General features: G+C 49.6%; 1 protein-coding gene across 6 annotated transcripts; it reads left to right on the forward strand.

Moving 5' to 3' along the window:
- Positions 1 to 21,279: 21,279 nt before the first annotated feature.
- On the forward strand, positions 21,280 to 52,837 carry hnrnpc (heterogeneous nuclear ribonucleoprotein C). Of its 6 annotated transcripts, none has more exons than XM_072250697.1 (10): positions 21,280 to 21,800; positions 26,163 to 26,231; positions 41,493 to 41,763; positions 43,526 to 43,601; positions 44,180 to 44,230; positions 44,999 to 45,049; positions 46,990 to 47,141; positions 47,597 to 47,710; positions 49,480 to 49,598; positions 52,581 to 52,837. In XM_072250697.1, the coding sequence occupies exons 2-10, from the start codon at positions 26,220 to 26,222 to the stop codon at positions 52,662 to 52,664; spliced, it is 930 nt and encodes a 309-aa protein (XP_072106798.1). In that variant the 5' UTR covers positions 21,280 to 21,800; positions 26,163 to 26,219; the 3' UTR covers positions 52,665 to 52,837. The 6 variants fall into 6 exon arrangements, with proteins under 6 accessions (XP_072106798.1, XP_072106797.1, XP_072106799.1 ...); XM_072250696.1 differs by having other exon boundaries at positions 46,990 to 47,140; positions 47,572 to 47,710; XM_072250698.1 differs by lacking the exon at positions 26,163 to 26,231 and having other exon boundaries at positions 46,990 to 47,140; positions 47,572 to 47,710.
- The last annotated feature ends 14,313 nt before the right edge of the window (positions 52,838 to 67,150 follow it).

Raw genomic sequence — 67,150 nt, forward strand, 5'->3', positions numbered from 1 at the left:
ATCTCTCTCACACCCACAGGCTCGTCGTCCCTCACCCCCTCACACTCTCACACCCACAGACTCATTGTCCCTGACCCCCTCACTCTCTCACACCCACAGACACATCGTCCCTCACCCCCTCACCCTCAAACACCCACAGACTCATCGTCCCTACCCCCTCACTCTCTGACACCCACAGATTCATCGTCCCTCACCCCTCCCTCTCTCAGACCCATAGACTGCTTGTCCCTGACCCCCCGTACTGTCTCACACCCACAGACTCTTCGTTCCTCACCCCCTCACACCCTCCACACCCACAGGCTCATCGTCCCTCACCCCTCCCTCTCTCACACCTACAGACTGATCATCCCTCACCCCCTTCCCTCTCTCACACCCACAGACTCATCGTCCCTACCCCCCCTCACTTTCTCACACCCACAGACTCATCGTCCCTACCCCGTCACTCTTCCTCACACCCACAGACTCATAATCCCTCACACCCTCACTTCTCTCTCACACCCACAGACCTCATCGTCCCCTACCCCCCTCACTCTCTGACACCCACAGACTCATCGTCCCTCACCCCCTCACTATCTCACACCCACAGATTCATCGTCCCTCACCCTCTCACTCTCTGACACCCACAGATCTCATCAGTCCCTCACACCCTCACTCTCTCACACCCACAAGATTCATCGTCCCTCACCCTCTCACTCTCTGACACCCACAGACTCATCCTCCTCCTCTACACCCTCACTATATCTCACACCCACAGGCTCATCGTCCCTCACACCCCCGCACATCTCTCATCACACCCACAGACTCATCGTCCCTCACCCCCTCACTATCTCAACACCCACAGATTCATCGTCCCTCAACCCCTCACTTCATCTCACACCCACCAGACTCATTGCCCCTCAACACCTCACGCTCTCACACCCAGAGACTCATCATCTCTCACCCCTCACACACTCTCACACGCCACAGGCTCATCGTCCCTCACCCCCCTCACTCTCTCCCACCCACAGACTCTATCGTCCCTCACCCTCTCGCTCTCTCACACCCACAGACTCATCGTCCCTACCCACTCACTCTCTCACACCCGCAGACTCGTTGTCCCTCACCCCCTCACTCTCTCACACCCACAGACTCATCGTCCCTCACCCCCTCACCCTCAAACACCCACAGACTCATCGTCCCTACCCCCTCACTCTCTGACACCCACAGATTCATCGTCCCTCACACCCCTCCCTCTCTCACAGACCCATAGACTGCTTTTCCCTGACCCCCCGTACTCTCTCACACCCACAGACTCTTCGTTCCTCCCCCCCTCACTCCCTCACACCCACAGACTCATCGTCCCCTACCCCACCTCACTCTCTCACACCCACAGAACTCATCGTCCCTCACCACCCCCTCACTGTCTCACACCCACAGACTCATCGTCCCTCACCCCCCTCACTCTCACACACCCACAGACTTGATCGTCCCTACCCCCTCACTCTCTCACACCCACAGACTGATTGTCCCTACCCCCCCTCACTCTCTCACACCCACAGACTCATTGCCCATCAACCCCTCACACTCTCACACCCACAGACTCATCGTCTCTCACCCCCTCACACTCTCACACCCACAGGCTCATCGACCCTCACACCCCCTCATTCCCTCACACCCACAGACTCATCGTCCCTCACCCCCTCACTCTTTCACACCTACAGGCTCATCGTCCCTCACTCCCTCACTCTCTCACACCCACAGACTCATTGTCCCTCACCCCCTCACTCTCTCACACCCACAGACTCATCGTCCCTCACCCCCTCACTCTCTCACACCCACAGACTCAGTCTGCCCTACCCCCCCTCACTCTCTCACACCCACAGACTCATCGTCCCTATCCCCTCCAACTCTCATACCCACAGATGCATCGTCCCTCACACCCTCACTCTCTCACACCCACAGATTCATCGTCCCTCACCCCTCCCTCTCTCAGACCCATAGACTGCTTGTCCCTGACCCCCCGTACTGTCTCACACCCACAGACTCTTCGTTCCTCACCCCCTCACACCCACAGGCTCATCGTCCCTAACCCCTCCCTCTATCACACCTACAGACTGATCATCCCTCACCCCCTTCCCTCTCTCACACCCACAGACTCATCGTCTCTCACCCCCTCCCTCTCTCACACCCACAGACTGATCGTCCTTAGCCCCCTCACTCTCTCACACCCACAGACTCATCGTCCCTACCCCGTCACTCTCTCACACCCACAGACTCATCGTCTCTCACACCCTCCCTCTCTCACACCCACAGACTCATCGTCCCTACCCCCCCTCACTCTCTCACACCCACAGACTCATCGTCCCTACCCCGTCACTCTCTCACACCCACAGACTCATCGTCCCTACCCACTCACTCTCTCACACCCACAGACTCGTTGTCCCTCACCCCCTCACTCTCTCACAACCACAGACTCATCGTCCCTCACCCTCTCGCTCTCTCACACCCACAGACTCATCGTCCTTCACCCCCTCACACTCTCACACCCACAGACTCATCGTCCCTCACCCCCCTCACACTCTCACACCCACAGACTCATTGCCCCTCAACACCTCACACTCTCACACCCAGAGACTCATCGTCTCTCACCCCCTCACACTCTCACACCCACAGACTCATCGTCCCTACCCCCTTCACTCTCTGACACCCACAGACTCATCGTCTCTCACACCCTCACTCTCTGACACCCACAGACACGTTGTACCTCACTCCCTCACTCTCTCACACCCACAGACACGTTGTACCTCACTCCCTCACTCTCTCACACCCACAGACTCATCGTCCCTCGGCCCTTCTCTCTCTCACACCCACAGACTCATCGTCCCTCATCCCCTCACTCTCTCACACCCACAGACTCATCGTCCCTGCCCCCTCACTCTCTCACACCCACAGGCTGATCGTCCCTCACACCCTCTCTCTCTCACACCCACAGACTCATCGTCCCTACCCACTCACTCTCTCACACCCACAGACTCATTGTCCCTGACCCCCTCACTCTCTCACACCCACAGACACATCGTCCCTCACCCCCTCACCCTCAAACACCCACAGACTCATCGTCCCTACCCCCTCACTCTCTGACACCCACAGATTCATCGTCCCTCACCCCTCCCTCTCTCAGACCCATAGACTGCTTGTCCCTGACCCCCCGTACTGTCTCACACCCACAGACTCTTCGTTCCTCACCCCCTCCCTCTCTCACACCCACAGACTCATCGTCCTTCACCCCCTCCCTCTCTCACACCCACAGACTCATCGTCTCTCACCCCCTCCCTCTCTCACACCCACAGACTGATCGTTCCTACCCCCCTCACTCTCTCACACCCACAGACTCATCGTCCCTACCCCGTCACTCTCTCACACACGCAGACTCATAGTCCCTCACACCCTCACTCTCTCACACCCACAGATTCATCGTCCCTCACCCTCTCACTCTCTGACACCCACAGACTCATCCTCCCTCACCCCCGCACTCTCTCACACCCACAGACTCATCGTCCCTCACCCCCGCACTCTCTCACACCCACAGACTCATCGTCCCTCACCCCCTCACTATCTCACACCCACAGATTCATCGTCCCTCAACCCCTCACACTCTCACACCCACAGACTCATTGCCCCTCAACACCTCACGCTCTCACACCCAGAGACTCATCGTCTCTCACCCCCTCACACTCTCACACCCACAGGCTCATCGTCCCTCACCCCCCTCACTCTCTCCCACCCACAGACTCATCGTCCCTCACCCTCTCGCTCTCTCACACCCACAGACTCATCGTCCCTACCCACTCACTCTCTCACACCCGCAGACTCGTTGTCCCTCACCCCCTCACTCTCTCACACCCACAGACTCATCGTCCCTCACCCCCTCACCCTCAAACACCCACAGACTCATCGTCCCTACACCCTCACTCTCTGACACCCACAGATTCATCGTCCCTCACCCCTCCCTCTCTCAGACCCATAGACTGCTTTTCCCTGACCCCCCGTACTCTCTCACACCCACAGACTCTTCGTTCCTCACCCCCTCACTCCCTCACACCCACAGACTCATCGTCCCTACCCCCTCACTCTCTCACACCCACAGACTCATCGTCCCTCACCCCCTCACTGTCTCACACCCACAGACTCATCGTCCCTCACCCCCCTCACTCTCTCACACCCACAGACTCATCGTCCCTCACCCCCTCACTCTCACACACCCACAGACTGATCGTCCCTACCCCCTCACTCTCTGACACCCACAGACTCATCGTCCCTCACCCCTCCCTCTCTCACACCCACAGACTGATCATCCCTCACCCCCCTCCCTCTCTCACACCCACAGACTCTTCGTTCCTCACCCCCTCACTCTCTCACACCCACAGACTCATCGTCCCTACCCCCTCACTCTCTCACACCCACCCACTCATCGTCCCTACCCCCCCTGACTCTGTCACACCCACAGACTCTTCGTTCCTCACCCCCTCACTCTCTCACACCCACAGACTCATCGTCCCTCACCCCCTCACTCTCACACACCCACAGACTGATCGTCCCTACCCCCTCACTCTCTGACACCCACAGACTCATCGTCCCTCACCCCTCCCTCTCTCACACCCACAGACTGATCATCCCTCACCCCCCTCCCTCTCTCACACCCACAGACTCTTCGTTCCTCACCCCCTCACTCTCTCACACCCACAGACTCATCGTCCCTACCCCCTCACTCTCTCACACCCACCCACTCATCGTCCCTACCCCCCTGACTCTGTCACACCCACAGACTCTTCGTTCCTCACCCCCTCACTCTCTCACACCCACAGACTCATCGTCCCTACCCCCTCACTCTCTCACACCCACCCACTCATCGTCCCTACCCCCCTGACTCTGTCACACCCACAGACTCATCGTCCCTCACCCCCTCACTGTCTCACACCCACAGACTAATCGTCCATACCCCCTCACTTTCTAACACATACAGACTCACATAACCTCCCTGTCTCACCTCTCATTTCTTCACAGGCGTGTGCGCCCACACAATCACACATACGCACACACACATACGGACACACACACACACACACACACACACACACACACACACGTACACAACTCTATCACCCCCACTTTCCCACAAACACACACACACTCTAATTCCAAAGTTTCTCTCTCTCCAACACACCCAGCTTCTCATCCTCTCCCTGCTCTTTCACCTTTTCTCACTCATTCTCTATCCCATAGCCCTCCCTTTCTCTCTCTCTCTCACACACACTCTTCCACACTCCTCCCTTTCTCTCTCTCTCTCTCACACACACACTTTCTTCCACACCCTTCCCTTTCTCTCTCTCTCTCTCACACACACACAGACACACACACTCACACACGCACACACACTCTCTTCCACACCCCTCCCTTCGTCTCTCTCTCACACACACTCTGATCTCTCCCCTGCTCTTTCACCTTCTCTCTCACACACTCTATTCCACACCTCTCACATTTTCCCTCTCTCTCACAGGCACTCTTTCGATCTCTCCCCTGCTCTTTCACTTTCTCACGCACACACACATGGGTAATGATACTAACCAGTGTCTGTTTTGGCAACCTTCTCTGATTTTGGGTTTCCCAGGGTTTCTCCAGGTCCATCCTGGACTAACAACCGCTCCTCCTCTCTCACAGTTCACAACAGTCAACTCACAGCCTGGAGGAGGCAGCACCAACACTCAAAGTACGTTCCTTCTGACCCAGCCAGGCCTGCATGGTGTGCCTGTGTCTGACCTTGTCCCAGGGCAGATGTGACGGGAGCCTCTCCCCGTCTCTGACTCTATCCCGGGAAACGTGTGATGGGACGGTGTGGAGGGAGCCTCACCCTGTGTCTGACTCTGTCCCTGGGAGTGTGTGACGGGACGGTGTGGAGGGAGCCTCACCCTGTGTCTGACCCTGTCCCTGGGAGTGTGTGACGGGACGGTGTGGAGGGAGCCTCACCCTGTGTCTGACCCTGTCCCTGGGAGTGTGTGACGGGACGGTGTGGAGGGAGCCTCACCCTGTGTCTGACCCTGTCCCTGGGAGTGTGTGACGGGACAGTGCGGAGGGAGCTTCACCCTGTGTCTGACCCTGTCTCTGAGAGTGTGTGATGGGACGGTGTGGAGGGAGTCTCACCCTGTGCCTGACCCTGTCCCTGGGAGCGTGTGACGGGACGGTGTAGAGGGAGCCTCACCCTGTGTCTGACCCTGGCCCTGGGAGTGTGTGACGGTATGGTACAGAGGGAGTCTCACCCTGTTTCTGACCCTGTCCCTGGGAGTGTGTGACGGGACGGTGTGGAGGGAGCCTCACCCTGTGTCTGATCCTGTCCGTGGGAGTGTGTGACGGGACGGTGCGGAGGGAGCCTCACCCTGTCCCTGCGAGTGTGTGATGGGACGGTGTGGAGGCAGCCTCACCCTGTGTCTGACCCTGTCCCCGGGGGTGTGTGACGGGACAGTGTGGAGGGAGCCTCAACCTGTGTCTGACCCTGTCCCTGGGTGTGTGTGACGGGACGGTGCGGAGGGAGCTTCACCCTGTGTCTGACCTTGTCCCTGGGAGTGTGTGACGGGACGGTGTGGAGGGAGCCTCACCCTGTCCCTGGTAGTGTGTGATAGGATGGTGCAGAGGGAGCCTCACCCTGTGTCTGACCCCTTCCTTGGGATTGTGTGTGACAGGACAGTGTGGAGGGACCCTCACCCTGTGTCTGACCCTGTCCCTGGGAGTGCGTGACGGGACGGTGTGGAGGGAGCCTCACCCTGTGTCTGACCCTGTCCCTGGGAGTGTGTGACGGGACGGTGTGGAGGGAGCCTCACCCTGTCCCTGGTAGTGTGTGATAGGATGGTGCAGAGGGAGCCTCACCCTGTGTCTGACCCCTTCCTTGGGATTGTGTGTGACAGGACAGTGTGGAGGGACCCTCACCCTGTGTCTGACCCTGTCCCTGGGAGTGCGTGACGGGACGGTGTGGAGGGAGCCTCACCCTGTGTCTGACCCTGTCTCTGGGAGTGTGTGATGGGACGGTGTGGAGGGAGTCTCACCCTGTGTCTGACCCTGTCCCTGGGAGTGTGTGACAGGACGGTGCGGAGGGAGCCTCACCCTGTGTCTGACCCTGTTCCTGGGAGTGTGTGCTGGGACAGTGTGGAGGGACTCTCACCCTGTGTCTGACCCTGTCTCTGGGAGTGTGTGATGGGACGGTGTGGAGGGACCCTCACCCTGTGTCTGACCCTGTCCCTGGGAGTGTGTGACGGGACGGTGTGGAGGGAGCCTCACCCTGTGTCTGATCCTGTCCGTGGGAGTGTGTGACGGGACGGTGCGGAGGGAGCCTCACCCTGTCCCTGCGAGTGTGTGATGGGACGGTGTGGAGGCAGCCTCACCCTGTGTCTGACCCTGTCCCCGGGGGTGTGTGACGGGACAGTGTGGAGGGAGCCTCACCCTGTGTCTGACCCTGTCCCTGGGAGTGTGTGATGGGACGGTGTGGAGGGACCCTCACCCTGTGTCTGACCTTGTCCCTGGGAGTGTGTGACGGGACGGTGTGGAGGAAGCCTCACCCTGTATCTGACCCTGTCCCTGGGAGTGTCTGACGGGATGGTGTGGAGGGAGCCTCACCCTGTGTCTGACCCTGTCCCTGGGAGTGCGTGACGGGACGGTGTGGAGGGAGTCTCACCCTGTGTCTGACCCTGACCCTGGGAGTGTGTGCTGGGACGGTGCAGAGGGAGTCTCACCCTGTTTCTGACCCTGTCCCTGGGAGTGTGTGATGGGACGGTGCGGAGGGAGCCTCACCCTGTGTCTGACCCTGTCCCTGGGAGTGCGTGACGGGACGGTGTGGAGGGAGTCTCACCCTGTGTCTGACCCTGACCCTGGGAGTGTGTGATGGGACGGTGCAGAGGGAGTCTCACCCTGTTTCTGACCCTGTCCCTGGGAGTGTGTGACGGGACGGTGTGGAGGGAGCCTCACCCTGTGTCTGACCCTGTCCCTGCGAGTGTGTGATGGGACGGTGCGGAGGGAGCCTCACCCTGTGTCTGACCCTGTTCCTGGGAGTGTGTGCTGGGACAGTGTGGAGGGACTCTCACCCTGTGTCTGACCCTGTCCCTGGGAGTGCGTGACGGGACGGTGTGGAGGGAGCCTCACCCTGTGTCTGACCCTGTCTCTGGGAGTGTGTGATGGGACGGTGTGGAGGGACCCTCACCCTGTGTCTGACCCTGTCCCTGGGAGTGTGTGACGGGACGGTGTGGAGGGAGCCTCACCCTGTGTCTGACCCTGTCTCTGGGAGTGTGTGATGGGACGGTGTGGAGGGAGCCTCACCCTGTGTCTGACCCTGTCCCTGGGAGTGTGTGATGGGACGGTGCGGAGGGAGCCTCACCCTGTGTCTGACCCTGTCCCTGGGAGTGCGTGACGGGACGGTGTGGAGGGAGTCTCACCCTGTGTCTGACCCTGACCCTGGGAGTGTGTGATGGGACGGTGCAGAGGGAGTCTCACCCTGTTTCTGACCCTGTCCCTGGGAGTGTGTGATGGGACGGTGCGGAGGGAGCCTCACCCTGTGTCTGACCCTGTCCCTGGGAGTGCGTGACGGGACGGTGTGGAGGGAGTCTCACCCTGTGTCTGACCCTGACCCTGGGAGTGTGTGATGGGACGGTGCAGAGGGAGTCTCACCCTGTTTCTGACCCTGTCCCTGGGAGTGTGTGACGGGACGGTGTGGAGGGAGCCTCACCCTGTGTCTGACCCTGTCCCTGCGAGTGTGTGATGGGACGGTGCGGAGGGAGCCTCACCCTGTGTCTGACCCTGTTCCTGGGAGTGTGTGCTGGGACAGTGTGGAGGGACTCTCACCCTGTGTCTGACCCTGTCCCTGGGAGTGCGTGACGGGACGGTGTGGAGGGAGCCTCACCCTGTGTTTGACCCTGTCTCTGGGAGTGTGTGATGGGACGGTGTGGAGGGACCCTCACCCTGTGTCTGACCCTGTCCCTGGGAGTGTGTGACGGGACGGTGTGGAGGGAGCCTCACCCTGTTTCTGACCCTGTCCCTGGGAGTGTGTGACGGGACGGTGTGGAGGGAGCCTCACCCTGTGTCTGACCCTGTCCCTGGGAGTGTGTGACGGGACGGTGCGGAGGGAGCCTCACCCTGTGTCTGACCCTGTCCCTGGGAGTGTCTGACGGGATGGTGTGGAGGGAGCCTCACCCTGTCCCTGGGAGTGTGTCATGGCACAGTGTGGAGGGAGCTGTGCTGTCCTGCAGCCAAACTGGGGATGAGCCACACCCCTGTGACCACTCCTCCCCCCCGCCATCCTTTACAGAACTCGCGGCAGACTGACAATGCACCATGGGATGAGGGAGGAGTGGCCCAGGCCTCCTTCCACTCCTTTGACGTTGTCGAGTTAAATCTGTGGTTCGGTTTGTTTCACCCAGTCTTCTCCAGGTGGTGCAGCAGGTCCATTCCTCCGCAGGGGCCCCAGCCACCAGGTAAACCCTTTAATGTGCCCTCCCGCTGAAGCAACCTGGTCCAATGGCCAAGTGGTGAGAGCTGCTGCCTCTCAGAGGGTTCAATCCCCACCTCTGCCTGTGCAGTCTGGGTTTCTCCTGCCTGCTCGTTCTCATGGGAATGGGGTCAGCGTGGGATTGATCTGAACTAAATTCAAGAGTTGAAATTCCATGGTGATGGCTTATTATTTCCCATAATAATGGCATACTTTTAAGGTGACTGGAGGAAAGTGAGGTAGGTTTTTACACAGGAAGTGGTGGGTGCATGAAACACAATGCTGGAGGTGGTGGTAGAGGCAGATACATTAAAGACATTTAAGAGACTCTGAGGCAGGCTCGTGGGGTGATGGAAAAATAGTGAGCTAATTGGGACAGGAGGGTAAGATTGACCTTAGAGCAGATAAAGCATTCAGCACAGCACCATGTGCCGAAGAGCCTGTACTGTGCTGTAATGATCTGTGCTGTAAGTGAGCAGAGGTCAGCTTTATTTGTCCTAAGTACATTGAAACAGAGAATGAAATGCAAGGAAATTGCAACTAGAAACCAGACTCTCTTGTCGGCCGGAGTCTGCTGCAACCCTGGCGGAATGGAGGGGGCGAGGGAGGGGGATTGATAGGGAGAGAAGGGCCCTCACATTGTGCATGACACACAGATAGAATGGCACCCGGGGTCTGCAGCTGTCAACTCTGTGCACTGTTTGCCCCAGCCTTTCTGTCCTGTCTGTCTGTCTCTCTCCCCTCTCCCTCTCTCTCCCCCCTCTCAGATTCGGACTCTGAGGAGGTGGATTGGTGATCCCACAGCCCCACTATAGCGCCCGGACGCCAGCTGTCTACACACATCTCAGCCGAGAGATGTGTGGAAGTAGAGGAGAGCCTCACCCCCCCCACCCCAGACCCACCGCTGGCTACAGAGCTGCACGGATAATTTGCTGTGCAATCGACTGTGTTTTGTAATAAAAGTGTCTCACAAGGCTTGTGGGACCTTCCCAGACAAGCTGTGCCCTCCCCACTGTTGGATGGTGTCTACTTCTTAAACCTGTGGGGGTGTGTGTGTGTGTCTGTCCCTCTGCGTGTGATGCACTGAGGGGTGTATGGGGTGTCAGGGAGGGGTAGCACCTCTGGTGGGGGAACATGTCGCGTCCTTTTCAGGGCGGTTAGTCCACATTTGGTCCCCACCTGGCACTCAGCTCTCACCTGTGGCTCCCCGTAGCTGTTTGCATGCGACAGCGGCCACACCCCGGGCAACGGCTTCAACAAGCCGGCTAAGCCAGGTGAGGGTAGCCGACGGGTCTCAAACCCTCAGTGAGATAGGGAGTTGTCTATCCCAGCATGACAGACTCTGGCGGATTGAGCGGACGAGACCAATGGAAGGTCCAACAGTCAAGAAGGCAGTCTCTGCAAGCGTCGTGGAACGTGTAGAGCAGGACAAGACACAGAAGATGTCCTGGTCATCCACTGCGCCTAGTCCCATCTCCAGCCGTCTAGACTCTGTCTTTCCACTGGATCCGGGTGGGAATTGGGAAGAGAGAGTGAGGCTGACGCTGCGCAACTCTCCCTCACTTAAATCCAGATCACGTGCGAGTCTGGACACCATCCGGTGTCAAGGTCCTCACCGACGCCGACGATGGATAAACACACAAACACACGAGTGCACTGAGAGGTCCCAGCATTGAAATTGTGGACGATTGTTTTGGTGAGCCTCCACACGGCCAAACGCAACATTTAGGGCTGAATCCCTTCATCATGACTAGAAAGGAAGGGAGGAGAAGCCAGGATAAGGTGGTGGGGCGGGGGAGGGGGGGATTGTTCAAGCTGGAAGGTGATAGGTGAAGCAACCGAGAGGGAAGATGGGTGGTTGGGGGAAAGGGGCATGAATTGAGAAGCTTGGAGGTGATAGGTGGAAGAAGTAAGGAGTTGAAGAAGAAGAGATCTAAAGGGGACGATAGTGGACCACAGGAGGAAGGGGGCACTAGAGGGAGGTGATGGGCAGGTGAGAAGAGAAGGGATAGCAGGGGAGCCAGAATGGGGAATGGAAAAGAGAGAAGGGGAGAGGAAAGAGATTGTTAGGAGTTAGAGACATCGATGTTCATGCCGTCAGGTTGGAGGCTACCCAACAGGAGTGCGGGATGTTGCACCTCCAACCTGAGTGAGGTTTCATCATGGCAGTAGAGGAGGCCATGGACCGACATGTAGGAATGAGCCTGGGGAGTGGAATTGAAATGGTGGCCATCAGGAACTCCTGCCTGTTTGCAGGCAGCGCAAAGGTGCTCGACAAACCGGCCTTCCTTACAACGGGCCTCACCGACATAGAGGAAGGTGAATGGGGAGCACCAGTAGATGATGCTGGCAGACGCAGGGGAGAAGTGCTGCCTCACCTGGAACCCTGAATGGAGGTGAGGGAGGAGGTATGGGGGCAGGAGTAGCACTTGTATGGGGATGTGTCTCAGTACGGAGTTCAGCGGGGAGGGACAGATGGACAAGGGGATCACAGAGAAAGCGGTTCCTGCGTAAAGTTCGGAGTCGGGCAGGGCAGAGCAGGTGGTAAAATTGTGTTTAGAGGTAGAATCCCATCGAGGGTAGTGGAAGTTGTGGAGAATGATCTGCTAGATGTGGAGGCTCATGTCGTGGCAGGTAACAGCAAAACGAATTCTATTCCTGATACGGCAGCGGTTAAATGAGCTGAGGGCGGGTGTCCAGGAAATGGAGGAGATGTGGCTGAGGGCAGCAGCAGCAGTGGGAGAAGGGAACCCCTGTTCTGTGAAGAAGGAGGGTATCTCTTCCTGAGAATACTTGCAGCGGACAGAGAGGAACTGAGAAAAGGTTTTGCAAGTGACAGGGTGGGAAGAGGTACAGTCAAGATAGCTGTGAGGGTCAGCAGGTTTGTAAAGGATATCAGCAGGCAATCTGTCTGCGGAGGTGGAGATGGAGAGGTTGAAAAAGGGGAGCGAGGTGTCAGAAATGGACCAAGTGAAGTTAAGGGCAGGGTGGAAGATGGAAGCAAAGTTGATAAAGTTGACGAGCTCAGCATGGGTGCGTGAAGTGGCAGCAATGCAGTCGTCAACGTAGCTCAGAAAGATTTGGGAATCATTACCAGTGAGGGCTCAGACTATCAAATGGTTCCAACTAGCCAATAAACAACCCAGGCAAGGCCAGAGCCAACGTGGGTGCCCATGGCTAGACCTTGGGTTTGGGAGGAGCCAAAATAAATCATTATGAGGACCAGCACTGCCAGACAGAGGAGGGTGGTGGTGGAGGGGAACTGGTTAGGTCTGTTGTCAAGAAAGAAGCAGACAGCTTTAAGGCCCTTCTGATGGGGGATAGCAGTGTATAGGGATTGGACATCCGTAATGAAAATGAGGTGAACAGGGCCAGGGAATTGAAAGTGGTTCAAGTGATCGAGAGCATGTGAAGTGTCATGGATGTAGGTGGAAAGGGTCTGAACCAAGGGGGATAGGATGGAATCAAGGGACAATACTAAACAAAAGTCTTAGGCACATATATATGAATAGGGTGCCCAAGACTTTTGCACAATACTGCCGCAACTTTAGGTATTGCACCATACTGCTGCTGCAAAAAATACATTTCATGATATATGTGAGCCATGATAAACCTGACTCTGATGCGGGTCTCTATTGTGGGCTGAGAGTGGGAAGAGGGCTGGGGAAGGGGAATAATGGTTGGGAAAAGCGGAATGGGGAGGGGAGGGAGTGGGAAGCACCAGAGAGACGTTCTGTAATGATCAATAGGCCAATGAGGGGAGAGCGAAGGTTTCGCAGTCTTTTCTTTGGCGGAAGGTGGGGAGAGAAGATACCAGAACGGGGAAGTCGTAGTCTGCAGGATGGAGTGGACTTGGAATGGGGTTGGGAGTCGACGCCCAAGGGGGAAATCCATGGAGAACGAGCAGACGGGAAAACTGTGAGCTCCAACGTTGCACATTAGACTGTTTCCTGAGAATGGGCCCTTTTCTTTTTTGTTTCTTTACTAACTTATAGTCAACCGGCTGGTGGTGTAGTGGCATCAGCGCCGGATTTCGGAGTGAAGGCTCCCGAGTTCGAATCCAGCCGGCTCCCTTGCACGCTTTCCATCTGTGCTGGGTTGAGCGTCGAGCTAGCAACTTGGCCTCTCAAAAATAAGAAAACCTGCTAAAGAAATGCCGTCATGACGGCGTCCCGATGACTCCACTCGGAGTTAAGGGCTTTCTTCTTCTAGCTTAAAGTCAAATTAAGAATTATAAAGCTCTCTTTCTTTTTAAATCTTTTTATTAATTTTCCAAAATTATAGACAGAATAACAATGTTGATACAGAGCGATCGGAATAATCTTATTGTTGATAAGCATATACAAAAAAGATTTCAAATAATACAAGTATAATAGTCTTCCAAACTCTTGATATAATTAATCATAGAGAAAAAAGAAATAAAAAGAAATAAAAATACAAAGAAAACCCCAAAAGAAAAACAAAAAAAACTAACGGAATAAAACAAGGCTAGGCCATTATCTTAAATCGAACACGTTCAGTAATGTCGTCAACTCCGCTCCTCTATTCACATATTTTATGTTAATAAGAAGGACTCGGAAAGGTCAAATTACATCGTATGAAAATGTCGAATAAATGGTTTCCAAGTCTCTTCAAATTTAACCGGAGGATCAAAAATGTCACTTCTGATTTTTTTCTAAATTTAAACATAATATAGTTTGGAAAGAATTATAAAGCTAAATCATTTAATTGCATATTGAGTACTGTTTGTTATTTCGTGGTACTTTTTTGTAACACGGGAACACATCACGCAGGATCCACCCAAACAAGATTTCTCAAGTTTGGCCAGGCCGCAGGCTGTCTTCCCCGAGATTAAGCTGCTAGCCGAACTGATGGGCTACACAAGCAATACCGGTTAATGAGCTATGGCAACTGATGGGAGATCTCTAGAGTCGGTGAGGTTGGTGAGGTGCAGGGGACAAGGACCTGATGTGCCTGAGTGGGGGTCCTTTTTAGGGCTAAGTAAGAGGAGTTGCCGCCTTGGCCTCCATACCTCTGGCCTCAGTAGAGGTCAGTCCGCCAGACCACGATAGCGTGCCCACGTCTGTGAGTTTGATGGTGCGGTTGGAATTGGTACAGAGAGGGGGTGCAGGACAGTGCATTCAGAGGGGTGTAAAATGTGTGAAATTTGTTGTTTTTCACCAGCAGTACAGTGCAAGACATGAAAGAAATTATAAATTACAAAACAGAGGTGGAAAAAAAGCAGGATAGTGCGGTACTGTCCGTGGGTTCACGGACTATTCGGAAACTGATCACAAAACGTTGAGTGAGGTAGTGTCAATGGGGGTTATGGACCGTTCAGGAATCTGATGGCAAAGGGGAAGAAGCAGATCCTAAATGCTGAGTGTGGGTCTTCAGGCTCCTGTATTTTCCCCTGCAAGAGGGCATGTCCCAGATGGTGAGGGTCCTTAGTGATGGACGCCACCTTCTTGAAGATATTCTCAGTGGTGGGGAGGCTTGTGTCCACGATGGAACTGGTCGCGCATACAACCTTCTGCAGCCTCTTGCCATCCTGTGCATTGGAGCTGCCGTACCAGGCATTGATGCAACCAGTGAGCAGTGAGAATGCTCTCCACCCTACACCTGTCGACACTCGCTAGAGTTGCTGGTGAGGTACCAAATATCCTGAAACTCCCAGCGAAACAGAGGAGGAGAACTTAATGGAGATAAGACGGAGCTGGGAAGAGATTACCTCTGAGGGAAGGGACGTGGTATCTCGGGAATTCTCGTCCCCAGAGGGCTGCAGGTGCCAAGCCATTGGATATATTCATGGGAATGTCGGGGATTGAGATCGGAGTAGGAGAGAGGAGATCAGACTCGCCTTGCAGAGCAGTGAAAGCAGGGTCAAGGATGCCCATAGTAATAGTCCTAACTACGCAGGGCGTTGACGTTCCTAACAGCTTCCGGGACTGAACAGGAGATTGAAGTGTCACCCTCACGGGGGCTCAGATACAGGTCAAGGTTTCCCACAAGAGCACATCGTCAGTCAGGTGAGTTTTTACAAGAATCTCTGAGAATGGTGATCACCACTTCCCCACATTTACTTATTAACTCGAGCCTCTGCGCCTGTAGACGTAACTCCATGGTAAAAACAGTGACATGGGAGATTCTGGAGATGTTCAAGATCTTGAGGAACACATACAAAACACGGGGAGAATCCAATGGGTTGGGCAGCAACTAAGGAGGGAATAAACATTTGACATTTTGGGCTGAGGACCTTAGCGGGACTGGAAAGGTAGAGGGCAGAAACCGGAATAAGGAGTTTGGAGGAGAGGAAGGGGTACAAGATAGGTGAGACCAGGTGGGGGTGGGGTGGGGGGGAGTTGATTTGCAAAGCTGGGAGGTGATTGGTAAACGAGGTAAATGGGCTGAGGATGGAAGGAGTCTGATAGTGAACTGAGGAATAAAGGGAAGGAGATAGGGAATGAGAGGGAGGGGATAGGCAGGTCCTGAGGGTAGGGGAGGAGAAGATGGAGTGAGAGGACAACCAGAAATGGGGAAAACAAAAAAGGGCGGGGGGCAGAGTGGACAGGTTACTGGCAGAGAGAGAAACCCATGTTCATGCCATCTTCTTGGAGACCTGGCTGACGGAAGGTGAGGTGTTTCTCCTCCAACCTGCCTGTGGCCTCAGCACGGCAGCGGAGGAGGCCATCGACAGACATACCAGTGTGGGATCAGGAAGTGGACGTGGGTGGCCACTGGGGGATTCTGGCTGTTGAGGCAGACAATAGACAATAGGTGCAGGAGTAGGCTATTCGGCCCTTCGAGCCAGCACTGCCATTCACTGTGATCATGGCTGATCATCCACAATCAGTTCCCCGCTCCTGCCTTCTCCCCATATCCAGGCTGAAGGTGCCTGACAAAGCAGACTCCCAGTCTGCATCAAGTAGAGGAAGCTGCACCAGATGCTATCAATTTACCCAACAGACCTGAGGTGAGGTGTCGCCCCCTCACCGGAAGATTCCAGCATCTTGTCTGTGTCCCATGGCGCTGCTTCAACGGCAGCAAAAGGGAGAGGCAGACAGCCAGAGATCATGGTGCCTGAATGGCCTAATTCTGCTCCTATGTCTTAGGGTCCACAAAGATAGGATGAGCTGAGAGATGGGGAAGAGCTTGTCACCTGCAGATCTCGCCCAAAGCCAGGGGTGGGGTGGGGTCGAGCAGAGGTGTGGAGAACGAAAAAGGCTACAGATATCAAAGGAACTCAGCAGCATTCTTGGCGGAAATGTAACAGATTACAGAATAAAGTGAAACAACTACAGTAAGGTGCTAGGTGGTAAGGAGATAGATTCTGAGGTCTAGAGTCCACCTTATTGTATTAGGGAGCCACTCGACAAGCTTTTCACAGGTAGGGTAGAATTTGCCCGAGAGCCTGGTGGCTTTTGTATCTCCTGCCCAGTGGAGAGAATGTGTGTGGGTTCTGTGATTATGCTGGCTGCTTTACTGAGGTGGTGGGAGGTTTAGGCTCTGGAGAGGAGACCAGTTTCCGTGATGAGCTGAGCTGTGTCCACAACTCTCTGCGGTTTCTTGTGGTCACGGGCAGAACAGTCGCTGTTCCAAGCCGCGTTCCGGTGCACCCAGATGGGATGCTTTCTATGACGCATTGATTGTCTACAGGGACACACCTCATTCCTTTAACCTCCGAACAAAGCAGAGGTGATGGAGAACTTTCTTAGCCATGACAACTACGTGTTTGGACCAGGACAGACTATCGGAACTTGAATCTCTCAACCGTCTCCACCTCAGCACCGTTGCTGTGGACTGGAGTGTGCGTACCGAACACCCCCCACCCCCACAACTCCTGAAGTAAATGACCAGCTATTTTCTTTCCCTGACATTGAGCAATGGATCACTGTCATGTCGCCATGTCACTAAACTATCTCCTTCCTGTGCTCCAACTCAACCGGACGGATACAGCGTTACGCACATCCGTAAGTCGACACCGGCGGACACAGTGGGAATGTCGCATGCCTGCCTTCATCGGCAAGGGCTTTGAGTATCGGAGTTGAAACATTGTGCACTGACAGTATTGTCTGTAGTACAGGCACTACACTACAGGAAAGGAAAGGTACGTCGCATCCGGAGTTTCTCTGGTTAGCGGACGATTTCCCTCCACGCCTCCCTGACGTAGTGGGGAACCGCGTACGAGGCAAGTGACAGCAGTGGTTTGCCATTGCCTTCTGCCGGGTGAGTTTCCAAAGAGATCACCAGCTCGTAACCCAGCACGGATGGAAAGCGTGCAGGGGAGCCGGCTGGATTCAAACTCGGGAACTTTCATCCTGAAGTTCAGCACTGATGCCACTACGCCACCGGAAGGAATCGGAATCAGGTTTAATATCTCTGGCATATGTCGTGAAAGTTGTTGTTATGCGGCTGCAGAACATTGCAATATGTAATAAAAGACTGTAAATTACAGTTAGTGTTGTGACGAAAGAGGGTTACAAAGAGTACACATAGATTAAGATGTTAACTGTCCTGTGCTGGCACCAGTGGGATCAACAGTTGATCTGCCACCTGTCTTCAGGAGAAAGAGAGATAAATAAGACAATGGAGCAGCATTTGGAAATGTTAATGAAGAGACGAGAGAGTTTAACGGAAGGAGACACCGGTCTGGGTATTGTCAAGATCGGCTCCGTTTGAACCCTGAACTGTTTGAAGTGTGATGGACAGGCGATACCCCAGCAGGGGGATAAAAAGGGTCAGGTTCGCTAAGACACCACACACGACACCACGAGGTAACGAGACCCTGGAAGCGGTGCGCCTCCCACAAGTCGGTGGGAGTTGTTGGAGGTCTGATCGCGGGACCAGCCAGAGACGCACAGGGTGGAAAGGTACGGATCGGCGGGAACCTGGTGTGTGTCCGCCCTTGCCTGGGTGCCGGGTTCACCGCTGAGGAACGATCGTATCTGAAATGGAGGGGTCAAAGTCGGTGACCTCAGAAGACATTACAAAGGGCTCGCCCGAAAGCTGACTGCGAGGAATATCAAAGGTCTGTGTGGAAGCCGTTTTGAATATTCATTCGCTCTCTCTCTCCTTCCTCTCCCCTCCATCCACCGGCACGGCAGTGATTACTGTGAACTGAACTGAACTTTGCGTCACTTGAAACTGGTCATTTACCCCTAGACTGCGATAGAGCTTGATTGATCCTATTATCCTAGTTCTGTGTACCTGTGTGTTTATCATTGCTGAACTGTTGTATTTATTATCCTTTTGATTAGAGTACTGTGTTGCTTATTTCTTTAATAAAACTTTCTTAGTTCCAGTAATCCAGACTCCAACTGAGTGATCCATTTCTGCTGGTTTGGCAGCCCAGTTACGGGGTACGTAACAGTGTGTATATATGTGTGTGTGTGTGTGTGTGTGTGTGTGTGTGTGTGTGTAAATATATATATATATATATATATATATATGTGAAATAAAAAGTTAAATTAACCAGTGCAAAAAGAGGAAAATAAAGAGTAGTGAGGTGAGGTACGGTTCATGGGCTCAATGTCCGTCAGAAATTGGACAGCAGTGGAGCAAGAGGCTGTTCCTGAATTGCTGAGTGTGTGTTTGCAGGCTCCTCCTCTACCTCCTCCCTGACGGTAGCAATGAGATGAGTGCACGTTCTGGGTTTTGGGGCTCCTTCGTGGAAGGGTGCAGACGCATTCTCAGCAATGTTGTCTGCACTGGAGGGCTTGGGTTTTAAGAAACTGGACAAGCTTGGGATTGTTTTCCTTCGAGCAAAACACGATGAGGGGGTGACCTCAGGGCTGCTTACCCTGGGGAAAGGTCTCTGTAGAGATTGATGCAGACAGCCCAGCGCATCTGTAGATGTAAACTTCCCACTGTCCTGGACATTTACAGAGACAGGTGCGTAAAAAGGGCCCTCAGGATCATTGGGGACCCAAGTCACTCCGACCACAAACCATTCCAGCTGCCACCATCTGGGAAACGGTACAGCAGCATTAAAGCCAAGACCAATGGGCTCCGGGACAGCTTCTTCCAGTGGGCCATCAGACTGATTAATTGTATTTCTATGCTATATTGACTGGCCTGTTGTACATACTATTTATTACAAAAAACTATAAATTGCACATTTAGACGGAAAAGTAACACAAAGAGTTTTACTCCTCATGTATGTGAAGGATGTAAGAAATAAAGCCAATTCAATACAAAAAAAGGACTGTAACCACCCACTTTATAAACATATAAAACTAGATGGAACAGGTTTAAGGTTACATGGGAAAAAATTTAACAGGACAAGTTATTCCCACACAGAGGGTGACAGGTGTACGGAACAAACTGCCAGAGGCTGTGGTTAAGGCAGCTACAATAACAAAGTTGAAAAGACTTTTGGATAGGTTCACAGTCAGGAAAGGTTTAGAGAAACATGGGTCAAGTGTGGGCTGACAGGATCAGCATAGATTGTCATAGACAAGTGGGACATACCCCTTCTGTTACCATCCTTAGGGAGGAGGCCCAGGGACTGAAGACCCACACTCAACGTTTTGAAAACAACTTCATCAATTTTTTGACTAGCCAATCACAAACGTAACTACCACACGGAATGTTGGAGGAACTCAGCAGGCCAGGCAGCATCAACGGGAAAAAGTACAGTCGATGTTTCCGGCCGGAACCCTTCGTCAGTCCTGTACGTTGACTGTACTGTTTTCCATAGGTGGTGCCTGGCCTGCTGAGTTCCTCCAGCAGTTTGTCTATGTGTTGTGCGGACTTCCAGCATCTGCAGATTTTCTCTTGTTTATAACTACCTCATTATCCATTTTTTTTGCACAATTTAATTTTTAAAATCATAGTAATTTTTAAATATTGCACCATACTGTTGCCACAAACCAACAAATTTCACGACAATAGATTCTGATATCCTCTCCAAATCCACCCAGTCAAAAATCTGTTTTTTTTTTGCCCGACAGACCACTATCTGATTGACTAGGTCTAAAGTGTTTTAATGCACCAACTATACAACAAAACCAACTAAAATGAATGTGGTTAAGGACGATGAAAGTAGCCAACTCATTTCAACATGGAGTAAGTCTATGGGGAAGGCAATGGGCTGCTTTTCACGAGACAGGTCTTGCCCTGTGCTCTTCAACTTGATTAGCAGTTCCCTCAACCAATCAGAAATGGAAATACCATTATTTTCCCGCCCCTCAAGTGCAGTCTTGAGGCTGGAGTTTTTCTACGTTTTACGTCATTACGCACTGAACGGTTGAGATTGACACAAACGCAACCAATTGCAATCAGCCTTTTCTTCTTCGTTCTGTTGTATTAGGACGAAGCCTTGGGCCGCCAACACCTCAAAGGCGATAAATATACTTGTTTCTTTTTATTAACTCAGCAGGAACATACCAAGAGCAAAAGATGAAAAAAACAAATCGATCGACCAGCTTTTTAAAAATAACGTGACAAGCGGAATCTTGACCGACGGGCCAGTTATCTAATCAACGATGCGGATTGCGGAATCGCCCTCACAACGTGACCAATCGGTCGGAGATCATCCGGGGAGGGCGGGGTGAGCGTGACGGATGCGGATTGGCTGAGTGACGGGGAGGAAAAAACCGTCAAGTTAAGATGCACGGAAGGAGGTGGGTTTAATCCTAAATTCTGCTGATGGTCGTGGCCCGCAGCTAATGGGGTGCGAGGCGCTGGCGGACCGTGGCCAATGGACGGTGAGCATTTGGAAAATTAAGTTAGGTCGTCCATTTTGGCCCCGCCTTCTCTTTGGCGCTGCCGCCTGTCTCGCTCTTTCTCCCTCTCGGTCGGCGGCCGCCATTTTGTTGGTTGTTGTGGGGAACTTTTCCCTCCTCTCTCTCTCTTTTTCTCTCCTCCCTCTCCCGCACCTTATTTAAAATATTTTTAGTTTTTGTTTGGCTTTTTAATTATTTACTTTCCGCCGCCGGGCGTTGTTTTTTCGCTGGGAGGGGGGAAAAAAAGAAGGCCTGGAGTTTGCGTGCGACCTCTCTCCCGCTCCGTGTGTGTGTGTGTGTGTTTGTGAGGCGCTCCAATCCCTTGATCCGTCTCCCTCCACCTTTCCCTTCAGAAAAAAAGGCACCTTTCAGATCATAAATAAGGACAGCTGCCCTCCATCCATCCTTCCCAATATCCCCCCCATCCGGCAAAGAGCGAGTCTCAAGCCGCCCCTCTCTTCCCCCACTTCCTCCTCCTCAACTCCCCCTTCCCTCCCTCCCTCCTTCCTTCCCTCCTCACCAAACCCCCCCGTCCCTCCTCTCTGTCTCTCGGGGGTTTTGTCCTCTCCTCGGTGAGTACCAACAGTCTTAAAACAACAGGAAGGCGGGGAAGTCAGGTGGTCTTTTTTTGGGGTGGTGGTGGGGTGGTGGTTGTGTGGGGTGGGGAGGTTTTGTGGAGGGAAAAGGGGGTGGGTGGCGTGTGTTCGGTGGGGATCCGGCTTAGTGTTAACGTCTCTGGGGAAGGTGGTAGGAATCTCTCTCAATGTCGATAAATCTATATAAATGTGGATACATCAATAAATGTTGCTACATATTAGGCCTAAATGTCTAGATAAATAAGGACAAATTTATAAACGTGGATAAATCTAAATAAATATGGATAACTAGCATTCTGTTGTTACAATCACCCGAAATGCCAATATAAATGAGGGTAAATCTACATAAACAGCAGCACATCTATAAAATGTGGGTAACTAACTTTAACATATAGTAATATAATAAATATGTGAATATGAGTACAAATATAAGTGAAGTTTTTGCTGGGGGCCTTTATAAATGTGTGTAAATCTATATAATTTTCAGTAAATACATTTATTGCAAAGGACCTATGAAATTACTGTCTAAATTACTGTCATTTTCTAGGGACTTGAATAAATGCCTGTATAACGTTTTTAAGGCACTGTAACCACCTATATAAATATGGGTACAATCCTGGATAAGATTAACATTTTGGTGCTGTAACATTGTCTTAATGCCTAGGAATAGTTACAAAATTTTTAGTTGTTAGACATTCATCTAAATGCCCTAGGATAGAGTACAGTCTGTAAAAATGTATAAATCTATGAGAATATGGATAACTAACATTTGGGCCCAGCTGCTTTAACTAAACAGTGATAAATTGGAATCTGAATTATGTTGCATAATGTTCCTATAATATTCCTTAATGCCTTGGAATAAGAAGTGGATAATCCTGGGGAAAGGGTAATTTATTGTTGCTTGTAGCATTGGCTAACACCTATAAGTAAGGAGGAATCTGTAAATGTTGGTAACTAATATTTGGGTGTAGGAGCCTTGTCTTAAAAGCCTAGACGTAGAGGTTAATCAATATAAATGAAAATTGCTCTATATAAATTGGAGTATATTAGGTGTGAATAACATTTCAATGCTGTATCCTTGTTTGGAGGATGTGATTGAGGCTGAAGACTCTACATGTGGATAAATCTACATAATTGCCCCTGCCTATACTCCCAGGAATAGAAGGGAACTTTGCTATATTAGCTCTAATTTATTTGTTGCAGCACCAAGAGAGGAACTAATGCAAATCTGTATGCATGTGTATGAATATTACACAATGAATATGTAAACGTAAAAAAATAACTTCAGGATTGTCACCTAATCTTCACCTCATTTATGGATCTATAAAAATATATCAGCTGATGGGGACCTTTTAAAAATTGGAGTAGGGATACCTTTCTTCTAAGTAAAATCTAGAATGCTTGCCTAAATCTCAAAACAATTCATAAATCTGTCTGCCAGATTCTCAGTTAGTTAAATAAACCTGCATAAAATATAACTTGGTTGCTGCAACCTACTTAAACCTGCACAATATTGATTTATATGTGTGTGCTGTTCAGGGTGCAGCCAATACAACTAGTAAGTGTATTGCAAAATCTTCACATAACTGTCCACAGAAAGAGATCAATATATAGTTTCAACTGATAAGGCTTCAGCAAAATATATATTTAAAAAAAACAAAATTAAATACAAATGGCTCTGATAAGTCTATCCTCTCTGTTGTATAATTTTTAACTAAACATTTGCCCACATTCAGAAACCCATAAAGATATGTTTATGCAGAAATTAATACTGATGTTCAAAGTAAAATCTAATATCAGAGTATGTGCATGTCACCACATACAACCCTGAGATTTTTTTTCCTGCAGGCATACTCAACAAATCTATAGAACAGTAACTAAACAGTATCAATGAACAACAGACTCTGCAAATGCAAATATAAATAATTAGCAATAAATAATGAGAGCCTTGTTGGCTCAGTATTCACTGCTCAAAATGCAGTTTTACTTAATATTTTGAATATGGTACAATTATAAATTCTGCTTTAGTGTGAACTCCATGTTGAATTGAGTGGTTAAACTTCTTGTTTTTCTAGTTAAAGTCATCATATAATCCAAATGCTAATAATGTGATGTCTGCTTCAGTTTTAATCCTTACTAAATCTAAAATCTTTATAGTTCATTTTGAAAATATAAAATCGTGGTTATATAGAATGAGAACAGTTTTATATTCTGCTTTATAATTCTGAAACTTGTTTCACAATTGATTAAAACTAATATGTTTGTTAATTCCATTGTGTAGATTATTACCAATTGTAAAAAACAGTAAATTTATTAAAGTACATATGTCACTATATACTACACTGGAATTCTTTCCAATTCCTTGTTAAATTCTGATTATAATTAAATATTTTTTGCATCAGCTTATAACAAAAATAATGGTAAGAAACATTTATTTGTACAATTTCCCAAAAATATCCGTCTTATCATTTAAAAATTACAATTGTTTAAAGCATTGAGTTAAAGCAGTTAGAAATTCTACAGCCATCAAATTAAACGATCTGTTTATGAATATAAACCTAAATAGTGCTAAAACGTTTTATTTTTGAACACTGAAATAATGCATTTCTGTTTGATGTACTAATTTATTTCAGATTTCAAAATTGTCATTAAACTTAAAGATCATGGCTCTATTTAAATACAGAATTTTGATTATTAGTTGGGCTATTATTTGGAATTAGAATACATTAGTCAAATTTACTTGTACGGCTTTTAAACTTAATACTAATTTATGAAGTTTTTAACTAAACTCTAATTTTGCAAGATGCACTCATCCCATTTAAATCAAACATTACTCAGTTTAGCGATACAACTAGAAACAAATTTAAACATTTATATATATTTATGATTACAGATGGGATCATGAAAAATTTACCCTCAAGTTTCTGGCTAGGGACAGGTTTTTAAAGGGATGTACAATTAGCACTTTTTAAAGATTTTTTAAAAATTTATGGAAAGCTCCCTTTGTTTTGTACTTTCCAAAAACTATGGTAGTTTCCCCTTTTTTAGGAGTGGGGAGAGTGGAAATACTTTAAGATGTTTTTAAGATTGAGGGGGTTTTTATCTTAATAGCATTTTACACATTGGAAACGAGCTTTTTAGGGAGCCTAATTTTTCATAATAGGAAGCATTTTTTAAAAGAACTGTTTATATGCTAAACTGCTTTGCACTTCGGATTTTTCCGTATCACAGCTCAGCTGCCTTTTTAAGCATAAGTTCAATTACAAGGCAGAACATTAAGTGCTTTTAAAGGTGTTTCTGCACTATTTTGTACTTGCCACAAGTGCATTTGGCAGGAAATGTCTCACGAGGATATAGAAAGTGATGTGATTTGTGAGAAAGTAGAAACTTTCTCTTTTCAAAAGCAGAGAGAAGGTATTTAGACTTTTTGAATGTTATAGATATTTTGAATTGGAGAATATTATGTTTCGCGTTTATTCAGCATTTTGAAAAAAGGAAAGTTTCATATTTTGTACCTCAACCTTTGTTTTCCACTTTTAGTAAAACCCCATTTCTCTGGAACACTCTAAAACTAATTGAAAAAATGTTTAAAAGGTTAACAATCAAAAATCTATTTTGATAAATTGGATACTTCATCTAAATCATTACATTTAAAAAAAAAATCTTCAAGGTTGTTTCTCCATATTTCCTGTTTTGAGAACATTGTTAATGTTTTGTGCTTTGAAAATATTTATTATATAGGTTTCATAATTTTTGGAGGGAAGACATCAAGTACACTTGGTTTTTACTTCTGCGTCTTGAAATTAAAAAATAACTTAAAATGAAAATTGGCATTTTTAGCAAAAATGCGTGAAGCAGTATTTTGAAAAGCTGCAAAATCAAAGATGTCTTGTGCTTTTCTAAGGCAAAAAGCAGAAGTTGGCACATTTTGCTGCCATCAAGATGTTGATCACTGAAAGGCTCAGAATGGTTTGAGGGCAAATTCTACCATGGCTGACTTCTCCGATTTTCTTTAGTTAATTTGGTGTCATTAATTTGTTTATTTTTGTTTTAGAAAAAATAATTACTTGTGTTCCATGGCTTCTGAGCCATGGTAAGGTGTGGCTGCTGCCTGCTGCCAATGCTCAACCTGCCTCCTTTTTCACTGGCAGGGCTGCCAGAGCACTCGATGGCAGTGGAGTAATGTCACAGTGGGCATCTGCCCTGCCCCATCCCAGCCCAGTGTTGCAAAGGTGGCACTTTTCAGACCGAGAACTTTAATAAAAGTGAGAATGATTTCTTTTCCTCAAATTGCTTTTGTTGAACTTTTGTACTTTTAATCTTTTTTTATATTCGCAGTTTTGTGGACACTTTTTCCCTAAAAACCAGTTGGTTGGGCCTCTCTATAAGATCAACATGAATGCAGAAGTAAGCACCAACATTTTTTCTCACAAAACTTTTTTTTTAAAGCTGAAGTGTTTTAAGAGATGCAAAATATTTTTCCTTTTTTTAAAAAAAAAAGCTGTATACTCCTTTTTAACAAATATCTGTAGTTTTAGCAGTGTGCGCGAGTAGATTTTCTAAAAGCACACATACATAACTGGTATATTTAGTTTAAAGTATTTTTTAATTTAACAACCTGAGGAATTGTTTTTCAAATAATGTTTTTAACTTCTCTCTCTTTTTTCCAAGCGTTTTCCCCTTTTTTATACTGCTGTTCAAACTGTTAATATTTTTTCCAGAGGTGATCTCTTTGACAAATTTTGTATCGAGAAAACTCTTGCTCCTCCTTTCCTCCTTTTTCTCCGAGCTTGAATCGAACTGTTCAATTTTGAAGTGTTACAATGCAATTTTTAAAGTTTTTGTCCATTTTATATTGATGTTATTCATATAGAGAGTATATATTTATATTTTTGTACAACTCTCCGCCCCTCCGTTTAATTTTTGTAGTTGAGTAGTGGCTTTTTAGAGGGTTTTTCAGTAGCAGGCTGGTAGATTTTTTAAGTGCCTTCGTCTTTAACTTTTTTAAAAAATGTTGGTCTCTGGTGGCATAGTTGAGCAGACGGTGGAGTTTTTTTCCTTCCCTCCCTCTCCTTTCCTTCATTCCCCCCCCACCTTCCTTCTCTGCCTCCAAGAAAATCCAAATGGTCGCATCGTGCACTTATTAGCAGATCACATTTGTTTGGGGAAAATAAAGCTGCTTCCAATTGCTGTTTTAATTGCAAATGCACCAATCGCTTGAGTGTTTCTTGCCCCGCTCTACCCCCTTAAGCACCCATACTGTATTCATACAGCATATCCTCTCCCAAGACACAATCCTCTATCATATGCACCCAAAAGTCAAGGCTGGGGACGGGGAGTACCACCTTTTGCCTTTTGTGGGTTTCACACAGCAGCCGGGTTGGTCGTGATCCTTGCTTCGTAAAATGTCTAAGATGAAGCCTGAAGGGTTGTGCAAGCCAAGTAAGTTTTAGTTAAGCAGCGACTTCAAAAGCAGTAACCTTTATTGTTGGGAGGTATATTCCACCTTCCCACCCCCATGCACCCAGGAGCAATGGTCTTGTCTAGTCCCCATTGCTAACCAGACTTGCCCCATTTCTGTGTGGATAACGTGACAAGTCCCATTGCAATGTGAGGGGAGCTACTTTGAAGCAAAAAAAGCTGGAAATCTACGGCAAGTAATTCTTCTTTTCCCCCCACCCTGTGCTCACTCAATATCCAGCTGTTTAGGGCCTTTCAACCAAAATGGAGCATTCATCGTTAAGATTCATCAACCTGACTTGGTCATTAGCAGCACTTCCATGGGGTTGTAGCCATGAACTGAGCCTGGCCATGCTGGGGTTTCCTTGGGAGAAAAAGTTTAGTGAGGTTCAGTTGAGGGAATGGTGGCACCCTAAACTTCTGTGGCCATTCACTCTGAAGTGTACAGAGGTGGGTCAGAGGTTTCCTCCTCTAGGTTGAGGTCAGGAGATAATGGAGAGGGTTTAAAGACCTGAAGGTCAATCGAAAGAAGCTCAGTAAGCAGTTGTCTTGGGCTTCCACTCCCTTGGCTGTTGGCTTCAGGAGCACTACCTCTTTCATGTGCACACTTGGCAATTGGGGCCGAATCACAACAAAAAGGAACATTTTTACAGTCCTGCCTATGTGCTTTAATGATGCCTCTGGCCTTGGGTAGAAGGGAGGGGAGTCATCTGAGATATCCTCATTTGGTGAGTTAAATCAGTGATCAATACACCAGCATTAATCAACTTTCCTGGGCCAGAGTATCATGGGATGATCTGATTTGAGTTCATTGGTGGGGTGGAGAATGGCAGCCTTTTTTAAAGAAAGCAATTGGAATAAACTCACTGAGGGTCAAAGTGAAGAAATATTTCAACACATAGATGGGGAGATGTGTTTGGAATCTGATTTAGGGTCGGATTAAAACTGAGAGTTGGGTCACAGGTCTATGAAATTCAGTGGCTGCCTCACCCACCTTCCAACATCATCACCACCACTACTCAATGATACCTTCCTCCTGTCAGTTATGGTGGCTTACAGGGCTGGCCAGTGGAGTACTGTCTCTCAGTGTCTTGCCTTTGCTTTCCTTCAATGATCGCCCAGTTAGGAAATGAGATATAGTGGCAAATGGCAGGGATACAGCCAGAACTTTTGAACATTTGGTCAGGGAACAAAAAATTGTATCACAGGATTGCAACTGAGGTACTTTTAAACCAATGTGATTCATAAAGTAAAATGATGGTTTTGTTGAAACTTCAGGCTTTTAGGGAAGGACATTTATCCTCAACATATTTCCAAACCCACTAATGATTGATCAGCTTGGGAGCCAGTAAACAAGCGTAGCCAGAGATTTTCTCTAATAATGAATGGGTAAAGCATATGGTAAGTTCCTGGCCTGGATATGAACCCAATCCTTTATGACAGGAAAAGAACTGAGATTGGGCTCCGGGGTAGGTTTGGGGAGGGGCCAAAGGGGTGGTAGGAAACTAGGGAGAGCCAGGCTGATGTGCTTTCACACGCAGCATTGAGAAATAACCATGTCCACGTTTTCGCCTCTGAATGAGGGGAGGGGTGAAAATTGGCTGTATGGGAGAGCCCCACCAGCCCGTCACCTTTTTGAAGAGAGCTTTTAAAGGCCCATTGACAAGATGATCTGTGTCAGTTCCAACTCTCAGGCTAGGGTGGGACATGCTGACCATTGCCCAAGTCCCTGTGGGATGAGAGAGGGGCACAGAATCATTGAGCCATGGGCAACAGAAGGAATTTGATCAGCTGGGAGAGTGCCTGTAAGCACAGGTTGTTTGCCTCCTGACAGATATAGCAGCTGGATTTGTGGGAAGGATGTTGTCTGACTGCAACACTTCATCAGATCCCAGTTGATGTGAGGAGGGTTATCAGCTTAAGGCTGATGGCTGTTTTGCTGTGTAGATATTCCGTCAGAAAATGGGTTTGCTCTTGAAACACAAGCAAGTCTTGTTAAAAATAACAAAACAATTAAGTCTTTGGGTGCAGTTGAGAAGAGGAGACCCCCCCCTTTTCCATGTTCATGGGAGGTGAGTGTGGTGACTTGTGTATAATGGATTTGCCAGCCAGGTGTCACAGGTCAGGGGGAGAGGGATGCAGCAAGTGCATGAGGGTTTCAAACTGACAGAAGGCCGTCATGTGCCCCAGACTTTGGAGAGGAGACAGGGTAAGGAGAGGCTGATTGTCCAAGAAAGACTAAGTGGAGGAGGAGGATGTTTTGACGGGGTAGTGAGGTGGTAGTGGAGAGGGAATAGAGAGCTGCCGGCTACTATGTGTTGAAATTGCCATAAACAATAAACTCCCAACTCCCCTAATAACCGCTGTAGAGAAGACAGCCCTTCATACCAAGTGCATGCTGTCCATCAAGTACACTCATGCCATTTACCAGCACAAGGTATGTGTCAATAAGGCCTTAAGATGTAGCAGAATTAGGCCCATAACAGCCCATGAGGTTGTTGTCAGGTTTGAAGATGGCTCATTCATTCTTTCCCTTCATGCCCATTCTGTCTTCACGTAACACTTGAGTCCCTTACTAATCAAGAACCTGCGAACTTTTGTTTTAACTATACCCAATGACTTGGCCTTCACAGAGTTCTATGTCAATGAATTGCAGAGATTCACCACCCTCTGGTTAAGAAATTCCTCCACGTCTCTGTTTTAAAGGGATGTTCTTGTATTCTGAGGCTGTGCCCTCTGGAAGTCCACTCTATCCTTGTTGCTGTCCCTATAACAAGAACAGCTATTGCTGCTTGATGGCAGACTGTCTAGGTGGAAGGATGATTTGCCCACCTGCATATGGATTTGATCGAGCTGTGTGCGTGGCAGGCTTTTGCAGTTCGCTTGCCCAGAGTACTTCACGTTGTGTGAAGGTGATATCTCGACAGGATGAACATGGAGAGGATGTTTCCACCTGCAGGAGAATGGATCTCTATTTAAACATTGCAGGAGACCAGTGGAAGCTCCCCCCCCCCACACACACACACACACACACACACACACACACACACTCAGTAGTGGGTCTTGGGAACACGCTTATACACACACACACAGACACATGAGAGCAGAGGCTATGAAAGTTTTCAAGCAGAGGGAGGTGTATTCTGTAAGTGAGGGGCGGGGATGCGGAGCTGAGGTTAGTCAAATCGGTGGTGATCTTAATAAGGAATTGAACTGGAGAAAAATCTACCTGTTCTCGATTCAAAGGAAGCAAGAGAGGGGTAGTCGCAGAGAGGCTGTGGGTGTTGATGAAGAGGAGACTGCAGGTATCACACTGGCTCAGGTAGTGGCTAGGCAACATCCATGAGGGGTGATTTGGTCAAGGAATTGTTGCTGACACAAGGCCCTCTCAATTTCCTCCTCTTCCCTGTTCTAGTTCCAAATAAGCAAGGCATTGGGTTATCAGTCCTCTCATTCCTCAACCTCACACCCTCACCACTTACAGCACCCTACCATTGGCATCCTTGACTTACACCTTTGATTTAGTTACAATGTTGCATTTATTCTGTTCCTCCTCCTCCTCCCCTCATCCTCCATCACCACCACACTCTTCTTCCCCCACCTCACCATCTTATCAGTTTTGCACTTCTGATCTCCCATTTGTTTATTGTAAGATTTACGTAGTTGAGGTATAAAACAAGTATAATAGAGCTCCCACTATGACCCCTTTAAATACTGCTACACCTCTCTGTTACATATTCCTACCCTTTCCTAATGCCCCTCCCCTCCCCTTGCCCTAATTCTGTCCAACTGATGTGAGTTTTGTTGGGGAGGGTAGAGCTTGTGTGGAAGTGGAAGAACTTGCCTGAGCATTGCCTACACATGATCGTTTGTCCACTCTTGGCTTGGCTGTGGGGATCCATGCGATCCTCTGCAGATTGAGGTGCAGGGAGAACAAAATATTAAATACCCCATTGCAAACCTTTATCCCTCATGTTGTGCGGCCACACTTGAATTTCCTCTGTATTAAGTACACTTAAACTTGACAGCTGAGCCTACAGTGATGGGAAAGAGGTGGAGAGGAGGGTGTGTTTTGCAGTAAATAACTGCTTTAGGAAGGTCATGTTAAAGCTGTATCTCGTGCAGACGCCAGATTCACCAAACATGAGAAAATCAGAAGATACTGGAAATCAGAGCAGCATCTGTGGAAAAGAGCAAACAGTCAATGTTTCAGGCTGAGACCCTTCATCAGGACTGTTTACCCTTTTCTGTAGATGCTGCCTGGCTTGCTAAGTTCTTTCCAAGTTAATTCCTGGGATGAGAAGATTGTCCTGCCAAGAGAGGCTGGATCTGTATTTGGAGTTTAGAAAACTGAGGTGACCTTACTGCAAAGTAAAAGATCTTGAGGCGACAGTGGTGTCGAAGTTTTATGGGAGAGACACAAACAAGGGAACAAAGATGCAAGATGAGGGGTGGACCTTTCAAACTAATAAACACTTTTCAAAGGGTGGAGGAGGCCAGATCATTAGATATATTTAAGAAGATGATAAACAGATGAAAGATTGCAGGCAGGGTGGATCTGGCACATAAGAGGAGTTGAGGTCAGCATGCATCAGCCATGATTGTCCTGAACGATAGCACAGGCTTGAGGGGTCAAATGGCCTTCTGCTTTCACATGTTGTGAACATGTTTGTATTGCCTGTGGAGAGGTGTGTGCCTCAAGCCTCCCCTCCCCCAAAATCAGCTAGCGTCCTTGATGTATTTGAGGGAGGTGCATTGGGCAGTTCATCATTTCCCGCTGTTGGTGCGGGAGAACTAAAGGATATAAGAATTAGCAGTTGTCGGCCATCTGGCCTGTGGAGCCTGCTGTGCTATGCAATAAGATCATGGCTGTTCTGGCCGTGGACTCGGGTGCACTTACCTGCATTTTCCCTTCTGTGTAGACATCTATCTTAACTGTTCTCAATACAATTAATAAGGTAGCTTCTGCTGCCTCCCTGGGCAGAGAATTCCACACATTCGCTACTCTCCAAGAAAAGTAATTTCTCCTCATCTCTGTCCTAAATCTGTCTCCCTGAATCTTGAGGCTTGTTCCAGACTCTCCCACCAGTGGGAAAAACTTCCCTGTCTCTATCATATCTATCCTTGTCATAATTTTGTTTCACTAAGATCCCCTCTCATTCTTCTGAATTCCATCAAAGAATGAGAGAGAATCTAATAGAAACTTATGAAATGGGAATGAACCCTACGGTCTGCAAAGCAGTGTGTTCTAGCGAAGGGTGAACAGGAGCATATGACCTGTGGGGCAGGTTGGAGCTGCAGAACTTAAACACTGTGCTCCCACCACTGGCACTGGTATTTGCAACCTGTACTTCCGGTCTGATACTTAGAAGCTCCAGCAGAGCACCTGCCATTGGAAAAACAACCCCTTCCCCATCCTGCACAATCAAAAAAGCTTGCATTTGGCCAGCTCCTTTCACTATTCCAGCAGCTCAGGGTTGCCACCATTCATGCCAATGCCACTGAGGAGCTGCCCCTCACCCCAGCCAGTAGGAGCTACCTTTTGCCCAGTGGCAGCTCTCAGCTTGCTCAGTGGCTGTAGCTGCCTTGCAGCCGTGAGCTTATTGCAGAACTGAATGTTCTGAGCCACAACCCCAGGCTCATGAGTCGAGCCCAGTCCTTCATTATCCTTTTCTGATGATGTGCGCATGCGTCACCTGTATTTGACTCCACACCCTGGAGATGTCTGTGAAGGCCTGTGTTAAATGCAAAGCTGGGGTGGGGGAGTGCATTGTTCAACTCACTGCCCGGCTGTTCTCTGGTACCACTCGATCAGATTCCGCACTGTGGGTTTCTTGTTCTCTACACTTTTAACACAATTGGGAGGTCAGTCAAGCTCCTTTGTGTCTGTGCCAACTTGCTACCAGAGCAGCCTTCCAGTTCCACCTTCTCAGGGCCTCGCAAGGTTTCTTTCATCATACATTAATCCACTTTCCTCCTGCTGCCCGCTGTCACACCTGCACACCATGGGAAACTAGATCCCAGCATGCAGCTCTCTAGGGCGCCTATTATTCCTTATCTCAGCCAACTGAAGCTGCACCCAACTGTGCAGTAACAGCTGTGATTCTGAGTGCATTTCAGGACCCCTTTCCTTAGGTGCTGTGGCTGTAGTTCTGTTTCAGGCCTCAGATTAAATGGGCAGCAGTGATCGAGCACAGCTTCACAACTCCGGAGACCTTGGGTGCAATCCTGACCTCTTGTTAGTGCGTGGAGCTTGCACGTTCTCCCTGTGATCCCGTGGGTTTCCCTCAGGAGCGCCAGACACAGGTCAGTGTGTTAATTGGCCTCTGTAAATTGTTTTACCTCCTTCTCCCTTTGTGTGCGGACAGTCTGGGGGAGTTGATAGGAATGGGAGTGGGGCGAGTGAGTTCTTGCTGATGGGCCTGCTTCCTTGTCACTGTACTCAATCAGGCACTCGGCCTGTGACCCAATTCTCCCAAGGAGTGCTGAGGGCACACTTCACTGTCAGGGGTGTTGCTTCCCCCAAAAGGAGCTCTCACTTCCTGCTACTGCAAAGACAACTAAGGTTTCTCTTGTGGTACAACATGGTAGAAGACCCTTCAGCCCATTGGGTCCATGCTGACCATTAACCACACATTATTCCCATTTTGGACACTCTTATCAACTCCTCCCAGATCCTATCCCTCGCCCACATGCTGGAGGCAATTCACAACAGTCTGATGTCTCACAGATATTGTGACCCAGTTGGTCCGTGGGGTGGGAATCCTACAAAGTGTCAGGAAGGATGTGCAAGCCCCACACTGGCCGCAGCAGTGGTCAGAATTCAACTTGGATTGCCAGAGCTGTGAGGCAGTGGCTCTAACCACTTGACGGCTGACCATTTCTGAACTCCACCACCTTAAAAAGAAATTCAAATGTTGTTTGAAACAGGTTCCTAGCAAGATTCATGCTGGAACTGAGTGTGAAGTAGTTTCCGAGAGAGAGAGAGAGAGAGGTGAACACTGAGATGGAGCCTGAAGAGCCCTTAAAATTAATCCAGGATCAAAGAATCATGCAGCATTGAAGTAGGCCCTTCAGGGCAGAATCATGATTCTATTCCTTGTCCATAGAGAACACAATTCACACACTAATTATTAACATACTGACCCTTCATGTGTTTATGTGGGAAGAAACTGCAGCACCCAGGGAAACCCATTTTTTTCCTAAGGTGAACATCCAGTATTATGGTAAAAATGCAGGTGTAGTACCTCTATGGCCCTGAGGGTGCAGGATTGTTGGAGGTGTAGAAAGAAATGTTAGCTGTGGATAGATGAGGCAGGGTTGGAGACATCTTGCATGTTGAAAAGGTGCTGGTGATAGCCCATTACATTGAATATCCAATGTCCAAGCTGCAGATCATATGGCTGGTATTCCCTCTGTGTAAGATCTTGCTGTGTGTATGCGTTGGCTACTAATTCTTTAACCGTGACTGGACATCAGGTGTAACCCAGTGACTGGAAGCTTTCCCAGACTGAAAGGTTTAACAGAAACCTCTTCCTTCGGACAGAGGGAGGCCATTCAGCTAGTTGAATTAATGCTGACTCACAGTAGTTGCATTCTTTCTCCCACCCTCCCCCCGCTTTTGTTACCCCATATCTTGTTCTCTCATGCTCAAGAACTCCTCTTCTCTCCCCCCGCCCCTGACACACACGCAGACACATTCTCCTTGCACCTCTGTACACTGGATGATTTGCAAAGCCAATTAAGAACAGAACATTAAAGTTGGTTTTGGTTTAGTGTAAATGATGGTCATTGCACATGCCTGGGAAAAGGACCTGTTTCCATTGCTGTATCTCTCAACGGCTGTAACCTACCCGCCTTTGCGCTGTGAGAGGAAATCTGAGCACCCAGGAGATCCATCACAGAGAGAGCATTCAGATTCCACGTGTTTGGATCAAACCAAGGTCATACCAGAACTCTGGGAAAAGCAACTGTACTGGCTCTGGTCAGTACAGTAAGCCACCTGCTTACAGAGTGTGTTGCCATACAGGCTTGCCCAGGCTTGGAATCTCTTTCCAGTTCCAGCACTTTTGGAGTTCTGCCTGTAATTTGGGTTGCCACCCCACAGGGATTGCCTGGAATGCAGGGCTGTAGTTACAAGGAAAGATTGACAAGCTGTGGTTATTCTCGCCAGAATGCAAGAGGCTGAGGGATGGCCTAATAGAGGTTCATAAAATCATGAGAATCATAGATGAGATGAATAGATTTTTCATCCTGAGGGCCACAAACACGAGAAAATCTGCTGGAAATCGAAAGCAACACACAATGCTGGAGGAACTCAGCAGGCCAGGCAGCATCCTTGGAAATCTCTTCGTGAATACCTTGGTCCAAAATGTCAACTGACTACTCTCTTCCATAGCTGCTGCCTGGCCTGCTGAGTTCCTCCAGCATCTTGTGTGTGTTTCCTTTCTCCCTGCGGTACAGGCATCTAGAGCCAGAGGGCACAGGTATGCATGAGGATGGAAAATTCAAAGGAGACCTGAGTGGTAAGTTCTTTCACAGAGGCTGGTTATCTGGAATGAACTGCCAGAGGACATGGGTACAGTTACAGTGTTTGGATGGGAAAATCTTAGAAAGATAAGCAGGCATATGGGATTGGTGTAGATTGATACTGCAGTTGGTAAGGACAAGTCAGGCGGAAGGGACTGTTTCTGTGCCATTGGAGTTTGTGATTGGCAGTGATGGAGGTGCACAGGCGGGGTTGGGTGGGGGCACTATCCAACTGCAGACTGACATTGAGACTGCAGAGCTCAAACTTGAGCAGAAAGACTATGCCATTCTAACAGTGCACAGTCTGCATATTGCTCTTCTCGCAAGCATTCCCAGGGTAAGCAAGGAGATACATAGCCTGTGGAGGGAATCGAAGGGTGCGTGGCTGATGTAAGAAAAGGCCGTTGAGGAATCGGTGTTAAAGGGGACCCTGTTCTACTGGCTCCTGGGTAAGTGCTCTGAAAGGGTGGATAGGAGGTTATCTCCCCTTTACCCTCCAGGCAAAGGGTACATTTCCCTCCATAGATGCTGTCTGGCCCACTGAGTTCCTCTAGCAGTTCATTTCTATTCTTCCCATATTCCAGTCTCTGTGGCTCCATGTGTTTGGACTGGTGTTTTGCTAAGTATTGAAACACAGAATTGCTGCCTACCAGTGGCAAAGACCTGGGTCCAGTCCTGGCCTCAGTCACTCTTCTGTGCGTGGATTTGGCACGTTCACCCTGAAATTGTGCTTTGTTTCCTCCCACATCCCAAATGTATGCAGGTCAGGGGGTTAATTGTGCTGTAAATTGTGTTCTGGCGGGTGGGGGGAGGGGGGAGAGGTTGGTGGGAATGCTGGGAGGATAAAAAAATAAAATTAATGTTGATGTGTAAATGGGTGGTTGAGGGCTAGCATGGCCTTCGTGGGCTGAAGGGGTAATTTCTGTGCATCTCTGACTATTCCTCTGCCTCTGTACTGACACCGGGAATAAGGGCTAGCATTGATTCAGGAAGAGAAAATTATGTTTGCCTGAAGTGCTGGAGCATTCTGGGTTGTGATGAGAAGCTGGGTGGGGACTGGAAATGGTGTACAGGCCTTCCCCAGAGAAACATTCCACTCGTGAGATCTCTTCGTAACCCAAACTGTTTGCAAGTCAGGAATCCAGCTGCAAAGAATACCTAGCTGGCAGAAGATGCTACAACCCTCAAATCTATCCCACTGTACTCTCAAGCACTTGTTCACATGTACAAGCTCCAGAACAATTTGTATCCTGGGGGAGGACCTGTATCCAGTTGTGCATTTGTAATGTGGGGATGGACCTGCATCCAGTTGTGCATTTGTAACGGGGGAGGACCTGTATCCAGTTGTGCATTTGTAACGGGGGAGGACCTTCATCCAGTTGTGCATTTGTCACGTGGGGATGGACCTGTATCCAGTTGTGCATTTGTAACGTGGGGAGGACCTGTGTCCAGTTGTGCATTTGTAACATGGGGGAGGGCCTGTATCCAGTTGTGCATTTGTAACATGGGGGAGGACCTGTATCCAGTTGTGCATTTGTAATGTGGGGATGGACCTGCGTCCAGTTGTGCATTTGTAACGGGGGAGGACCTGCATCCAGTTGTGCATTTGTAACCTGGGGGAGGACCTGTATCCAGTTGTGCATTTGTAACGTGGGGGAGGACCTGTATCCAGTTGTGCATTTGTAACGTGGGGGATGGACCTGTATCCAGTTGTGCATTTGTAACGTGGGGGAGGACCTGTATCCAGTTGTGCATTTGTAACGTGGGGGATGGACCTGTATCCAGTTGTGCATTTGTAACGGGGAGGACCTGTATCCAGTTGTGCATTTGTAACGTGGGGTTGGACCTGTATCCAGTTGTGCATTTGTAACATGGGGGATGGACCTGTATCCAGTTGTGCATTTGTAACGTGGGGGATGGACCTGTATCCAGTTGTGCATTTGTAACGTGGGGGAGGACCTGTATCCAGTTGTGCATTTGTAACGTGGGGGATGGACCTGTATCCAGTTGTGCATTTGTAACGGGGAGGACCTGTATCCAGTTGTGCATTTGTAACGTGGGGTTGGACCTGTATCCAGTTGTGCATTTGTAACATGGGGGATGGACCTGTATCCAGTTGTGCATTTGTAACGTGGGGGATGGACCTGTATCCAGTTGTGCATTTGTGACCTGGGGGAGGACCTGTATCCAGTTGTGCATTTGTAACGTGGGGGAGGACCTGTATCCAGTTGCGCATTTGTAACCTGGGGGAGGACCTGCGTCCAGTTGTACATTTGTAACGTGGGGGATGGACCTGTATCCAGTTGTGCATTTGTAACGTGGGGGAGGACCTGTATCCAGTTGTGCATTTGTAACGTGGGGGAGGACCTGTATCCAGTTGGGCATTTGTAATGTGGGGGATGGACCTGTATCCAGTTGTGCATTTGTAACGTGGGGGATGGACCTGTATCCAGTTGTGCATTTGTAACGTGGGGGAGGACCTGTATCCAGTTGTGCATTTGTAACGTGGGGGAGGACCTGTATCCAGTTGTGCATTTGTAACGTGGGGGAGGACCTGTATCCAGTTGTGCATTTGTAATGTGGGGGAGGGCCTGTATCCAGTTGTGCATTTGTAACGTGGGGGAGGGCCTGTATCCAGTTGTGCATTTGTGACCTGGGGAGGACCTGCATCCAGTTGTGCATTTGTAACATGGGGGAGGACCTGTATCCAGGTTTTTGATATGGTCATTTGAGTTTGATCAATTAGGTTGGAGCACAAGGAATTGAGGTTGTGTAGGTTGAGAATTAGTTACCGGACAGGAAGCAAAGAGCAGTGTATGTTTACTCGGAGTTAACAGGTTGTACTGTTAGTGACAGTGCCTGAGTCCCAGCCGTGATGAGTCTTGGAGAAATCCGAACTCCCAAGTGTCCTGATGCTACTGACTGGGTGGGATTGTGAGTAGGGAGAAGATTGTAAAAGGGGGTGCGGACGTGGACATGTCAGGTGGGATTTGGGGGGAAGAAAATGAGGCTTGTTCAGAAGAGGTGTGTTTTTTCAACGACAGATTGGGTAACATCGGTGTTCAAATGTGTATTTTCCACATCTGAAGGTGTAGCAAGTGATTAGGAATGTAAATAGTGTGAGGGTTTGAGTACAGCATTGGAAACACCTCACTACCGAGACATGTGGCCCTGTTCAGCCCTCAGCTGGAGCAGTGTGTGTGCGCAGTTCCTTTGTCCAAACGCAGACCTACTTGGGGGGAGTGAATGTCTCAGGCTGCTGGGTTTGCATTGGGGGAGAGAATGAGCAGACTTGGAATGGGAATGGATATAATTGATCTTGCAAAAAAGTTCTTACCAAGGCTCAACAAAGTGGATGCAGGGAAGCTACTTGCCTCAACTGCGGTCTGGGTATGACGGTGGTCATGGGCTTGGGGGGGGCGGTTGAGAATTATGTTTTTCCTGAGGTGCTGAACCAAAAGAGTTAATTCCAAAAATTGTACTTTTCTGTATGTTGGAGAAAGTGAGGGTAGTGGGGTAGAATGGGAAACTGAGGCACATGATCATAAATGGTGGTGAAGGGGAGGGGTTAACAAATTAGCTGACCATTTCTAATCCTTGCAAGGATTGGCAGCCAGGGGCTGAGAGATGTCACCAAGTGAACAGGGTGGGGTTGCCCCTTCCCATCCCTCCCAGCCAATCCAGTGTGGCAAGGAAAGATGATGCCTGAATTACCCTGTATACTTCTCTCCTAATTTGTAAGACCCCATTTCACTGCCCCTCCACCCCCCCCTTCCATTTCTCCTGACGATTACAAGGCAAAGTCCCACAGGTCTGAAGCACGGAGAAAGTTGCAAACATTGAGCCAGGAGCAAAATGGAGACGATCTTTTAGGCTGTCAACTCTTCGCCTATGCCTAGCTCTCCAGTGTGGGACAGTCACAAACCTGAAACATCGCCTCTACCTTCCTCCCTCCACAGACGCTGCCCGATTACTTGGATTTCCCATCCCAAAGACTGTTCCTTCAATGATTTCTGAAGAGCGTAGAGAATTGGGAAACTGAAGCAAAAACAATACGCTGCTGGGGGAGCTCGGTGGGGCAGATGGGGTAATGGACAGTCCAGGGAAAGTCCTGACTAGAAGCATCCATTTCCCTGAGTGGATGCTGCCCGAACAGCTGAGTTTCCTCCAGCAATTTGTTCTTTGCTCCAGGTTCCAGTGCCTGCCACCTTGTGCGTCTTCACAAGTTGCAGTGTGGACTCAGAGCGCTGTAAGGGGAGCAGGAAGGATGGTATTCATCAGTTGGGGGGACGGAGAGGAGGTTTAAATAGCAAGGACCCCATTTGAGCAGGATGACCTGTAAATTCTGTGCTGTTATGGCATCAAACCACTTTGAGAGCTGTTCCACATTTCAGTAAGGTCTTGGATGGATAGCTCTGAAAAATAACAAAGGGCCTCATTGACATTGGACGTTTAATACTTGCACTAGCTGGGGCATCCAGGGAAGAGTCTTGGGAAAAGAAGTTTGGCCATTTAGGATGGAAATAGGGAGAGATACCCTTTGCCCAGAGGGGATGTGAATCTCTGGAATTCTGACCCCAATGGTGGGGTGGTTGCTACACTTGGTCACTGAATTAATTTGAAGTTTGCGAGTGACATGCGTCTGCTGTAGCAGTGGGAATGAAAAATGGGGCTGAAGTAGAAGCTGAGCCTTCATCCTTTTGAAATGTGGAGCAGGCTTAAATGGCTTGCCTTTGTACTTTATTGACACCCTGGTTTAAGAAAAGTCGTCTGTATCTTGAACAGTTGCCTGGACTTCCTGATCTCTTGTGTAAAAGGTTCCTGGAAGCCTGCCTCATAGCTGTTTTATAGTGATGGTCGCTGTTTGGACAGTGTTCGTTGCTAAAGCTGAGGTGTCATTCCTCTACTCCTACACTCGTTCACTCGTTCCACCTCCAGCAGGATGTCCCTTCAGCTTAGGGGAGCCCTGTGCGGTCCTGGGGTTGCTCTGGAGTGCAGGGCTTACACCCATGGGCAGTGTTGCTGAGTGACAAACAGGCATGGCTTCTCCCTCCTGCTTCAACACAGCCTAGTGTGGAGTGTTCGCCTGATGACCCTTGACCAAATAATTCCTACCACATTCTCCTCTGTGCCAGACCCCTAGGGGGCTGGTGGTAGCCTTTGCCTCCTCAGCATCCAAAATGGGCTCAGTAGTCCTGCAGTGGAGTGAGGTGTTCCGAAGCCGATCTTGCATGTGAAAAGGAGTCCAGGCTACATCTTGGATCAGTGAGATCTGTAGACTTGGATGCCTTCGTCACATGAGGCCAGATAGCAGTGTGACTCTGCTGCGACACCCCACACTGCCACTGCTGGTTGGTGAGGCCGCCAGTGCAGCATATTGTGTTAATGTTGGCACTTGGCAGTGTCAGGTGAATCACTGTGGGGGTGGAGGAGGGAGGAAGAGACGTGTACCTGTGGTTCGACAGATGCAGTCTGACAGCTGTAAACATTGAGCCAGGAGGTAGGTGTGGTTGAGAGGCTGAAGGCATGGGGGCCTTGCCAGTAATCAAAACAGTTAAGGTGAAGGAAGGTCAAGGGGCCAGAGACAGAGGAGCTAATGTGCTGCACTTGGTTTTTTTCTCTCTCTCTCTCCCTCCCTCCCTTACTCAAAATGGAAATGCCAACTGCCTACCCAACCAGAGCTACGAGAGCCTCATGGCTACCAAACTGATGGCCAGCAATGTGACCAACAAGAACGACCCACGCTCTCTGAACTCCCGGGTCTTCATCGGCAATCTGAACACCGCTGTGGTGAAGAAGACGGACGTGGAGGCCCTCTTTGCCAAGTACGGCAAGATTGTGGGCTGTTCAGTACACAAGGGCTATGCCTTTGTCCAGTATGCCAACGAGAGGACGGCTCGAACGGCTGTGGCAGCTGAAGACGGCAGGATTATCGCAGGGCAGCCATTGGGTGAGCTGGGTACCAGGGGCGTGGGGGGGGGGGTTGGGCTTCATGGAATTGGAACACCTGAGCCCTGACCTTTTTATGTCAGGACCCTGCAAGGTGCTGAGTATAGGATTCACAACATGCAAAGGTCCGGGTTTACTGCTGGGGAGGGTAGAAGATATGATTTGGGTGGGGGAGTGTGAGCATATCCCTGAAACCAGATCTCTCCTTTGATCACACATTCTCTACGTTGCACTCTTGCTCAGTCTGTCCCGCTCTCCTGTTGTCGTCTCCTTGCTCTCTCCCATTCTGTGTCTCTTTAATCTTCCCCCGTACTCTTTTCATCTCGCCCTTACCCTCCCTCTACTCCCTTTCTTCCTTACACTCTCACCTTCTCCCTTCATCGCCTTCACTGGGGACAGTTCACAGTGGCTGATTAACCCATGTATGTATCTGGGATGACGGAGAGAACCAGACCCTTGGGGGTGGGAGGTGTGTAGGCATGGCCATCAAGGGTCCTTAAAGAGGAGTTCAGAATGTTTGAATAATCAGGGAAATTGGGACCCAGGGTAATCGGGACAGATGATAGTGTCAGGAGCAGGTTTGAGGGGTGATTCATGTGTTTGTACCCCTGCTGGGTCTATACCTTTCTCAAATCCCCTCCGAAATAATGCAGCAAATTCACTAGCAGCATTCCTAGAGGCAGTCAGACGTCTGTAATAACTGCTGAGGTCATAGCTCATCTGGTCATGGGAAGTAGACAGTCGACATTTTGGGCTGAGGCCCTCATCAGTATTGGAAAGGAAGGGGGCAGAAGCCAGAACAGGGAGAGTAGGGAAATCACTGACATTATGGAATGTGTTGTTTTGTGGGAGCAGTACAGTGCAAGACATTGTAACTTAGCAATTTTAAAATAAGATATAAATAGTGGAAGAAAGGGTTCATGGACCGTTCTGAAATCTGATGGCAGAGGAGCACGAATTTGTAGGTGATAGCTGGGTCCATGTAAGAGGGGAAAGGCAAGAGGATATGGGTGGTGATGGTTGGGGAGACGAAAGGCTGAAGAAGAGAAAGGCTTTCATTTTGTATTCATTTTACACTCACAACTAACATTGACTTCGATGCCCAGCACCTCCACAATGGAATTAGGGCTCTGGTCTGTGGGATGTTATTTTGGTGTGTTAGTGGGTTTGTTGATCAGATAAGCTGACTGCTGTGTGTGTAGCATGTTCCATCCTTCTGAGGAAAGGTTGGGTAGACACCAGCTTCGTTCCCTGGAACGAAAGAAATCGTGGGGTGACCTCAACCCTCAACCTAAACAAGATGCATAATCTAGTCTTTTTCTAGGGAAGGGGGTGCTAAAAGTGAGAGGTTATAGGTTCAAGATCAGAGGTGAGAGGCTTAGAAGGGACATCAAGAGCAGCAGCTTCATGCTAGGAATGAGCTGTCAGAAATTGTTAACGCAGACACCTCTGAAAGCTGCCGAGGTAATTACACAGAGGGGAGAGGTTTGGAGGGACGTGGGCACATGGGATTTCATGGTCAGTGCATTTCAAGTTGGACCAGGACAACTCAGGAACTTGGGTTATATTGTTTTCTTTGTGACTGTTTTTCTGAAATCATAACAATGTGTGCTATGTACCATGTGCTGTTGGTCATGTTTTTGCACCTTAGCCCTGGAGCAACATGGTTTCGTGTGGCTATAGTTAAGTATGATTGAATGATAATTAAACTTGAAACCAGGCCATGACTCTAGCTGATTCTCTGTGCCTGCTTTGTGTTACAGACATCAACCTGGCTGGGGAGCCCAAACCCAACAGACCCAAGAGTGGCCAGAAGAGATCTGCTTCCGACATGTATGGGTGAGTTTGCTTGGACGGCGTCTTCTGCCCCATCCTCTCTTGCCTTCACCCAGATCCCAACAACGATTGGTGAGGGGAGGCCGGGAAGCTCCCTGCTCCTGAGCAGAGGAACCCCTTCTGTAAGTGTGTGTCGGGTGGTGGTGGTGGGGGGGGGGGGGAGATTTGGTGGCCTCTTTGCCCTCCTTCAAAGCATCCCCGCTGCATGTCACTGCGCCCCTCAGTCATTGTGCTTTTCTCCAAGAGCCCGTTGGTGTGGTCATATCCAGGGAGTAGCCACTCCGATATACAGTGCAGAGGCAGGGCCTTCAGCCCTCTGTGTCACTACTGGTCCCCATCCACATGTATCCCTGTTGACCAGCACTTGGTCCATAGCCTTTGGGTGTTTGTCAGGATACCTCTGTGTAGTGAGGGCCTCCACTCATCCTTCAGAGAGTGGGCTCCGTATTGGAACCGTCAGCCCCCTGCCCCCCCCCATGAACCTTCCTCCTCCACCACCACCTGGCCAGTCCCCAATCCTGCCCCTTGTCTCAGACACCTCTCTGTCCTCACTGGAAATGCCCCTCTCTCTATCTTCACAGGTCCACCTCTGACCTGGACTATGACTACTACAGGACCGACTTCTATGACAGGTAAGGAAACCTCCCCACCCAAAACCCCACACTGTGGGATCCACTGCCCTTACACCACACAGCCCCAGCCCTGACAACCCAGTCCCACAGTTTGCCCCAGTTTCCCTCCGACAGTTCACACAGGCGTGGTGGGGAGTGGGGCAGCAGTCATGGTGCAAGGGCTTGGATGTTGGAGTGTATGAGGCTGGTGAACAGTGGTCCCAATGTGAGGGTGTGAGGAGCAGGGTGGTGACCACCCTTCCCACTACCCCCCAGCTTTATGGGTCAGATTATAAAACACAGGAGCAGAATTGGGGCATTCAGTCCATTGGGTCTGCTCCACCATTCAATCATGGCTGATTGATTTTTCCATTCAATCCCAAGGAAAGACAGGACGAGAAACGGTGGTCTGGGGTCCAAAGGTCAGGGGACAGAGAGCACTGTGAGGGACAACAGTGACCCCAGGCAAGGTTGTGGTGAGGGACTGTGGTGATCCCAGGTGAAGGGTGAGAAGACATGGAGAGAGCAGTGACTCGGGACAAGTTAATGAGACAGTGCTGGGGAAAGCAGGATGAGACCCTCAGGGCAGGGGAGAAGTAGCCCAGAGCCAGGAGTTCCCGCGAAAAGGATGGGAGAGCAATAGATGGAGAGGTGGTCCCAAGATGAGGGCTTGGAGGGATACTGGGGTCAGTGTGATGAGGGTGGAGTATATTCTGAGCTTGATGACTGTGTGGGCTGTGGAAGTAATCGTGTATTTTCTCTCCCCTTCCCCATACCTGCCAACCTCAGTGCACCCCCAACCAGGCAGTCGGAAGCATACGAGATCCCATCGCTAACCCGGTAAGAATTGCCTAAAACCACCCTGCCTGTCTCTCCTCTGAAATATTTGCCTGTACTGTCAAGAGGGTTTGGGTCCTGGTTCTTGTAGCCACCATTCCTCACCGCCAATAAAGCCATTGGATTCAGGGGGTGGCCATGGGAAGCAATGACGGTGGGGAAAATGCAAGCAACACTACCACCTCTCCACTGATATGAACTGTATGTTTAGAGGTTGAGTTCCTCTGACTGGACTGGGAGTTACAGCCCTTCTGTCCCGACCTTGAATATATCCAGTAATTCGTTTTAATCTCCTCTTCTTTAGAGTATTGTGTGCAGTTCTGCTCACTGACATTCAGGGAAAATATTAGAACTTGAAAGAATGCAGAGAAAATACATGGATGTTGCTGGGACTTGACCTGAGTTCCAGAGAAAGTTATAGGTTAGGGGTTTATTCTGTGAAGTGAAGGAAAATGAGGGGCGATCTTAGGTTTAAAAAGTTATGACAGGTATTTAGGGTGATTGTTTTTGTGCTGTAGTGCACTGTGATTCCTCTATCCCCATCTGTCTTGACTTCCACCCTCCCCTCCTTCAGTCCGGGTAACTTATCCTCCCTAGCTCTCAGGAGGAGAGATTCCCCATTCCTGCCACAGAAGAAATTCCTCTGTCTCCATCTTAACCAGATGGCTCCTCATCCTATGTTATTGCCCCATGGTTCTAGGATTTTCCCCACCACTTACCAGGGGAAGCACCGTCTCAATATCTGCCCCATCAAAACATCCTCGCAGAATGTGGCACCTTTGACTAAGATCACCTCTCATTCCCATAAACTCCCGTTGAGTACGGGCTCAACTTCCCGGCCCTTCTTGGAAAGTGACGATTCCTCCTTCATGGTCCCTTCAAGAGTGTTGACCTCCCTCTTGTTCTTTAAAGCTCCAGTCTTTTCTTCCAGTAAAACCCCTGAACTGCCTCCTATGTAAGTATATATCTCACAGCAGCAGGGTCCCAGGTTTAGACCTGTGTGGAGTTTGAAGATTACTTGGATGATGGGATTGTTCTGTGGGTGGCACATCATGGGCTAAGTAGATACGGAATACAATTTGCTATTCCAGGTTTGGCCTGTTCAGTGCCATATAGAACGCAGCAGTCCAAGTTGGCTCTTCCTCCTCCTCTACCAGCACACCTTGCAGAGACCGACTTCCACCTGACCTGCGAAGTTGCTAGATTTTCCTCTTCCCCAGTCCTTCCTCAGCAAAGAGGGCAGGGTAAAGTGGCCCTGGACTGAGGGAGCCTGCTCTGTGGAGAAGCAGATCAGACTTGAGGGTGGGGTGAAGGAGACTGGCAAAAGCCAATTACCGCACCTAGACAGTCTCCCACAGCCTATCACAAATAAAAGTCTGGTACTAGGGTGAGGAGGGCTGGCAGGTTTATTATCACTTTGTTGTTTTGTAGCAGTAGTACAGTGCAAGATACGGAACATAAGTATAGATTACAATAGAAAAAGAATGGCGAGGTAATGTTCATGAGTTCAGAATTCTGATGACGGAAGAGAAGAAGCTGTTCCTGAAACATTGTGTTGGACTTCTGAAGACTCCTGTAATTCCTCCCCACTGGTAGTAATGAGACGAAGGCATGTCCTGGATAATGAGGGTCTTTAATGACTGATACTGTCTTGAGGCACCGCCTTGGAAGATGTCCTTGATGGTGGGGAAGATTGTGTTCTTGATTGCTAGCTGTGTCTACTACCCATTCCAGTCTCTTTTGATCCAGTGATGCAACCAGTCAGAATGCTCTCCGCGGTCCATCTGTGGAGATTTGCTAAGAGTCTTTGGGGACGTACGTATCAGATCTCAATCTCAATGAAGTAGAGCGGTTGGCTTGCCTCTTTTGTGAGTGCATCATTGTGTTGGGAGAGGATGGGAGATGTGACTGGCTCTGACTGTCTTTCCCCTCGTCCGCTGTAGGATGTACCCCTATCCCAGCAGGGTGCCTCCCCCCTTGCCCAGGCCTGTGACCATTGCCAAGCGCCCACGGGTCACAGTCCCCGTTCCAAGGAGAGGCAAGGGGAGCTTCAACAGCAAATCCGGTCAGAAATCTGCATCGTCGGGGAAACCAGGTACTGGCGTCAGAGGTTCTGTCATCGTGTGCGTCCTCGACCCCCGACCAGTGCCGCTCCAGGGTCAGACATAAGGTGGGGCTCCCTCTGCATCATCTCATCACACACTCCCAGGGACATAGTCAGACACAGGGTGAGGTTCACTCTACACTGTCTCGTCTCACACTCCCAGGTACAGAGTCACACACAGGGTGAAGTTCCCTCCACACCGTCTCGTCTCACACTCCTAGGGACATGGTCAGACACGGTGAAGTTCCCTCCACACTGCCTCGTCTCACGCTGCCAGGTACAGGGTCACACACAGGGTGAGGTTCCCTCCACACTATCCATGGTCCATGGGTGGGTGGAGTGTGTGGAGGGGTCGGGGTGGGTGGGGATGTTTGTGTCTACCCCACCCATGTACTCACGGTGTTGTGTCTTTCGCCCTTTTGCCCGCACCCCGCGCCGCCGACAAGTGAAAGCCAACGACCTGGCCACCATCAAAAAGGAACTGACGCTGATCAAAAGCAAGGTGGACTCATTGCTTGACAGCCTGGAGAAGATAGAGAAGGAGCAGTCAAGCCAGTCAGGTTAGCCTCCCCTCTCCACTCCTGCTTTTCATGACGACAGCCACACACACAGGTCTAACAGGAGACTCTCATTCCATCCCACTGCCTCAGTGTAAAGTTTGGGAGCTCTGCCTTCACACTTGCCTTTCCCAAGGGCAAGACTTGGGGGCAGTATGGTGTCCCACGGCCTCCCAGTGCTAGAGACCCGGTTTCCACCACTATCTGTCTGGAGTTTGCGCACACTCTGAGACCCCCGGGGTCTCCAGTTCCTTCCCATGACGCAGGGACATGTAGATTGGTGGGTTAATTATCTGAGGGTGTCAGTGGGAATGTGGAAGCTGGGGGTTGGGGCTGGGTGCAGTGAAACAGGATTGGTGTAAGGCTGGTTGCTGGCCAGTATGGATTGGATAGGCCAAAAGGACTGTTTCAGTGCAGGATCTGTCTGACAAGGTCAGAATGTCAGTGAGGGAGCAAACTTTTCGGCCTACTTTATCCATGCCAGCCATTCACACCAGTCCTACCTTGGTGTTATTTAATTCAGCCCCCACCCCACATTCCCAACAATTCCTCCCAGATTTTCACCCACACACTGCGGGCTAATTGCAATCAGCTTATTGATCTGACCCGCACGAAACTCAACTCCCTACTCCAGGTTGGAATTTAGAGAAATATGAGCGGGTGTCTTGCATAGAAACATAAGATTTTTGATAGTCAGGAAAGTTGTTTGCACTGATAGGTGAGACTGGAACTAAGGGACACACGCTGGGGGAAATGAGGGTGATGGGGAAAAAGGCAGGTAAGGTGATGGGAAAAAGGCAGGTAAGGTGGAGCTGAGTCCACAGCCAGATCAGCCATCATCTTTTTGAATGGCTGAGGAGGATCAACAGGCCAAGTGGCTCAATCTGGTCATATTTATTAAACGCTCAGGGTCACAGGAAGTTTGCAGACAGGGCCAAAATGAACCACGCACCCTGCCCTGGAGGCCGAGGTCATCTATCTATTTTATTTAGCAGTACAGTGCGGAGTAGGACCTTCAGCCCTTTAATCCATGCCGCCCCGGCAACCCCCAACAAATCTGATTAAGGGTAACCTAATCGTGGGACAATTTACTATGATCACTTAGCCTACACTGTATGTCTTTGAACTGTGGGAGGAAAGCAGAGGACTGAGAAAACTCCTGCATTCCACAGGGAGGACATACAGAGACTCTGGAAATGAACTCAGTGCTCTCGAATGCCCTGAGCTTTAATAGTACTGTACTAACCGCGACACTACCACGACTATGTCCTTGAAGTCTGGCTCAACGCTCACACCACAGTTTCTCATTCCTTCTCCTGCAGTCTCATGCGAATTGGGGTGGGCTTCCATTTGCAGAAAGGTAGGTCTCCCCCATCCCCATCCTTGAGGATCTGGACCGTCATCGTCTGTGTCCTCTCCCTGTCAGGTGGGGTTGTAGCTGTGTCCCAGACTGTGAGAGGGGAGGGATGTAAGTGCAAAAAGTTGGTTGGCAAACTCTCCCAATGAAGTTGGAAGGAAATGTTGCTCCTGACCCACAGATGACTGAGCAATGGAGGGAGTGGATGTCACCCTCTTTCTCTGGGGGAGCAGTGGAGGCAGGTGTGTTGAAGGGAAGACAACAGTTTCTTTTGTCTCCACACCCTCTGTGGCATTCAACAAGGTATTGGGGCCTGCACCCCCCCCCATGGGTTTTGCTGGTCTGGAAGCCCTCCCACCCCCCACTGTCTAAATTTCACTCTATTATCTTATTCCTTCCTCGCCAAACCTGACAGAAGCCAAGAGCGAGAAGATGGAGGAGGGGAGCGGAGTCAAGGGCGGCAGTGAGTCGAAGAAGACAGAGAGCGAGGGCACTGGCGAGGAGGGCGATCTGGAGGATGAAGAGGAGGAGCAGGTACTGGTGAAGGAGTGGCTGAGAGAAGGGTTTGAGTTGTGTGGGGTGGGGGTGGGGTCTGCTCTGCAATGTCCTCCAGCTCACTGAGCAAGCATATCCTACCAGCCTGCGCCTGTTGAGGAAGGTGGCTAGATTAAATACGAGTTTAGTCCCACCCTGGTGTTCTGTCCCAGAAGTCAGTGCTTTTCCTGCTAGTCAGAGAGCACCACAGTATAGAAACAGGCCCTCTGTGCCTGTCCTCCTTTTTCAAAGAAAAGGGCTTCCCTTCCTCCACCATCAACTCTGTTCTCAAACATATCTCCCCCATTTTATGTACATCTGCTCTCACTCCACCCTCCCGCCACCCCACTAGGAATAGGGTTCCCCTGGTCTTCACCTACCATCCCACCAGCCTGCGGGTCCAACGTATTATTCTCCGTAACTTCCGCCACCTCCAATGGGATCCCACCACTAAGCACATCTTTCCCTCCCCCCGCCCCCTCTGCTTTCCGCAAGGATCGCTCCCTACGCGACTCCCTTGTCCATTCGTCCCCCCCATCCCTCCCCACTGATCTCCCTCCTGGCACTTATCCTTGTAAGCGGAACAAGTGCTACACATGCCCTTACACATCCTCCCTTACCACCATTCAGGGCCCCAGACAGTCCTTCCAGGTGAGGCAACACTTCACCTGTGGAGTCGGCTGGAGCGATATACTGCATCCGGTGCTCCCGATGTGGCCTTCTGTATATTGGCGAGACCCGACGCAGACTGGGAGACCGCTTTGCTGAACATCTACGCTCTGTCCACTAGAGAAAGCAGGATCTCCCAGTGGCCACACATTTTAATTCGACATCCCATTCCCATTCTGACATGTCTATCCACGGCCTCCTCTACTGTAAAGGTGAAGCCACACTCAGGTTGGAGGAACAACACCTTATATTCTGTTTGGGTAGCCTCCAACCTGATGACATGAACATTGACTTCTCTAACTTCCGCTAATGCCCCACCTCCCCCTCGTACCCCATCCATTATTTATGTACGCACATCCTTTCTCTCACTCTCCTTTTTCTCCCTCTGTCCCTCTGACTATACCCCTTGCCCATCCTCTGGGTTGTTCCCCCCCCCCCCTTCCTTCTCCCTGGGCCTCCTGTCCCATGATCCTCTCATATCCCTTTTGCCAATCACCTGTCCAGCTCTTGGCTCCATCCCTCCCCCTCCTGTCTTCTCCTATCATTTTGGATCTCCCCTCCCCCTCCCCTTTCAAATCTCTTACTAGCTCTTCCTTCAGTTAGTCCTGACGAAGGGTCTCAGCCTGAAATGTCGACTGTACTTCTTCCTAGAGATGCTGCCTGGCCTGCTGCGTTCACCAGCAACTTTGATGTGTGTCCCTCTGTGCTGACCTAGTTCTATCTACCTGCAGCTGACGTGGCCCTCCATACCTCTCATCCATGTACCTATCCAAACCTCTCTGAAATGTTACAATTAATCCACATCTACCACTTCCACTGGCAGCCTTTTCCACACCTGCGTCACCCTCTGAGTGAAACAGTTCCCCTTAGAGTCCTCTTGAATATTTCACCTTTCACTCAAAACCTATGACTTCGCCTTACCCAACCTGAGAGGAGAAAAGACCTCCATGCAATCAGTCTATCTATACCCTGGATAATCTATATCCCAGTGCTCAAGGAAATAAAGGCTTAACCTATTCAAATTCCCCCTATAACTCAAGTTCCCAAGTCCTGGCAACATTCCTGTAAATTCTCTAGCTCTTAAGAGATCAGTGAAGGGGGTGTTGGTCAGAAGATGCAAAAATTGGCCCCTTATTGATGAGGAGTGGGGAGGATCTTGATGGTCTGGCCAATGATTTGTACTGACTAATCAGGCCGGATTCACTAACACTGAAACGTAAAAGGCAAAATGGTGGCCTTGTGGAAATTTATACAATACAGGGGCACAAATGAAGTTGGTAAACTAGAAGAAGCAGGATTAGGGTGGGGTGGGGCTTAAAGGGGAGGGCTTTTCCACACAGGGTGGTGGGTGTGTGGAATGAACTGCTTGAAGTGGTGGAGGTGCATATTGTTTTGTTACCGAGATAGAGTGAAACACAAGGCAGTTGGGCAGTTGCAGAGAGGATGTGCTGTGCTGGCAAATAAAGTGCAGATGCCTCAGCGAGTTAGGTTAGAAGATCAGGAGTTCATTTTTGAGTATATAAGATCCATTCAAGAGTGATGACGGGAGGATAGAAGCAGTCCTTGGGCCCTGGTGGTACACGCTTCCAAGCGTTTCTATTTTCTGCCTGCTGGGGGGAGGGAGAAGAGAGAATGTCTGCAATGGGTCAGATCTTGGCTGCTCTACTGAGGTAACAGGAAGTGTAGGGTCAAAGGATAGGGTGCTATGTTTAAAACTTAGTTTCATGGATAGAAGGCCAAGGGGGACAGAGGCCAGATGGATTTCATGGTCAGCATGGCCTAGGTGTGCCAAAGGGTCTTTTTTGTTTTTGTAAGGCTCTGCGGCAGGGTATGGAGAGAATTGGCAGGCAGTGCCTTGGGGTGTGGCAGGAAGGGGATGGACCGTCCACACAGAGGAGGGGACTGTGAAGGTGATGGAGGGTAAGGCTGGGTGGGGGAGCAGGACCTGTGGATGGAATTGTCAGCTCTTGGGCCCTGGGTATGAGAGCAGGGGGTACATCCTGGAGCTAGGTCAGCAGTTAGACTGTTGTTCAAATACAGGTGTGGTTGCCACATACGTGAGTGGAAATGGGTAGGAGAGTGATGAGTATTAGCAGGTCCCAGGGCAGCTATGAGGGAATCCAGCAGGCAGCCAACTGTGCTGGTTTATGGGACTGGACTAATGTATTGGATTAAGGCGGGGGGGGGGGGAGGTGGGGATTATGGAGTTTAAAGCTGACCACCTACCAGGATGTGAAAAGTGTGGTCTGCCAGGTTTCCAGTTCCAGAGCCTCAGTAACTGACCTCCTTCTCTTCCTCCCCCTTCACTTCTAGCTGGAGGACGGCAAGGGCAGGAAGGAACGAGAGGAGGGTGAGGAGGATGGCGGGGATGATGCCAACGGCCAGGATGACCACTAGGCCACTTGCTGTGACCAACGCCTGCGTAAAATCGAGAAAAAAAGAAGACAACCCCCTTCCCTTTCTCTCCTTCCTTCCTCCCTCTCTCCCTCCCTTCCAACCTTCCAAAAACCCTCGTTCTCCTTGTTGGGTTCTTGTTTTCTTTTCTATAAAGCTTTCTGTTGCTGAGACGACAGCCGTTTCAAAGCTGATTTTTATTGTGACTTTAAACGTAGCATCTTACCGAGGAACAAAAACGGGGCAGGGCAGGCTCTCACGGCCCAACCCATAAATTGCTTCTCCCCACTCCTCCCTCTCCGTCTCTTCCGTCCGTGGGAGCTGGTTGATTCTTGTCTGTTTGGGAGTATCCCATGCCCTTGCAGAGTCCCAACACTCTTCCCCCACCCCCTTGCTCTTGTTTTTATGTATTCTATTTGTTTGCTCCCTTGTTCAACAGTGGTGCTGAGTTTCAAATGGCTGGGGTGGGGGGAAGGTGGGGAGAGAGGAGCCTGACAGTTAAAAACGTGGAGAACCTCGTATCAGTGATGGTAATGGGTTCAGGAGAGTAATCTTACCTTCTCCATTGTGCAGGGCACCCCAGTTGTGTTTCTGGTACTGGAAAGTAGGCTGGAGACCTGTGGGACAGAGCAGAAGGTTCTTGCTGTGTGGTGGGGTAACCCTCCTGAGGTCCTGGACTCCCAGCCTGTGATCACTCCAAGGCTGGATACTGCAGTGGAGGACCTCGGGAGAGGGGCTTATCCAGGGATCACACCTCATCCCTGCCTCAGGTGGTCAGTAAGCCCCCAAGACCCCTCTTGGCATAGCGGCTCTGAGTGGGGCTCACTGTCTTCTGCTGTCCCTCCCTTGGCTTGTCCTGCTGTCTGCACACACTTCCCCTTCTCCCTCCTCACCTACTCATCCACCAGCATCCTCCTTGTCCTCTTCTTCAGTCTCCCCCCCCCACCCACATCTCCCTCCTCATCCTCTCTTTTCCTCTACTCCCCAATGCGGGAAAGGGGATTGATTCCAGCCCCCATGTCCAGCATTGATTTGCAACCTCCACCTGATGGACTCCAGGTTTTTTGGGGCAGGGGGGTCACATACGTGTCTTATTGTTCATATGACCCACGGCTGGGCCACTAATTCCTGCCCCAACCTCGTGACCCCCAGCAGCTGCGGAACAGTGACATGCATTCCTGGGTGATGTGCAGCTGCCATGGGCCCTGGTGTTCTGGCTGGGCAACGGGATCCCTGTGCATTTTCACTGAGTGAAGCTGCAGGGTATTTCCCTCCAGGACTTTTCACTCTGCTCCTTCCAGTCTCTCCCCCAGATCCGTCCCTGCAGCCAAGAGAGCCAAAAGCTTTGCCAGTTAGGAGGTTTTTTTTAAACAAAGACTGTGCCCGTTTTAAAGAGCAGGGAGGTGGTGGGGAATGGGTTCCGTGTCGAGGCGTGCTGGCCTTCACTAGACCAGCAGTAGAACGCAGTCTGTATGTTTTCTAGACTTTCATACTGTATCAGTACTGTTGGGTTAATTAAACATTTGAAGAATACTAAGAAAACCAGAAGTTGCCTGGCCTGTCTGTGTATCTCTTCCTGTCACTTGCTCGTGCTCAGAGTTCATAACAGATCGGAGTAAAATTGGCCATATGGCCCATTGAGTGTGCTCCATGGCTGATTTATTTTCCCCCTTAGCCCCATTCTCCTGCCTTCCCTCTGTAAACTTTGCCTTACTAATCAGAAACCTACCAACCTCTGCTTTAAATATATCCAAATGACTTTGCTTCCACAGTGGTCTGTGACAATGAATTACACAGATTCACTGCCCCCTGGCTAAGAAATTTCCTCCATGTCTTTTCTAAGGCCAGGGCCTTTGAGGCTGTGTCTGATTTTCACTTGAGCCATACATCCCATTGTCCATGCTGTGTGTGAAGAAACTTATTTAGGATATTTACACAGTCCAGTTCTTGATCCAGGGCCTCACAGGTTCCTACACTTGAAATGTGATGGCTTCTCTCTCCACTTCCTTTGTAGGCAATGAGGTGTCAATTTCACTGCACTTTGGGTACATTTGATCCTCTACACCTTCCCGCACTGCATTTTAAACATTCCTTCTAAAGGGTAATCCTTAACTATTTTTTTAAAACAAAAGATCCCTTGTAATCACTTCCCTTAAATCCAACAGCACAGAATCTGGCCCTTTGACCCAACTCATCCAGACCGATCAAGTTGCATTCTTGAGTTAGTCCCATTTGTCTACATGTGGCCTTATCCATCTAAACCAGGAGTTCCCAACCTTCTCTATGCTATCAGCCAAGGGGTCTGTGGACCCCAAGATGGAAACCCCTCCCACCCAAACATCTAAACATAGTAATCATACACACTTCCTTTCTCCAACCCATCACCTCCCTCAACTATTATCTGGGGTGAATCCATCTCTGCAGCTCTTCTGGGGAAGAGAATTCAAAATCCCCCTCCCCCACAAGGGAAAAAAAAACTTCTAATTGGATGGCCTGTCTCCCACCAGGTGCTCATGCCTTTCAATAAGATCACCTCTTCTCTAAATCCCAGTGAACGCGGGTCCAACCTACATGAATTTCCAGCAAAGCACGTGAAAACTGGTGTTTTTATCTGCATCTTCAGGGTCTGGTTCACACTGTTGACCTGGCCTCCAACTTGCTGTAAATGCCCCCAATCAACCAAAGTTCAAAAGTAAATTTATTGTCAAATTATGTTATGTCACTATATACAACCCTGGGATTCATTTTCTTGCAGGCATTCAAAATAAATGTAAGAAACTTAAATGAAAGACTGCTTCCAACAGGATGAACAATCAATGTGCTAAAGATAAACTGCAAATACAAAAATAAAAAATACAATAGTAAATCAGCAATAAATATCAAAAAACATGAGATGAAGAGTTACTGGGAAGCAAGTCCATCAGTTGTGAGGGCAGCTCAGTGATGGGGCGGGAGAACTTAATGCCCTCTAGTTTAGGAGCCGAATGATTGGGGGGTAACAACTTCCTGATTCTGTGGATTGGGTCCTGAGGAGAGCATAGGCTGGATGGTGGGAGTCCTTGATCATGGATGCTGCTTTCCTGTGACAGTGTGCTCTATAGTGGCGGCAGTCCCGTACATTGGCCTGTACGTGTCAATATGTTGTGTGCATTATGTTCCTCCCAGTAGGTGGTGGTTCAGTTCCCTTTTCCAGTGTAGCCTCTAACCCTTCCCACTGCTCCTGCGATATGGTCAGTTATTTGCACTGTGGACCCCCCACCTGAGGGGGTGCTGTTAATACACTTTCAGAGTGCACCTCCTACCCTAGGGGTCGGGGGGGGGGGGGAGGGTGACACCTTTGCCGCATTTGCAGTGTAGGCCTTCAAGTGGGCAGCAGCACTGCAATAGGGCCCTTCCGCTAGTCAGAAGCATCGCTGGAGCTGTGGCCGAGTCCTCCCGCCAAGCGGCAGCAGTGTTAGTACTTCTGCAGTGTAGTCCTCCCACAAGGAAATGGCGCTGTCGGGGCCCATGTATTGTGATCCTCCCGCCGGGGGTGGTGGTGCTGCTGCTCCCTATCTGTCTCATTACACAGAACTGCTTATGCTGCCTTTCTCCATGGTTCTTCCACCCCACGGGAAGGGGGGAGGGTCCAAGCATCAGCAGATGAGACATTCCATCACTTTGTCGTGCCAAAACAAATTGATCACCTAACTCTGAGACCTGGGAGTCAATACTTTCCTCTGCAACTGGATCCACAACTTCTTGACCAACAATCGGTGAGGACAGGGAGCAACACCTCTGCTACCATGGTGCAGCACAGCAACGTGCATCTCACCGTGGATAAGACCAAAGAGATGATGGTGGACTTTCCAAAGGTGCAGGCTGACCACTCCTTACTGCACGTACACAGCTCAGCCACGGTGAGAGTGAGGAGCAGCAAGTTTCTAGGAGTGCACGTAATGGATGATCTCACCTGGTCCCTCTTTGGTCCAGAGAGCACAGCAGCATCTCCACAACTTGCTCAGGAAATTGAGGCGAGCCAAGCTCTTTCCCCACTTTTTACAGGAGCACCATCGAGAGTGCCCTGACCTGCTGCATCAACATCCGGTACGGGAGCTGTGAGTCATCTGACCGCAAGTCCCTACAAAGGATAGTGAGGACTGCTGAGAGAATCATCCGATCTCCCATCCATCAGAGTAGCCCAGTGTATGCAGGGCCCTTAGCATTGTCAATGATCCCTCCCATCCAAAATCTCTTTGACCGCCCCCCACCCACCACCACAAAAACCACCACCAGGAAGTGCAGCAGCAGTAAGACAAAAACGGTTAGAACAGGAAACAGCTTTTTCCTCCAGGCTGAGACCTGAGTCTTGTGTATGAAGTACCAGTAATGTTATATTGTTTACTTTTTAACTTGTGTGTGAATTACACCTCATTACTTGTTAAATTACTTGGTAATATTACTTTATGTTTTGTGTGTGAATTATATGTACTGTGTTGTGCACCTTGATCCTAAGGAACATTTGGTGGTATACATGGCTGAAAGACAATAAACTTGAACAATTTCTCGTAACACTAGTGCCCCACGGAGGCTGTGCCCTCAGCCTTGTACTTTGCTCCCTGTACACGCACACCTGCAAACCTGATTGTGCACTAACTCCGTCTACAAGTTTGCAGGTGACACCATTGTAGTGAGGTGTATCTCAGACAATGAAGTGTCGGGCTACTGGAAGGAGACCGAGAACTCAGTCAAATCACAAACATGCTGGAGGAACTCAGCAGGCCAGGTGGTATCTTTGGAAAAGAGTTAACAGTCGACGTTTTGGGCTGAGACCCTTCATCAGCACTGGAGAAAAAAAGGCGAGGAGTCAGAGTTAGAAGGTAGGGAAGGGGAGGCCATGGATGGACATTTTGGATTGAGAAGTGGTATTAAAATGGGTGGCCACTGGGAGATCTCGCTTTTTCTGGTGGACGGAGCATAGGTGCTCGGCGAAGCGGTTTCCCAATCTACGTCGGATCTCACCGATATACAGAAGGCCACACTGGGAGAACCGAATACAGTAGATGATCCTGAATGGTAGTGAGGGAGGAGGTGTAGGGGCAGGTGTAGCACTTGTTCTGCTGGCAGGGGTAAGTGCCAGGGTGGAGAGCTTAGTCACACTACAACACCCTTGCCCTCAATGTCAACAGAACAAAAGAGCTGGTCATTGACCTCAGTGGAGCCGAGGTTGAAGAGAGTCCCTAGACATGAACACCCCTGTCCTGGTCCAACTACGTTAACACCACAGCCAAGAATGGTCACCAGGGCCTCTACCTCCTAAGGAGGCTAAATGAATTTGACACGCCCCGTCGACCCCAGCCAATATTTTATCCATGCACCATAGAAAGCATTCTGTGTGGATGCACCACGGCTTGATCGGACAACTGCTCTGCCTGTGACCGCAAGAAAATACAGAGAGTTGTGGACACAGCTCAGTACATGACGAAAACCAGCCTTCTCTCTATGGACTGTCTATACCTTGCTGCAAACACGAGGAATTCTGCAGATGCTGGAAATTCAAGCAACACACATCAAAGTTGCTGGTGAACGCAGCAGGCCAGGCAGCAACTTTGATGTGTGTTGCTATACCTTGCTGCCTCAGTTACGCAGACAGCAATATCACTGACCCCGCTGGCAGGAGATACAAAAGCACGTGCCGCCGGGTTGAAGGACAGTTTCTACCCCACTGTTATAAGACTATTATAGTCTCCATTTACGATAATTTGGACTCATAACCTCACAATCTACCTCATGATGTCCCTTGCAACTTACTGTCTGCCTTGCACTGCAATTTCTCTGCAACTGTGTCACTTTAATTTACACATATATCACCTCAATGCACCGTGTATCAGACGTGTATGAACAGCGTACATGACAAGCTTTTCGCTGTACTTGGTGACAATAATATACCAATTCCATTTCACCACCCGACCTGCCGAGACCTTCCAGAGCTCCATTTCCAATGTCCTGTTGCATTCAGATCAGATGCAGGCGACGTTGACCCTATAACATGGGTTGGGGTGAGCGGTTGGTGAACCACGCCTCTGGGAGGAGAAGATGGACTGTCGATGCTATGGTTCCCCTACCTGAGCGTCCTGCTGCTGTGCTGCAAATGGCGTCGGTTCACGGCCTGCCGTTTCGACCTCCGACCAGGTGGCGGCGCGGTCCTCCCACCACCAGGCGCAGCACCGCTTCCTCGTGGAGTGGACCTCCCAGCGGCCGGGCTCTGCGTGAGCTAGAGCCTTCTGGCCGCGTTTGGCCTGTAATCCTTAAAATCTTTGCTGTCCACATTTTTAATATTGTAATTCTACCCGCCTCTACCACTTCCTTTAGTAGTTATCCCACTACTCACTACCCATTCTCCGGTCCCCTCTAAGTCTTCCCTCTCGCACCTTAACCCTGACGTTGACCGTCCACTTTATCTCTGCCCCTTATGATTTTATAAACTTCTATCCGGTCACCCCTCGGCTTTCATTTCCGGGAGAAAAACAAAAATTCCCCTAGCCTGTCCGATCCAGCCATACCGTCAACTTTGACTACATTTTTGCTGCACCCTTCCAGTTTAAACATAGCCTCCCTTTAGCTGGGCGGCCAGAATTGCACACAGTATTCCGAGTGCGGTGTTGTGGAGTGCTTCAGTGTCACGATGAGGGGTGCTGGGGTGCGTCAGAGTTACAGTGGTGGTGTTGGGTGTGTCAGTGTCTCAGTGAGGGGTTGAATCTATGCTACAGCGAGGAATGGGGTGCGTCAGTGTTACAGTGGGGGTGTTGGGTGTGTTAGTGTCTCAGTGAGGGGTTGTGGGGTTGAATCTATGCTACAGCGAGGAGTGGGGTGCGACAGTGTTACAGTGGGGGGTGTTGGGTGTGTCAGTGGCACAGTGAGGGGTGTACGAGTATTCATGTTACAGTGACGGGTGAGGAGTGTGTGACTGTTACAGTGAGGGGTGTGGAGTTGTGTCTGTTACAGTGACGGGTGAGGAGTGTGTGACTGTTACAGTGAGGGGTGTGGAGTTGTGTCTCACAGTGACGGGTGAGGAGTGTGTGACTGTTACAGTGAGGGGTGTGGAGTTGTGTCTGTTACAGAGACGGGTGAGGAGTGTGTGACTGTTACAGTGAGGGGTGTGGAGTTGTGTCTCACAGTGACGGGTGAGGAGTGTGTGACTGTTACAGTGAGGGGTGTGGAGTTGTGTCTGCCACAGTGAGGGGTGTACGAGTGTTCATGTTACAGTGACGGGTGAGGAGTGTGTGACTGTTACAGTGAGAGGTGTGGAGTTGTGTCTGTCACAGTGACGGGTGTGTCGGAGATGAGCGTGCGGTGATGTCTCTCCTGGTGACCCTCCATCCCCTCCCTCCCTCTGCTCTACTCTGTGGTGATCTCAGCTCCGCCCTCCCTACACTCCCTTGTTTCCGCGCAGAGCTGCTGTTCTTTGGCGCGGAGTGAGAGGGGTTGTTGTTCGCTCCCGAGGTCTCACGTGGTTCCCTGGCGTTCCGCCCGGCGTCCCTGCGGGTCCCGCACCTCCCTCCTCTTGAGCCTTGGCCTTTAACCCTCTCCCGCTCACGGGAAGGGGGCAAGACTTAGAGAGGGAGGAGTGTGCCCGTTCCTAGTCAGAAAGGATTAGGGTTTCAACTCTATACCTCCCCCTCTTCTCCCTCCGTGTCGGAGATGTCTCCCTCTGGTAACACCCTCATCACCCTCCCAACTAGTTCCAGCCCACTCCCTCGGCCTCTCCTTCCTCCTTCTCTCCTTCTCCTGTTTTCTTCCTCCCTCTGTCTCCCCTCTCTCCCACCTCCCCCATCTCTTGCTCCCTACACCACGCTCGGTCGTACTCACGTCTTGCCTCTACCTCTCTCCCACCCCTCTCTCCTAACACCCCTCTTTCCTGTGCCCCTGGCCTCTTTTTGACCCACTCTTCCTCCTTTCTAACCCTCACTCGCTCACTCCCTCCAACCCCTCCGCATTTCATCTCTCCCTCCCTTTCTTCTCTCCGCTCCTCCCCTCCCACTCCGTCACCCTCACTCCCCTTTTCTCCCTTCTTCTCTCCTCTTCCCTCACCATCTCTCTCCCATTCCCCACCCTCTCTCTCTATCTTGCCCATTCCCGTTCCCCTTCCTTTCTTCATCTCCTCTGTCCCCCACTCCCTCTCTCTCCCCTTCTCCCACTCCTCTCTCTCCACATCCCCATTCCCTCTTTCATTTCCTTCTGTATCCCCTATCCCTCCCTCACCGCGACTCCATCGTCTCATGACAACCCCTCTTCCGCAACACCCCCTCCCCTTCCTTTCACCACCACGCACTCGCAGAGCCCCAGACACGATCTCCTTAAGACCCACCCGAATCCCCCCCCAACCCCACCCCCACCCCCACCCCCCCACACACACACACACACACACTTGCGAACCAACGACCGACCCTCTTCTCTCTCACCGCCGTTCCCTTCCAACACCCTCGGGTTCGTATTGACTCCCGAGAGGAACGCAAAGTGGGATGCGGGGCGGTCTTGGGGAGAAGACGTCTACAGCTGGACAGGGGTTAACTCTCGCTCTCCCCCCCCCCCGGTTGGTGGAAGGCCGCGGGGTTTGGGGGTTTGGCTGACGGACCACAGCCCGAGTCTGCAGTCTGATTGATTCCCCGGTCAGCAGAGACGAGGTGCTGACGTCTCCGCCCTCGTTCCCACGGCTCGGAGCTTCGATAAATCCACCCGAGCTGTTTACCTCTGACAGCAGAGGAAGGTCAAACTTCTGCCTCCCATCCCCTGTGTCCCTCCCCCGGAACCATCCCGTCCCCAAATATATCTTCATAATCTACCTCCTCCCCTTCTCTCTCTCTATCTCTCTCTCCTCCCTCTAGCTTTCTCTTTCTCTCCCCCTCCCCTTCTCTCCTCCCTCCCTCTCTATTACATACATCTCTCTCTCTCTCACACACACACACTCACTCACTGTTTCTCTCAACGACAGCAGAAGGTCAAACTTCTGACTCCAGTCCTCTGTGTCCCTCTTTAGAACCATACCTGTCCCCAAATATATCTTCATAATCTCTCCCTCTGTCTCTCACACACACATCTCTCTCTGTCCTGACACTTTCTTTCTCTTCCCCTTATCCTTTTCCCATTCTCCATCTCCCCCTCTCTCTTCCCCTCTCTCTTCCCCTCATTTTACCTTGCTTTGTTTCTCCAGTTCTCTCAGCCCCACTGTTCATGTCCCTCCAACTCACTGTCTGTCCTTACACTTTCCCCTCACTATCTCCTCTCTCACCAGCTCTGACCCACCCCTCTCTCCTCCTACCACCTCGTCACTCTCCACTCCTTCCCTCCATTCCCTCACATTTCTTTTCCTCCTCACTGACTCTCCCCACTTCCCCCCCTCACTCTGCCTTTCATCCCTCACATCCTTTCCCCTTTTCTTTCCTCCCCCCTCTCGGTCGATGTCAGAGGAGGTGGGTGTAGAGGGAGAAATCCCTCCCCACATTTAAATGGTGCCTGGGGGTACAGTGATTCGTGGTTAGGATTGCGAAGTGGACTAGCAGGGAGAGGGCAGCCTGAGTGGCTTTAATCAGTCACCTGTCAGCCTGGTCCCCTCCCAGTCTTGGTGGGGGGAGGGGATTGATGGACCCTGACCCAGGCACTGACCAGCTGTGTCCTTCACAGTGACTGGGTCCATTGCTGACCTATCCACTTCAGTTAATGTTCACTGCCCAATCAATACCAATTAAAATCATTAACTTGTTAACTCATTAACCCAGATCTATGATCCAGAAACAGAATGGTACAGAGTCAAACCCCACCCAACTGGGAATGGACACAGCCCATCAACAGGGAATAGTCCATAACCATTCAGCCCACTGAGTCTGCCCTACAATTCTATCATGGTTGAGCCTAGATCCCACTCAGCCCCACACACCTGCTTTCTTTCATGCCCTGACCGATCAGGAAATGATCAACTTCTGTCTTAAATATAACCATGGACTTGGCATCCACCTGCAGTCTGTGGCAGAGCATTCCACAGCTTCACTACTCTCTGCTTGAAAAAAATCCTCCTTATCTCTATTCTAAAGGGTCGCCCCTCAATTTTGAGGCTGTGCCCTCTAGTTCTAGATAACCCCACCCTAGGAAGCATCCTCTCCACATCCACCCTATCTAGTCCTTTCAACATTCGGTGGGTTTCATTGAGATCCCCCGCAATCTTCTAAATTTCAGTGAGTACAGGCCCAAAGCTGCCAAACACTCATATTATTCCTGGAATCAGCCTCATGAACCTCTGGACTCTCTCCAATGACAACCCTGTTGGGAGGATGACCTACCTGGAGGGGGTAACAGCGGCCATCCCTCTGACACAGAGTCTAGCCCAGTGGTTAAGAAGGGTAGGGAACTGGAGAGGGTGGCATCAGTAATGGGGGACTCTTATAGATAGGGGGACAGATAGGCGATTCGGTGGACTCCAAAAAATAAAAACGAATGGTACTTTGCCCCACCCCCACCCCCGGTGCTAGAGTCTACGGTGTTTCTGAACGTGTCCACAATACCCTGAAAAGGGAGGGAGAGCAGCCGGAAGTCATGATACATATTGGTTCCAATGACATAGGTAGAAAAAGGCGGAGGTCCTGAAGTTAGAACAATGGGAGTTGGGAAGGAAGCTGAGAAGTAATCAAGGGTAGTAATCTGGGGATTGCTGCCTGTGCCATGCAACAGTGAGGATAGGAATAGAACGAGGTGGCAGATAAACGTGTGGCTGAAGAATTGGAGCAGGGGGGCAGGGATTCAGATTTCTGCATAATTGGGACCTCCTCTGGGGCAGGTGGGACCTTTACAAAGGGGACGGGTTGCACTTGAATCTGAGGGGGACCAATATTCTTGCGGACAGGTTTACTAGAGCTATTGGGAGTGGTTTAAGTTATTATGGAAGGGGAATGGGAACCAGTGTGATAGAGCTGAGGATGAGCCAGCAGGTTTACAAGTAGATGATGGGTATAACATGAATGTAAGGAAGGACAAGCCAATGATTGGGAACAAATGCAGGCAACAAAGATTTAAATTGTACCACAGAAGCAAAATTCAAAAGGGGAAAGAATGCAGGACTGAAGGTGCTGTACTTAAATGCACGTAGCATTTGGAATAGGGTGGACAAACTCATGGCACAATCAGCGATCGGTCGGTATGATGTTATGGACATCACTGAGTTATGGCTGAAAGAAGGCCGTCGTTGGGAGCTTAACATCAAAGAATGTCCTTTGTATAAAAGAACAGGCAGGAAGGCATAAGTGATGGTGTGGCTCTGTTGGTAAGAAATGGAATTGCCTCTTTAGAAAGAGGTGACATAGGGTCAGAGAATGTTGAATCTTTAGGGGTTTGAATCTGCAAAAAAAACATAGTGGGAATCATATATAGGGCTCCAAATAGTAGCCAAGATGTGGGGTTGAGATTGCAAAGGAAAAGGCATATACTAAAGGTAATGTCACAATTGTAATGGGGGACTGCAATGTGCAAGGGGATTGGGAAAATCAGGTTGGTGTTGTATCACAAGAGAGGGAATTTGTTGAATGCCTATGAGATGACTTTTTAGAGCAGCTTGTGATTGAGCCTACTTGGGCAAAGGCTATCTTAGATTGGATGTTGTGTAACAACCCAGATCTTATTAGGGAGCTTAACGTAAAGGAACCCTTAGGAGGCAGTGATCATAATATGATTGAATTCATACTCCAGTTTGAGGGGGAGAAGCACAAGTCACGTGTATCAGTATCACAATGAAATAAAGGGAATTACAGAGGCATGAGAGCAGAGTTTGCCCAGGTGGATTGGAGGAGGATACTGGCAGGGATGATGGCAGAGCAGAGATGGCTGAAGTTTCTGGGAATAGTTCACAAGGCACAGGACAAATATGCTCCACAGAAGAAGAAGTTCTCAAATGGCAGGGGTAGGCAACCATAGCTGACGAGGGAAGTTAAGGACAGCATAAAAGCCAAGGAAAGGGCATATAAGGTAGCAAAAGTGAGTGGGTAGTTGGATGATTGGGAAGCTTTTAAAATCCAACAAAAGGCAACTAAAAACCTATAAGAAGGCAAAAGATGAAATATGAAGGCAAACTAGCCAACAATATAAAGCAAGATACTGAAAGTTTTTTCAGTTATATAAAGAGTAAAAGGGAGGTGAGAGTTCATATTGGACCACTGGAAAATGATGCTGGTGAGGTGGTAATGGAGGACAAAGAAATGGCAGACGATTTTCATGGGTATTTTGCATCAGTCTTCACTGAGGAAGACACTAACAGTGTACCAGAGGTCTGTGAGTGTCAGGGAGCAGGAGTGAGTACCATTGCTATTACAAAGGAAAATGTGCTAGGAAAACTCAAAGGTCTTAAGGTGGATAAGTCACCCGGACCAGATGGACTTCATCCCAGAGTCCTGAGAGAGGTTGCTGAAGAGATAATGGATGCATTCATCATGATCTACAAGAATCACTTGATTCTGGCATGGTTCCAGAGGACTAGAAGATTGCAAATGTCACTCCACTCTTAAGATGGGAGGAAGGCAAAAGAAAGGAAATTATAGGCTAGTTAGCCTAAACTCAGTGGTTGAGAAAGTGTTGACGGTTAAGGATGAGATTTTGGGGTACTTGGAGATTAATGAAAAAATGAGTCAAAATCATTTTATCAGCATGGTTTCTGTAAAGGCCTTGCCTGACCAATCTGATAGTTCTTTGAGGAAGTAACAAGCAGGGTGGACAAAAGAGAGGCAGTGGATGTCATTTACTTGGATTTTCAGAAGGCATTTGATAAGGTGCCACACATGAGGCTGCTTAACAAGATAAAATCATACGGCATTACAGGAAATGTACTGGCATGGATAGAGGAATGGCTGACAGGCAGGAGGCAGTGAGTGGGAATAAAAGGGGCCTTTTCTGGTTGGCTGCCAGTGACTAGTGGTGTTCCTCAGGGGTCAGTGTTGGGACTGCTAATTTTCACATTGTTTATCAATGATTTGGATCATGGAATTGATGGCTTTGTGGCAAAGTTTTGCAGATGGTATGTAGATAGGTAGATGGGTAGGTGGTGCTGAGGAAGTAATGCAATTGCCTATAATTTCCTTTCCTTTGCCTTCCTCCCTTCTTTAGTGTGGTCACATCCCATACAAAGTGTGTGTGTTGAGGAGAAAGATGAAGTGAGTGTGTGTGTGTGTATTTGAGTGAGCTTACAGTGTGCTTCCGTTCCTCAATACTCCCTGGGCCCCCACCATTCACAGTATATGTTCAGTCCTTATACACCCTCTGTTCCTCAGTATTCCCAGGAACCTGACATTCATTGTGCATGTCATACCTTTGTACACCTCAATACTCCCTGAGACGCCACCATTCTTGGAGTACGTCCTGTCCTTGTACACCAAAGCCCCTCTCTTCCTCAATACTCCCAGGGACCTGACAGTCATGGTGTACATTGCATCTTTGTAGAGCAAGGTGTTCCACAATACTCTCTGGGATCCCACCATTCACAGTCTAGGACACGGAGGGCACAGCCTCAAAATATAAGGCTGTCTCTTTAGAACAGAAATGAGGAGGAATTTCTTTAACTAGAGGGTGGTGAATCTGTGAAATTCTTTCCCACAGATGCTGTGGAGGCCACCTATGTTTGATAGGTTCTTGATTGGTAAGGACGTCAAATATTATGGGGAGAAGGTAGAAGAATGGGGTTGAGAGGATAATAAATCAGCCACGATGGAATGGTGGAGCAGACTTAATGGCCTGAATGGTCTAATTCTGCTCCTATGTCTTATGGTCCTTGTAAACCAAAGTCCCTATTTCTCAATCCTCCCTGAGATTCCACTATTCATAGTGTACTTCAAGGTCCTTCTAATTCTCAGTATTCCTTGGGATCCCCCATTCCTGGTTGGCCTCACTTATGATGGTTATTTTTCCATCTACCACTTCTCAACCTAACTCAGCCCAGGGAAGTCATCCACTGCCCTTATCCTTACCCACCATCCTGTCAATGGCAATTCGATACTTAGAGTGCCCCAGGCTTGTCTGTGACCCAGAAAGAGAAAGCTTATTGATTTTTTGATTGCTTTTTTCCTGTCCTCACCATCTCTCTCTCTGTAAGTCAGTTTCTGTGTGCGTCTCTCTCTTTCTCTGTCTGTCTGTCTGTCTCTTTCTCTCTTTTGCTCTCCATCTCTGCCCCTCCTGAATTGGAGCACTAGTTCAGGAGGCCCTTGGCTCTTCCACCCCCACCCCCCAGACGGAGTGGGGAGGGGAGCAAAGGGGCAGAGGATGACGCTCAAGATTGTCCTCATCCTGAGACCAAAGTTCCTGTTCCTGGTACTGTGGAAGAGGTCGGATGAGTTGGTCGACTTGGAGTTCGCTGTCCTGATGTGACGAAGTTCAGGGTTGGGAGCGGAGGGGTGGTTTGTTGGGGATGGTGGGGCAGAGGAAGGGAACTGGAATCCTGCAGACAACCCGGATACGCCCAATTGGAGAGGATTTCGAGGACG

Source organism: Mobula birostris, unplaced genomic scaffold (assembly GCF_030028105.1).
Source record: "Mobula birostris isolate sMobBir1 unplaced genomic scaffold, sMobBir1.hap1 scaffold_543, whole genome shotgun sequence".
In the NCBI taxonomy this organism is placed as follows: Eukaryota; Metazoa; Chordata; class Chondrichthyes; order Myliobatiformes; family Myliobatidae; genus Mobula; species Mobula birostris.

What these genes read in the sequence shown, in the direction of transcription:
- hnrnpc (XM_072250696.1), top strand. An exon ending in CTGCATCGTCGGGGAAACCA is followed by an intron (nt 47,141 to 47,571) that starts GGTACTGGCGTC and finishes TTTCGCCCTTTT; the next exon opens with GCCCGCACCCCGCGCCGCCG. An exon ending in GGAGCAGTCAAGCCAGTCAG is followed by an intron (nt 47,711 to 49,479) that starts GTTAGCCTCCCC and finishes CAAACCTGACAG; the next exon opens with AAGCCAAGAGCGAGAAGATG.